The 72,089-nt window shown below is 45.7% G+C and overlaps 1 protein-coding gene across 1 annotated transcript; it reads left to right on the top strand.

Annotated features, from left to right (window-relative positions):
* Window positions 1-11,863: 11,863 nt before the first annotated feature.
* On the top strand, window positions 11,864-48,762 carry LOC134969810 (uncharacterized). Its single transcript, XM_063945991.1, has 5 exons — window positions 11,864-11,931; window positions 22,561-22,685; window positions 23,454-23,520; window positions 26,508-26,577; window positions 42,464-48,762. Exons 2-5 carry the CDS (start codon window positions 22,595-22,597, stop codon window positions 48,440-48,442), a joined length of 6,207 nt encoding a protein of 2,068 aa, XP_063802061.1. The 5' UTR covers window positions 11,864-11,931; window positions 22,561-22,594; the 3' UTR covers window positions 48,443-48,762.
* The last annotated feature ends 23,327 nt before the right edge of the window (window positions 48,763-72,089 follow it).

The raw sequence follows: 72,089 nt of genomic DNA, 5'->3' as shown, positions 1-72,089 counted from the left end.
AGCTGTTATACAGTGCCTACTCCTCCAGCTGTTATACAGTACCTACTGCTCCAGCTGTTTTACAGTACCTATAGCTCCAGCTGTTATACAGTGCCTACTGCTCCAGCTGTTATACAGTGCCTACTGCTCCAGCTGTTATACAGTGCCTACTGCTCCAGCTGTTTTACAGTGCCTACTCCTCCAGCTGTTATACAGTGCCTACTGCTCCAGCTGTTATACAGTGCCTACTGCTCCAGCTGTTTTACAGTGCCTACTGCTCCAGCTGTTATACAGTGCCTACTCCTCCAGCTGTTTTACAGTACCTACTGCTCCAGCTGTTTTACAGTGCCTACTCTTCCAGCTGTTATACAGTACCTACTCCTCCAGCTGTTATACAGTGCCTACTGCTCCAGCTGTTATACAGTACCTACTGCTCCAGCTGTTATACAGTGCCTACTGCTCCAGCTGTTATACAGTGCCTACTCCTCCAGCTGTTATACAGTGCCTACTGCTCCAGCTGTTATACAGTGCCTACTCCTCCAGCTGTTTTACAGTACCTATAGCTCCAGCTGTTATACAGTGCCTACTGCTCCAGCTGTTATACAGTGCCTACTGCTCCAGCTGTTATACAGTGCCTACTGCTCCAGCTGTTTTACAGTGCCTACTCCTCCAGCTGTTATACAGTGCCTACTGCTCCAGCTGTTATACAGTGCCTACTGCTCCAGCTGTTTTACAGTGCCTACTGCTCCAGCTGTTATACAGTGCCTACTCCAGCTGTTATACAGTGCCTACTGCTCCAGCTGTTTTACAGTGCCTACTGCTCCAGCTGTTATACAGTGCCTACTGCTCCAGCTGTTATACAGTGCCTACTGCTCCAGCTGTTTTACAGTGCCTACTCCTCCAGCTGTTATACAGTGCCTACTGCTCCAGCTGTTATACAGTGCCTACTGCTCCAGCTGTTATACAGTGCCTACTCCTCCAGCTGTTATACAGTGCCTACTGCTCCAGCTGTTATACAGTGCCTACTCCTCCAGCTGTTATACAGTGCCTACTCCTCCAGCTGTTATACAGTGCCTACTGCTCCAGCTGTTATACAGTGCCTACTGCTCCAGCTGTTTTACAGTGCCTACTCCTCCAGCTGTTATACAGTGCCTACTGCTCCAGCTGTTATACAGTGCCTACTGCTCCAGCTGTTATACAGTGCCTACTGCTCCAGCTGTTATACAGTGCCTACTGCTCCAGCTGTTTTACAGTGCCTACTCCTCCAGCTGTTTTACAGTACCTATAGCTCCAGCTGTTTTACAGTGCCTACTCCTCCAGCTGTTATACAGTACCTACTCCTCCAGCTGTTATACAGTACCTACTGCTCCAGCTGTTTTACAGTGCCTACTCCTCCAGCTGTTATACAGTACCTACTGCTCCAGCTGTTTTACAGTGCCTACTCCTCCAGCTGTTATACAGTGCCTACTGCTCCAGCTGTTATACAGTGCCTACTGCTCCAGCTGTTTTACAGTGCCTACTCCTCCAGCTGTTTTACAGTACCTATAGCTCCAGCTGTTTTACAGTGCCTACTCCTCCAGCTGTTATACAGTGCCTACTCCTCCAGCTGTTATACAGTGCCTACTGCTCCAGCTGTTTTACAGTGCCTACTCCTCCAGCTGTTATACAGTACCTACTGCTCCAGCTGTTTTACAGTGCCTACTCCTCCAGCTGTTATACAGTACCTACTGCTCCAGCTGTTTTACAGTGCCTACTCCTCCAGCTGTTATACAGTACCTACTGCTCCAGCTGTTTTACAGTGCCTACTCCTCCAGCTGTTATACAGTACCTACTGCTCCAGCTGTTTTACAGTGCCTACTCCTCCAGCTGTTATACAGTACCTACTCCAGCTGGTATACAGTGCCTACTCTTCCAGCTGTTATACAGTTCCTACTCCTCCAGCTGTTATACAGTGCCTACTCCTCCAGCTGTTATACAGTGCCTACTCCTCCAGCTGTTATACAGTGCCTACTGCTCCAGCTGTTTTACAGTGCCTACTCCTCCAGCTGTTATACAGTACCTACTGCTCCAGCTGTTTTACAGTGCCTACTCCTCCAGCTGTTATACAGTGCCTACTGCTCCAGCTGTTATACAGTGCCTACTGCTCCAGCTGTTTTACAGTGCCTACTCCTCCAGCTGTTTTACAGTACCTATAGCTCCAGCTGTTTTACAGTGCCTACTCCTCCAGCTGTTATACAGTGCCTACTCCTCCAGCTGTTATACAGTGCCTACTGCTCCAGCTGTTTTACAGTGCCTACTCCTCCAGCTGTTATACAGTACCTACTGCTCCAGCTGTTTTACAGTGCCTACTCCTCCAGCTGTTATACAGTGCCTACTGCTCCAGCTGTTATACAGTGCCTACTGCTCCAGCTGTTTTACAGTGCCTACTCCTCCAGCTGTTTTACAGTACCTATAGCTCCAGCTGTTTTACAGTGCCTACTCCTCCAGCTGTTATACAGTGCCTACTCCTCCAGCTGTTATACAGTGCCTACTGCTCCAGCTGTTTTACAGTGCCTACTCCTCCAGCTGTTATACAGTACCTACTGCTCCAGCTGTTTTACAGTGCCTACTCCTCCAGCTGTTATACAGTACCTACTGCTCCAGCTGTTTTACACTGCCTACTCCTCCAGCTGTTATACAGTACCTACTGCTCCAGCTGTTTTACAGTGCCTACTCCTCCAGCTGTTATACAGTACCTACTGCTCCAGCTGTTTTACAGTGCCTACTCCTCCAGCTGTTATACAGTACCTACTCCAGCTGGTATACAGTGCCTACTCTTCCAGCTGTTATACAGTTCCTACTCCTCCAGCTGTTATACAGTGCCTACTCCTCCAGCTGTTATACAGTGCCTACTCCTCCAGCTGTTATACAGTACCTAATCCAGCTGTTATACAGTGCCTACTCCTCCAGCTGTTATACAGTACTTACTCCTCCAGCTGTTATACAGTGCCTACTCCTCCAGCTGTTATACAGTACCTAATCCAGCTGTTATACAGCACCTACTCCTCCAGCTGTTATACAGTACCGACTCCTCCAGCTATTATACAGCAGGCTACTTGTCTAGCTGTTATATAGTACCTACTCCTCCTGCTGTTATACAGTACCTACTCCTCCAGCTGTTATACAGTACTTACTCCTCCAGCTGTTATACAGTGCCTACTCCTCCAGCTGTTATACAGTGCCTACTCCTCCAGCTGTTATACAGTACCGACTCCTCCAGCTGTTATACAGCACCTACTCCTCCAGCTGTTATACAGTACCGACTCCTCCTCCAGCTATTATACAGCAGGCTACTTGTCTAGATGTTATATAGTACCTACTCCTCCAGCTGTTATACAGCAGTCTACTTGTCTAGATGTTATATAGTACCTACTCCTCCAGCTGTTATACAGTACCTACTTATTCAGCTGTTAAACAATACCTACTCATCCAGCTGTTAAACAGTACCTACTCCAACTGTTATACAGTACCTACTCCAACTGTTATACAGTACCTACTCCTCAAGCTGTTATACAGTACCTACTCATCCAGCTGTTATACAGTAACTATTCCAGCTGTTATACATTGCCTACTCCTCCAGCTGTTATACAGTGCCTACTCTCCCAGCTGTTTTAAAGTACCTTCTCCTTCAGCTGTTATACAGTGCCTACTCCTCCAGCTGTTATACATTATCTACTCCTCCAGCTGTTATACATTGCCTACTCCTCCAACTGTTCTACAGTGCCTACTCTCCCAGCTGTTATACAGTACCTACTCCTCCAGCTGTTATACATTATCTACTCCTCCAGCTGTTATACATTGCCTACTACTCCAGCTGTTATACAGTACCTACTCCTCCAGCTGCTAGACAGTGCCTACTCTTCGAGCTGTTATACAGTGCCTACTCCTCCAGCTGTTATACAGTACCTACTCCTCCAGCTGTTGTACAGTACCTACTCCTCCAGCTGTTATACAGTACCTAATCCAGCTGTTATACAGCTCCTACTCCTCCAGCTGTTATACAGTACCTACTCCTCCAGCTGTTGTACAGTACCTACTCCTCCAGCTGTTATACAGTACCTAATCCAGCTGTTATACAGCACCTACTCCTCCAGCTGTTATACAGTACCTACTCCTCCAGCTGTTATACAGTACCGACTCCTCCAGCTGTTATACAGTACTTACTCCTCCAGCTGTTATACAGTGCCTACTCCTCCAGCTGTTATACAGTGCCTACTCCTCCAGCTGTTATACAGTACCGACTCCTCCAGCTGTTTTACAGCACCTACTCCTCCAGCTGTTATACAGTACCGACTCCTCCTCCAGCTATTATACAGCAGGCTACTTGTCTAGATGTTATATAGTACCTACTCCTCCAGCTGTTATACAGTACCTACTTATCCAGCTGTTAAACAGTACCTACTTATCCAGCTGTTAAACAGTACCTACTCATCCAGCTGTTAAACCGTACCTACTGTCAAAGTCAGAAAAATATCATGATGCACACTGCCATATTTGCACCTCATACATGTCCGCGCTGCGCATGCGTACGCTCTCCCGTGCGTGCGCATACCCGCTGTTATGTGCACCCGCAGGCGCACGGTATGCGCATTTACGGTAGAGTTTATGTGCGCCTAGCGTGCGACTCAATCGTTACATATTTATACCATATAATGTATTTTGTAGATTATGGTCCCTTTGATAGAATCTGAAAGTTTAGTTAATGTAGCATGTTCATAGACAAAGAGATCCCTCTTTGTTTGATACGAAGGGTCAGACAAGGGTTATACAGTGGTGTTTAGTATCCATCGGAAGAGTATTTAATTAGCAATATTCCGGTGTTGGTTTGAAGCGGATTAATCGCTCGTGCGAATAGTTATGGACATAAGAAGTTTATGGACTTTTACTATTATTTGCACTTTATTATCCATGCGGCGGGAAACCTAGTTTCCCACCCACCTGAACAGTTGGAAATAGTCACAGCCCACCTGTATGAATCAACCTATGACCTTTTGTTATAATGCCAAGACGAATTCCTGTGTCCAATGAACAATGAGATTATAGGGACCATTGTACTGTATTGTGTGTAGGGTATAAAAGGACAAGCCGACCTGATCCAGCTCTCTATTCTCTTCAACGGTTCTCATCGCTGATAATCGGGAGCTGGATATCCAGAGGCGCTTGCGATTGTTTCCCTTGTGCGTAAGTTTTTCTCCGCAATCACATTCTCTTTATTGTTATTGTGAGCCATATCTCTCTCTCTCTCTCTCTCTTCTCCCCTTTCCCTCTCTTTTCCTCTTAAAGTGTTATTGTGCTGTTATTGTATTTTAAGTGTAGTTATCTGGTTAGTTAGTCTATGTTATATTGGTAGTGTATGACTTGTATTGTGTTATTCTTTTGCAAATAGAACGTTCATATAAGGTGTTAGAACCTAAGATCGGTATCTGTGTATTGCTTATATTTCTAAGTATTCTCAGAGCGTCGGAGACGCTCGAACAGCTTTTAAGTTAATAAGGTTACACTGTGTTACATTTACCCCCTATCACTACACCAAGGTTTATTGCATAATACATTGTTTTATGGTATAGTTATAAAGGTTTAACATTGTGAGCGTCTGCGCCGCTGGTGACCTCCTCGTGGTCCTGAGCGTCCGCTACGCTAATAGCGAACCATTACGTAAGTCGGCAGCCAATAGCGTGCCTGCCTAGTATCACTTGGCCGTGAGCGAACGTGACGCTCGAGCGTCTCGACTACGGCTAAGCGATTGTTACGTGCGTACCCTTACAGTATTCCATACGCCAATAGCGTACTGTGTTCTTTGACCTCTTAAAGGGTTTTAAGTAAGATAAATATTTAGCTTTATCACTACTCTAACTGTTATACAGTGCCTACTCCTCTAGCTGTTATACAGTACCTACTCATCCAGCTGTTATACATTGCCTACTCCTCCAACTGTTATACAGTACCTACTCCTCCAGCTGTTATACAGTGCCTACTCCTCTAGCTGTTATACAGTACCTACTCCTCCAACTGTTATACAGTACCTACTCCTCCTGCTGTTATACAGTGCCTACTCCAGCTGTTATACAGTGCCTACTCCTCCAGCTGTTATACAGCGCCTACTCCTCCAGCTGTTATACAGTACCGACTCCTCCAGCTGTTATACAGTACCGACTCCTCCAGCTGTTATACAGTGCCTACTCCAGCTGTTATACAGTACCTACTCCTCCAGCTGTTATACAGTGCCTACTCCTCCTGCTGTTATACAGTACCTACTCCTCCTGCTGTTATACAGTGCCTACTCCAGCTGTTATACAGTGCCTACTCCTCCAGCTGTTATACAGTGCCTACTCCTCCAGCTGTTATACAGCGCCTACTCCTCCAGCTGTTATACAGTACCGACTCCTCCAGCTGTTATACAGCACCTACCCCTCCAGCTGTTATACAGTACCGACTCCTCCAGCTATTGTACAGCAGGCTACTTGTCTAGATGTTATATAGCACCTACTCCTCCAGCTGTTATACAGCTCCTACTCCTCCAGCTGTTATACAGTACTTACTCCTCCAGCTGTTATACAGTGCCTACTCCTCCAGCTGTTAAACAGTACCTACTCCAACTGTTATACAGTGCCTACTCCTCTAGCTGTTATACAGTACCTACTCATCCAGCTGTTATACAGTAACTATTCCAGATGTTATACATTGCCTACTCCTCCAGCTGTTATACAGTGCCTACTCTCCCAGCTGTTTTAAAGTACCTACTCCTCCAGCTGTTATACAGTGCCTACTCCTCCAGCTGTTATACAATACCTACTCCTCCAGCTGATATACAGCTCCTACTCCTCCAGCTGTTATACAGTGCCTACTCCTCCTGCTGTTATACAGTGCCTACTCCAGCTGTTATACAGCACCTACTCCTCCAGCTGTTATACAGTACCGACTCCTCCAGCTGTTATACAGCACCTACTCCTCCAGCTGTTATACAGTGCCTACTCCTCCAGCTGTTATACAGCGCCTACTCCTCCAGCTGTTATACAGTACCTACTCCTCCAGCTGTTATACAGTGCCTACTCCTCCAGCTGTTATACAGTGCCTACTCCTCCAGCTGTTATACAGCGCCTACTCCTCCAGCTGTTATACAGTACCGACTCCTCCAGCTGTTATACAGCACCTACCCCTCCAGCTGTTACACAGTACCGACTCCTCCAGCTGTTATACAGCACCTACCCCTCCAGCTGTTACACAGTACCGACTCCTCCAGCTGTTATACAGTACCTACTCCAGCTGTTATACAGTACCTACTCCTCCAGCTGTTATACAGTGCCTACTCCTCCAGCTGTTATACAGTGCCTACTCCAGCTGTTATACAGTACCTACTCCTCCAGCTGTTATACAGTACCTACTCCTCCAGCTGTTATACAGTGCCTACTCCTCCAGCTGTTACACAGTACCTACTCCTCCAGCTGTTATACATTGCCTACTCCTCCAGCTGTTATACAGTACCTACTCCTCCAGCTGTTATACAGTGCCTACTCCTCCAGCTGTTACACAGTACCTACTCCTCCAGCTGTTATACATTATCTACTCCTCCAGCTGTTCTACAGTGCCTACTCTCCCAGCTGTTATAGAGTGCCTATTACTCCAGCTGTTATACAGTGCCTACTACTCCAGCTGTTATACAGTGCCTACTCCTCCAACTGTTATATAGTACCTACTCCTCCAGCTGCTAGACAGTGCCTACTCCTCCAGCTGTTATACAGTGCCTACTCCTCCAGCTGTTATACAGTACCTACTCCTCCAGCTGTTATACAGTGCCTACTCCTCCAGCTGTTATACAGCGCCTACTCCTCCAGCTGTTATACAGTACCGACTCCTCCAGCTGTTATACAGCACCTACCCCTCCAGCTGTTACACAGTACCGACTCCTCCAGCTGTTATACAGTGCCTACTCCAGCTGTTATACAGTACCTACTCCTCCAGCTGTTATACAGTGCCTACTCCTCCAGCTGTTATACAGTGCCTACTCCAGCTGTTATACAGTACCTACTCCTCCAGCTGTTATACAGTACCTACTCCTCCAGCTGTTATACAGTGCCTACTCCTCCAGCTGTTACACAGTACCTACTCCTCCAGCTGTTATACATTGCCTACTCCTCCAGCTGTTATACAGTACCTACTCCTCCAGCTGTTATACAGTGCCTACTCCTCCAGCTGTTACACAGTACCTACTCCTCCAGCTGTTATACATTATCTACTCCTCCAGCTGTTCTACAGTGCCTACTCTCCCAGCTGTTATAGAGTGCCTATTACTCCAGCTGTTATACAGTGCCTACTACTCCAGCTGTTATACAGTGCCTACTCCTCCAACTGTTATATAGTACCTACTCCTCCAGCTGCTAGACAGTGCCTACTCCTCCAGCTGTTATACAGTGCCTACTCCTCCAGCTGTTATACAGTGCCTACTCCTCCAGCTGTTATACAATACCTACTCCTCCAGCTGTTATACAGTACCTACTCTCCCAGCTGTTATAGAGTGCCTCTTACTCCAGCTGTTATACAGTAATACAAAAGAATGTAATAATGGAACAGAAAATAGCGCTTAGTGGAAAAAAGCTGCCCAGGTGAATTATAGTGATTTCCAAATCACCAATAAAAGCTGATATAAGGCAAAAAAAGATTTTGAATACACCTTAGGCGCTACCACCATGTAAACAAATATCACATGATATTATTGATAAAATGTCCCGAAGAAGTCTTCCAGTAATTGTCACGCTTCTTCAGAATTTCTCACAATTCTTCACACTTTGAATCTTCCTCGTGGGTAATTGGAGACAGTATGTAAGTAAGAAGAAAATATCATATATAGTGTAGTCCTTTTTTTTTTAAAAATCGATTTATTTTCATATATAACATATAAGAAATAAAAACATTATTATGTCCAATTAAAAGTGATGGCTTCACTCTCAAGTAAAAATTGGAACCGTACCGTGCTCAGCTCCAAGCAAGGTCCCCATGGCAGTGCCTACCAATTGTAAATAATAATTCCCCTCAAAAAAGAAATAATTAGGTTCATACTCAAAAATAATTAATTCTTTTTTGAGGGGAATTATTATTGGTAGGCACTGCCATGCGGACCAAGTTCACGCACAGCTATGCAAACCTTTTTATGGCATACTGGGAAAATACCCATGTGTGGGGGAATGTGGCTGTGGCGTCGAATATTGGTCCTCTGGCAAAGATTTATTGATGACATTATATTTTTATGGGAAGGCTCTGAAGAAGATCTATTATCTTTTTGTAATGAATTGAATATGACAAATGTGGGTATCAATTTAACCATTGATAGGAGCAAAGAAAATGTACATTTTTTGGACATAACCATATATAAAGAAAACAACAAGTTAAATACTAAAGGGTATGTTAAACCAACAGATTCCCAACAATATATTAGTAAAGAAAGCCAACATCACCCTAGTTGGGTTAAGGGAATACCTAAAAGTCAGCTTATACGTATAAAAAGGAATTGTAACAACCCTGAAGAATGTATAAAGCAAAGTGAAGCTATGACCAATAATTTTCGCTCATAAGGTTATATTGAACAAGAACTTAAAAAAGCAAATGAAGAGGTATCAAAATTAAAAAGAAAGGATTTACTCCAAAAAAAGAAAGTGTCACCTAAAGGAAAAGATGATTTCAAGGTAGCATTTATTACAACTTTTGGAGCCAACCATAGAAAAATTTAATCTATTATTAAAACACACTGGTCTGTCCTCAAAAAGGACCCTCTACTGAAGGAAATAATCCCTGATGTTCCTAGATTTATTTATCGTAAATCTAATAATCTAAGATCGAATTTAGTAAAAAGTTCATTACCCACTCAACAGAATAACCCTATAAGATCAGAAGGTTTCTATCGATGGGAGTTGCACAATGTGTAAAATGGTTCAGGGAAATAGTGCAAAAATTTCCAGTTTTAAGGTGAAAAATAAAGAATATAAGATTAGGAATTTCATAACGTGCCATACAAATAATGTGATTTACTTAATCAAATGTGAATGTGGATTGTTTTATGTAGGGCGCACATCCAGAGCGTTAAAAACATGCATGGGAGAACACGTCAGGAATATTACTAAGGGATTGGAATCACACAATTTATCTAATCACTTTAAACACAAACATAATTGCAAAGTGAAAGCAATTAAACGTTTCGTAGGGATCCAACATGTAAAAATTAATTGGAGAGATAGGGATTCAGAAAGCCTATTGGCTAAAGCCGAAATGAAGTGGATCCACAATTTAAGGACCATCGTCCCTGATGGACTGAATAAAGAATTTGAAATAAAGTGGTTTCTTTGAAATAAAATTTGGTAAAATAATCCCCAAATAAAAACTAATCACTTTTTCATGAACTAATAAAAAGTTTACTGTTTTATGATATTTACTATCTGAACCATCTATAGTAATTCTGGTGATATGTATGGTTTTTATATATCATCAATAAGTAAGATAAACCATCTGTTAAGGAATATACAAATTAAACCATATTTAATAGAATGTGTATTAAGTTTAATATTAATTTCAGTCACTAATAGCTGCTAGACCCGGAAGCCACCGCTGGAACGCATGGTAGAGACATCATACAAATGGCTTCTACACCAGGAAGCTATATTGCGGCATTGGAACGCATTAAACTTCCTGTTTAGATGTACGTGGAACGCAGCCCATAGTGTGGAGTAAGACGGAGCGCCATACCCGAAAGTTGCTTCGCGTCTCTGGCGGTGGAACGCATACAACATCCGGGCATAACGTAGGTGGAACACATAGCGCTCCAACCTAAAAATAGATTCTCCTGCATAAATAATTAGTATGAAAAACACTGTACCTATAAAAATAACACTACAGAGGCAAGGAATGTATGGTTATAAACTGTTTATTCTCATAAGAATTGTGTTAACACCGTAGAGGACATGTATCACACAGGAAGTAAATGTGACTTGCTATGGAAGATGCAATGTTTTAAAATGAATTATAAGATATGAATTGTCTTTTTAATCCATGTATTATATAAGGAGTGATGATAAGTGAATCTGATGTGAATATATCAATTTAAAATTTTTGGAGAAACAGGAAGTGACGATTTCACTTCCGGGTTATATTTGGTATAAAAAGGGGATGCATGCAGGTAGAGATCATTCTGCCCTGAGGAAGAGTTGAGGATAACTCGAAACGCGTTGGCGGCATCCTTTGGTCTAGTATCTACCTGCATCCACAAAAGGACTTACCAAATCCAGTGACCAGCGGATAGCGTGGAGGGAGGAATTCTGGAACCTTCCATTTATACTCTTTCCATTGCTCCTTGCTGGGAGCTGAGCACGGTACGGTTCCAATTTTTACTTGAGATTGAAGCCATCACTTTTAATTGGACATAATAGTGTTTTTATTTCTTATATGTTATATATGAAAATAAATCGCAATTTAAAAAAACTACTACTACACTATATATGATATTTTCTTCTTACTTACATACTGTCTCCAATTACCCACGAGGAATATTCAAAGTGTGAAGAATTGTGAGAAATTCTGAAGAAGCGTGACAATTACTGGAAGACTTCTTCGGGACATTTTATCAATAATGCCATGTGATATTTGTTTATATGGTGGTAGCGCCTAAGGTGTATTCAAAATCTTTTTTTGCCTTATATCAGCTGTTATACAGTACTTACTCCTCCAGCTGTTATACAGTACATGGACTGCAGGAGTTGTGCAATTTATCTGGAAGATTTTGCAACTTGAACTGTAAATTTGCAGGTTGCTGTGATGATATATTAACTAATTGCAGTCACGGAACACAAACAATTCCAGATTGGTTTTCTGTATAAATTCAGACGGAGTCCACCCCAATCACAGACAGCTGCTCACCTCTACAGCCCGCAGGTAAGACTTTACAGCATGCACAAGGCAGATAGATATTACGTGGGGATGTAGTTAATATCCTGGCTATCAGGATCCCAGCGGTCATAATACCGACGCCGAGATCCCGACCGCCGAGAATGCCGACAGCTGCGCACTAGGGCTATTCCCACTCGTGGGTGTCAACAATCCCTATGGAGTGGGATTAGAACCTATGGCGAACGCGGGGCATTATAGCGCTCACCCCGCTGCTGGCATTCTGGCGGCTGGTATCCCGGTGTCGGTATTCTGACCTCCAGGATCCCGGCTGCCGGGATTCCATCCCCAACCCATTACATGAGATGGTAGCGGCCGATAGCCCAGTGGCATACTCTGCTCGTGTGTCCGGTGTAAGTCGGGGTTCCCCGTCCTTTGTATTCCCAGTGAGCTGAGCTGTAAGGAGGCGCAGGCCTTCTCCAAATCAGTGACGCAAATGTGACAGAAGATGGAGGACTATGGGGGTTATTCAGAGATGGTCGCAGAGTTTGCTATCGCAGGAGAATCTGTGACCATACTACTCACATGCTGGGGGCCGCCCAGCACAGGGCAAGGCGGCCCGTGATGCAATCGCTATCGTTTTGCGATTGCATCGAATAGAGGTTGGCCCCCTGCGTCATGGGTCCCGCCCCCATGATTCCTATTGCAGAAAACATAGGTGACGTCACCGGCCGGTCCTTAAAATGGCTGTAACATGCCTGCGTTTCCACATGCATTCAGCAACATTGGTCCTAATTCAGGCCTGATTGCAAAAGCAAAAGCTTTCTCTAATGGGCAAAACCAGGTGGGGCAGATGTAACATGTGCAGAGAGTTAGATTTGGGCGGGTTGTATTGTTTCTGTGCAGGGTAAATACTGGCTGCTTTATTTTTACACTGCAATTTAGATTTCAGTTTGAACACACCCCACCCAAATCTAACTGACTCTCTCTCTCCCCCTCTCTCCGTTACTCTGCCTCTCTCTCTCTCTGAGACTGTCTCTCTCTCTGACAAACTCTCTCCCCCTGATACTTGGTCTCTCTCCCTGACGGGGTGTCTCTCACACTGTCCCTGACGCTGTCTCTCTCTCTCTCTTTCACTCTCCCTGACACTCTATCACCTTCTTTCTCTCCTTGACACAGTCTATCTCTCCCTCTCTCTCTCTCTCTCTGACTGTCTCTCACTTACACTCTCTCCCTGACACTGTCTCTCTCACTCCCTGATAGTCTCTTTCTCTCTCCCTGACTGTCTCTCTCACTGACACTCTCTCATTGACCCTGTCTCTCGCTCTCTCCCTGACACTGTCTCTCTCCCTCTTTTTCCCCCTGATAATCTTTCTCTCTCTATCCTTGATGCTGTCTCTTGCTCCTTCCCTCCCTGACTCTGTCTCTCTCTGTCTCTGACACACTCTCTCCCGCACTCTCCCTGACACTTGGTCTCCCTGATGCTGTCTCTCGCACACTCTCCCTGACTGTCTCTTTCACTGGCACTCTCTCCCTGACACCGTCTCTCTCTCTCTCTATCTCTCTCACTAACACTTTCTATATGACTCTCTCTCTCCATGACACTTTCTATCTCCCCTCTCTCTCTAGCTCTCCTCTTTCTTTCCCTGACACTCTCTCTGTCTCTCTTGCTCCCATCTTTATTTCTCCCTGACAAAATGCCCTCTCATCCCTTTCTCCCTGACACCCTCTCTTACGCTCCTCTCTCTCTCTCTCTCTCTCCCTGACACCCTCTCTCGTGAACCTCTCTCTCTCTCTGACACCCTCTCTCTCGCTTTCCCCCTCTCTTTCTCTTATTCCCTCTTTTTTCATGAAACCCTCTCTCTCTCTCTTGCTCCGACACCCCCCCTCTCTCTCTCTCCCTGACCCAACCCTCTCTCTCGCTCCCAGGGGAGGGATGTGTGGGTACGGGGGTCGAGGGGGGCCCCAGAGATATCTGTGTACCGGGCCCCAGGATTTCTGTTGCAGCCCTGTCTCTAGTGACCTAGAGATGAGCGGGTTCGGTTTCTCTGAATCCGAACCCGCCAGAACTTCATGGTTTTTTTCACGGATCCGAGCAGACTCGGATCCTCCCGCCTTGCTCGGTTAACCCGAGCGCGCCCGAACGTCATCATGACGCTGTCGGATTCTCGCGAGACTCGGATTCTATATAAGGAGCCGCGCGTCGCCGCCATTTTCACACGTGCATTGAGATTGATAGGGAGAGGACGTGGCTGGCGTCCTCTCCATTTAGATTATAAGAGAGAGAGATTTACTGGAGCTAAGGACTAGGAGGAGTACTGTAGAAGTGTAGAGAGTGCAGAGAGTTTACTAGTGAGGACAGTGCAGTTTATTTAATATATCCGTTCTCTGCCTGAAAAAAGCGATACACACAGTGACTCAGTCACATACCATATCTGTGTGCACTGCTCATTTGTGCTGCATCATCTATTATCTATATATATTATATATATCTGTCTGACTGCTCAGCTCACACAGCTTATAATTGTGGGGGAGACTGGGGAGCACTGCAGTGCCAGTTATAGGTTATAGCAGGAGCCAGGAGTACATAATATATTATATAGTGAGTGACCACCAGACAGTGCAGTTTATTTAATATATCCATTCTCTGCCTGAAAAAAGCGATACACACAGTGACTCAGTCACATACTATATCTGTGTGCACTGCTCAGGCTCAGCCCAGTGTGCTGCATCATCTATATATATTATATATCTGTCTGACTGCTCAGCTCACACAGCTTATAATTGTGGGGGAGACTGGGGAGCACTGCAGTGCCAGTTATAGGTTATAGCAGGAGCCAGGAGTACATAATATTATATTAAAATTAAACAGTGCACACTTTTGCTGCAGGAGTGCCACTGCCAGTGTGACTGACCAGTGACCTGACCACACTGACCACCAGTATAGTTAGTAGTATACTTATATTGTGATTGCCTGAAAAAGTTAAACACTCGTCGTGTGACTTCACTTGTGTGTTGTTTTTTTTTTTATTCTATAAAAATAAAACTCAATTTGCTGACAGACAGTGTCCAGCAGGTCCGTCATTATATAATATATAATATATACCTGTCCGGCTGCAGTAGTGATATATATATATTTTTTATATCATTTATCATCCAGTCGCAGCAGACACAGTACGGTAGTTCACGGCTGTGGCTACCTCTGTGTCTCTGCACTCGGCAGGCAGTCCGTCCATAATTGTATACCACCTAACCGTGGTTTTTTTTTCTTTCTTCTTTATACATACATAGTTACATAGACATCTCTTTATCAACCAGTCTATATTAGCAGCAGACACAGTACAGTACGGTAGTTCACGGCTGTGGCTACCTCTGTGTCTGCACTCGGCAGGCAGTCCGTCCATAATTGTATACCACCTAACCGTGGTTTTTTTTCATTCTTCTTTATACATACATAGTTACATAGACATCTTCTCTTTATCAACCAGTCTATATTAGCAGCAGACACAGTACAGTACGGTAGTTCACGGCTGTGGCTACCTCTGTGTCTGCACTCGGCAGGCAGTCCATCCATAATTGTATACCACCTAACCGTGGTTTTTTTTAAGTCTTCTTTATACATACATAGTTACATAGACATCTTCTCTTTATCAACCAGTCTATATTAGCAGCAGACACAGTACAGTACGGTAGTTCACGGCTGTGGCTACCTCTGTGTCTGCACTCGGCAGGCAGTCCGTCCATAATTGTATACCACCTAACCGTGGTTTTTTTTCATTCTTCTTTATACATACATAGTTACATAGACATCTTCTCTTTATCAACCAGTCTATATTAGCAGCAGACACAGTACAGTACGGTAGTTCACGGCTGTGGCTACCTCTGTGTCTGCACTCGGCAGGCAGTCCGTCCATAATTGTACACCACCTAACCGTGGTTTTTTTTAATTCTTCTTTATACATACATAGTTACATAGACATCTTCTCTTTATCAACCAGTCTATATTAGCAGCAGACACAGTACAGTACGGTAGTTCACGGCTGTGGCTACCTCTGTGTCTGCACTCGGCAGGCAGTCCATCCATAATTGTATACCACCTAACCGTGGTTTTTTTTCATTCTTCTTTATACATACATAGTTACATAGACATCTTCTCTTTATCAACCAGTCTATATTAGCAGCAGACACAGTACAGTACGGTAGTTCACGGCTGTGGCTACCTCTGTGTCTGCACTCGGCAGGCAGTCCGTCCATAATTGTATACCACCTAACCGTGGTTTTTTTTTCTTTCTTCTTTATACATACATAGTTACATAGACATCTTCTCTTTATCAACCAGTCTATATTAGCAGCAGACACAGTACAGTACGGTAGTTCACGGCTGTGGCTACCTCTGTGTCTGCACTCGGCAGGCAGTCCGTCCATAATTGTATACCACCTAACCGTGGTTTTTTTTCATTCTTCTTTATACATACATAGTTACATAGACATCTTCTCTTTATCAACCAGTCTATATTAGCAGCAGACACAGTACAGTACGGTAGTTCACGGCTGTGGCTACCTCTGTGTCTGCACTCGGCAGGCAGTCCGTCCATAATTGTATACCACCTAACCGTGTTTTTTTTTCATTCTTCTTTATACATACATAGTTACATAGACATCTTCTCTTTATCAACCAGTCTATATTAGCAGCAGACACAGTACAGTACGGTAGTTCACGGCTGTGGCTACCTCTGTGTCTGCACTCGGCAGGCAGTCCGTCCATAATTGTATACCACCTAACCGTGGTTTTTTTTTCTTTCTTCTTTATACATACATAGTTACATAGACATCTTCTCTTTATCAACCAGTCTATATTAGCAGCAGACACAGTACAGTACGGTAGTTCACGGCTGTGGCTACCTCTGTGTCTGCACTCGGCAGGCAGTCCATAATTGTATACTAGTATCCATCTCCATTGTTTACCTGAGGTGCCTTTTAGTTGTGCCTATTAAAATATGGAGAACAAAAATGTTGAGGTTCCAAAATTAGGGAAAGATCAAGATCCACTTCCACCTCGTGCTGAAGCTGCTGCCACTAGTCATGGCCGAGACGATGAAATGCCAGCAACGTCGTCTGCCAAGGCCGATGGCCAATGTCATAGTACAGAGCATGTCAAATCCAAAACACCAAATATCAGAAAAAAAAGGACTCCAAAACCTAAAATAAAATTGTCGGAGGAGAAGCGTAAACTTGCCAATATGCCATTTACGACACGGAGTGGCAAGGAACGGCTGAGGCCCTGGCCTATGTTCATGGCTAGTGGTTCAGCTTCACATGAGGATGGAAGCACTCAGCCTCTCGCTAGAAAAATGAAAAGACTCAAGCTGGCAAAAGCAGCACAGCAAAGAACTGTGCATTCTTCGAAATCCCAAATCCACAAGGAGAGTCCAATTGTGTCGGTTGCGATGCCTGACCTTCCCAACACTGGACGTGAAGAGCATGCGCCTTCCACCATTTGCACGCCCCCTGCAAGTGCTGGAAGGAGCACCCGCAGTCCAGTTCCTGATAGTCAGATTGAAGATGTCAGTGTTGAAGTACACCAGGATGAGGAGGATATGGGTGTTGCTGGCGCTGGGGAGGAAATTGACCAGGAGGATTCTGATGGTGAGGTGGTTTGTTTAAGTCAGGCACCCGGGGAGACACCTGTTGTCCGTGGGAGGAATATGGCCGTTGACATGCCAGGTGAAAATACCAAAAAAATCAGCTCTTCGGTGTGAAGGTATTTCAACAGAAATGCGGACAACAGGTGTCAAGCCGTGTGTTCCCTTTGTCAAGCTGTAATAAGTAGGGGTAAGGATGTTAACCACCTCGGAACATCCTCCCTTATACGTCACCTGCAGCGCATTCATAATAAGTCAGTGACAAGTTCAAAAACTTTGGGTGACAGCGGAAGCAGTCCACTGACCAGTAAATCCCTTCCTCTTGTAACCAAGCTCACGCAAACCACCCCACCAACTCCCTCAGTGTCAATTTCCTCCTTCCCCAGGAATGCCAATAGTCCTGCAGGCCATGTCACTGGCAATTCTGACGATTCCTCTCCTGCCTGGGATTCCTCCGATGCATCCTTGCGTGTAACGCCTACTGCTGCTGGCGCTGCTGTTGTTGCTGCTGGGAGTCGATGGTCATCCCAGAGGGGAAGTCGTAAGCCCACTTGTACTACTTCCAGTAAGCAATTGACTGTTCAACAGTCCTTTGCGAGGAAGATGAAATATCACAGCAGTCATCCTGCTGCAAAGCGGATAACTGAGGCCTTGACAACTATGTTGGTGTTAGACGTGCGTCCGGTATCCGCCGTTAGTTCACAGGGAACTAGACAATTTATTGAGGCAGTGTGCCCCCGTTACCAAATACCATCTAGGTTCCACTTCTCTAGGCAGGCGATACCGAGAATGTACACGGACGTCAGAAAAAGACTCACCAGTGTCCTAAAAAATGCAGTTGTACCCAATGTCCACTTAACCACGGACATGTGGACAAGTGGAGCAGGGCAGGGTCAGGACTATATGACTGTGACAGCCCACTGGGTAGATGTATGGACTCCCACCGCAAGAACAGCAGCGGCGGCACCAGTAGCAGCATCTCGCAAACGCCAACTCTTTCCTAGGCAGGCTACGCTTTGTATCACCGCTTTCCAGAATACGCACACAGCTGAAAACCTCTTACGGCAACTGAGGAAGATCATCGCGGAATGGCTTACCCCAATTGGACTCTCCTGTGGATTTGTGGCATCGGACAACGCCAGCAATATTGTGTGTGCATTAAATATGGGCAAATTCCAGCACGTCCCATGTTTTGCACATACCTTGAATTTGGTGGTGCAGAATTTTTTAAAAAACGACAGGGGCGTGCAAGAGATGCTGTCGGTGGCCAGAAGAATTGCGGGACACTTTCGGCGTACAGGCACCACGTACAGAAGACTGGAGCACCACCAAAAACTACTGAACCTGCCCTGCCATCATCTGAAGCAAGAAGTGGTAACGAGGTGGAATTCAACCCTCTATATGCTTCAGAGGTTGGAGGAGCAGCAAAAGGCCATTCAAGCCTATACAATTGAGCACGATATAGTAGGTGGAATGCACCTGTCTCAAGCGCAGTGGAGAATGATTTCAACGTTGTGCAAGTTTCTGATGCCCTTTGAACTTGCCACACGTGAAGTCAGTTCAGACACTGCCAGCCTGAGTCAGGTCATTCCCCTCATCAGGCTTTTGCAGAAGAAGCTGGAGACATTGAAGGAGGAGCTAACACGGAGCGATTCCGCTAGGCATGTGGGACTTGTGGATGGAGCCCTTAATTCGCTTAACAAGGATTCACGGGTGGTCAATCTGTTGAAATCAGAGCACTACATTTTGGCCACCGTGCTCGATCCTAGATTTAAAGCCTACCTTGGATCTCTCTTTCCGGCAGACACAAGTCTGCTGGGGTTGAAAGACCTGCTGGTGACAAAATTGTCAAGTCAAGCGGAACGCGACCTGTCAACATCTCCTCCTTCACATTCTCCCGCAACTGGGGGTGCGAGGAAAAGGCTCAGAATTCCGAGCCCACCCGCTGGCGGTGATGCAGGGCAGTCTGGAGCGACTGCTGATGCTGACATCTGGTCCGGACTGAAGGACCTGACAACGATTACGGACATGTCGTCTACTGTCACTGCATATGATTCTCTCAACATTGATAGAATGGTGGAGGATTATATGAGTGACCGCATCCAAGTAGGCACGTCACACAGTCCGTACTTATACTGGCAGGAAAAAGAGGCAATTTGGAGGCCCTTGCACAAACTGGCTTTATTCTACCTAAGTTGCCCTCCCACAAGTGTGTACTCCGAAAGAGTGTTTAGTGCCGCCGCTCACCTTGTCAGCAATCGGCGTACGAGGTTACATCCAGAAAATGTGGAGAAGATGATGTTCATTAAAATGAATTATAATCAATTCCTCCGCGGAGACATTGACCAGCAGCAATTGCCTCCACAAAGTACACAGGGAGCTGAGATGGTGGATTCCAGTGGGGACGAATTGATAATCTGTGAGGAGGGGGATGTACACGGTGATATATCGGAGGGTGATGATGAGGTGGACATCTTGCCTCTGTAGAGCCAGTTTGTGCAAGGAGAGATTAATTGATTCTTTTTTGGGGGGGGTCCAAACCAACCCGTCATATCAGTCACAGTCGTGTGGCAGACCCTGTCACTGAAATGATGGGTTGGTTAAAGTGTGCATGTCCTGTTTTGTTTATACAACATAAGGGTGGGAGGGCCCAAGGACAATTCCATCTTGCACCTCTTTTTTCTTTTCTTTTTCTTTGCGTCATGTGCTGATTGGGGAGGTTTTTTTGGAATGGCCATCCTGCGTGACACTGCAGTGCCACTCCTAGATGGGCCTGGTGTTTGTGTCGGCCACTAGGGTCGTTAATCTTACTCACACAGCTACCTCATTGCGCCTCTTTTTTTCTTTGCGTCATGTGCTGTTTGGGGAGGGTTTTTTGGAAGGGCCATCCTGCGTGACACTGCAGTGCCACTCCTAGATGGGCCCGGTGTTTGTGTCGGCCACTAGGGTCGCTAATCTTACTCACACAGTCATCTACCTCATTGCGCCTCTTTTTTTCTTTGCGTCATGTGCTGTTTGGGGAGGGTTTTTTGGAAGGGCCATCCTGCGTGACACTGCAGTGCCACTCCTAGATGGGCCCGGTGTTTGTGTCGGCCACTAGGGTCGCTAATCTTACTCACACAGTCAGCTACCTCATTGCGCCTCTTTTTTTCTTTGCGTCATGTGCTGTTTGGGGAGGGTTTTTTGGAAGGGACATCCTGCGTGACACTGCAGTGCCACTCCTAGATGGGCCCGGTGTTTGTGTCGGCCACTAGGGTCGCTAATCTTACTCACACAGTCAGCTACCTCATTGCGCCTCTTTTTTTCTTTGCGTCATGTGCTGTTTGGGGAGGGTTTTTTGGAAGGGCCATCCTGCGTGACACTGCAGTGCCACTCCTAGATGGGCCCGGTGTTTGTGTCGGCCACTAGGGTCGCTAATCTTACTCACACAGTCAGCTACCTCATTGCGCCTCTTTTTTTCTATGCGTCATGTGCTGTTTGGGGAGTGTTTTTTGGAAGGGCCATCCTGCGTGACACTGCAGTGCCACTCCTAGATGGGCCCGGTGTTTGTGTCGGCCACTAGGGTCGCTAGTCTTACTCACACAGTCAGCTACCTCATTGCGCCTCTTTTTTTCTTTGCGTCATGTGCTGTTTGGGGAGTATTTTTTTGAAGGGCCATCCTGCGTGACACTGCAGTGCCACTCCTAGATGGGCCAGGTGTTTGTGTCGGCCACTTGGGTCGCTTATCTTAGTCACACAGCGACCTCGGTTCAAATTTTAGGACTAAAAATAATATTGTGAGGTGTGAGGTGTTCAGAATAGACTGAAAATGAGTATAAATTATGGTTATTGAGGTTAATAATACTATGGGATCAAAATGACCGCAAATTCAATGATTTAAGCTGTTTTTTAGTGTTTTTTGAAAAAAACACCCGAATCCAAAACACACCCGAATCCGACAAAAAAAATTCGGTGAGGTTTTGCCAAAACGCGGTCGAACCCAAAACACGGCCGCGGAACCGAACTCAAAACCAAAACACAAAACCCGAAAAATTTCAGGCGCTCATCTCTAGTCTCTACCAGGGTCATCAAACCTGTTTCCTAGATCTCCACCACCAGCAACTTCTTCAGGGTTTCCAGTTCTATCACCGAGTGACGCAGGCAGAGAACGTGACCTGCTCATCGGACACAGCAAAGCCTAAAATCCCTTGCGGGGATCCCTGGTGAAAACCGCCGGTGGGTTAGTGTCCGCTCCCCTGTTCTGGGTCTCCACCAACTACTTGGTGCTAGTTCCAGTTCCTCGACTCTGTCCTAGTCTCCAAGTCACCATGAATGTATTGATGCGAAGAAACAAATTAAGAGGTCTATTTACTAAGCTTTGGATGGAGATAAAGTCAATGGAGGTAAGTACCAGCCAATCAGGTCCTAACTGTCATTTTTCAAACACGGCCTGTGGCATGGCAGTTAGGAGCCGATTGGCTGCTACTTTATCTCCATTGACTTTATCACCATCCAAGGCTTAGTAAATAGACCCCTAAGACCTTCCCGCTTTCAGCACTCGGTTGAGCAAGCTCCACCAAGTCCTGAGATAGGATTTGGGTTATGGATGTCTCCGAACCTAACAGCACCAGAGACAGCAGAGAATTCGCAAGCGACCAACCACGAGCAGTTTGCTAGATCCGACAAGCGTCATGATTATCATTCACTATTTGCACCATCGCCTAAACACCCGCAAACGATTGGTCAGAATACATGCGCAATCATGTGAACACTTCTTCACTGTGGATGGTCTAAAACAGACAGGCCACATTTGGTCAGAAGTCTCCCAAGATGGTCGTAAATAACGCAAAGTCATTAATCTGCATGGGCGCAAATTCTGAATTTGTGCAATTTGCGCTCCGTCAACTGTCCTCGTACTGACTCTGTGTGAGCCAAATGACGTTCTTGTAGTAAGTGCCAGTTCATGGTCCTGGATTCCCCAGCGGCAAACTGTAATAATTGTATCACTGAGCTGCACAGTCCGAGCCTCCTCTCACCCAGATAATTTCTTTTACAGAAGATAATGCTGGAGATCTAGAGATTGATCCACCATGAAGACTACTTGGACACACATTGGTCTCTGGACGCTTGTGCTTCTGCTGACCGCTCCACGTGTGGACAGTACAGGAGGAGATGAAGATGGTAAGCTCCATACATTTGTGCTGGGGTAGAATCAAAGCTTTATATTACAAACCGTATTGACGTGAAACCTGAGGTGATTGGTCCGGCATCACGTGTAGCGCCAATTCTCAGGAACAGCTGCAAGTTTATAGGGGTTTCAGAATTGATAATTTGTAAAAATACAATTTTTGGAACTTTTTATAAAAAATTCAGTGTGTAAGTAAGTAGTGAAAGGATTACATTTGCTATCCCTTCATTACTTCTTTGGGAGCCATGCGCATCCGTGCCGTGGTCTGCTGTGGAGAGTGCCGCGGATTTGCAAAATGCAGCCCACCGGCTAAAACAGGATAACGCCATCTTCAGATGGAGCTTGGGAAACGAAGCTAAAAGTCTCTGTGCCCATAAGGGTACGGGTCATTAGGTCGACATACTTAGGTCGACAGTCATTAGGTCGACCACACTTGGCACAGGTTGCCGTTCCCAATCGTAGTCCACGTGGATCCTAAAGTATGAGAAAGTTAAAAAAAAAATTTTTTTAAACTCATGTCGACCTAATGACCGTATCCTGCCCATAAAGTAGATTTGGGGGCTTCTTCCATACTTGCTCACAAGAGACCTCTGTTTAGGGGTCTTTGGGGGAGGACCTTTGCTTGAAGGGAGGTTTCCCTACAAGTAACACCCCCTATAACTCTGCCCCTGCATTGCCTGTTCTGTCTGTTCCCCACCCTGCAGTCTATTACCCTGCATTCAGTGCGTCACTGTCTCTAATCAGTAATATTCTGTTTCCAGTACCTGAGGAATTCAAGTACCTGGAAAAGCAGAGATCTGGTGCTGGCTGGAGCCAGAATGATATAAGGTGAGTATAAAACTGTGTATAATGGGTTTGGCCTTTATGAGTTATCATTTAAAGGGAGGGGGGATTCAATTAAAGGCATTAAGATTTTACAGCTTATTAATGTAACACGCATATCAGAACAGGCGTATAACAGCACCCACGTGTAATTCTGCAGTGTGCCACTTGGGGGAACTGTATGAAAAAGTGGGGAAATCCACCTGAGCCCCACCCATTTCAGCGCATGACCAGACCACGAAACTGCAATTACACACCCATTTCAGCGCATGACCAAACCACGTGATCGCAATTACACACCCATTTCAGTGCATGACCAGACCACGAGACTGCAATTACACACCCATTTCAGCACATGACCGGACCACGAGACTGCAATTACACACCCATTTCAGCACATGACCAGATCACGTGATCACAATTACACACCCATTTCAGCGCATGACCAGACCACGAGACTGCAATTACACACCCATTTCAGCGCATGACCAGACCACGTGATCGCAATTACACCCCCATTTCAGCACATGACCAGACCACGTGATCGCAATTACACACCCATTTCAGCGCATGACCAGACCACGTGATCACAATTACACACCCATTTCAGTGCATGACCAGACCACGAGACTGCAATTACACACCCATTTCAGCACATGACCAGATCACGTGATCACAATTACACACCCATTTCAGCGCATGACCAGACCACGAGACTGCAATTACACACCCATTTCAGCGCATGACCAGACCACGACACTGCAATTACACACTCATTTCAGCGCATGACCAGACCACGACACTGCAATTACACACCCATTTCAGCGCATGACCAGACCACGACACTGCAATTACACACCCATTTCAGCGCATGACCAGACCACGTGATCGCAATTACACCCCCATTTCAGCACATGACCAGACCACGAGACTGCAATTACACACCCATTTCAGCGCATGACCAGACCACGTGATCACAATTACACACCCATTTCAGCGCATGACCAGACCACGAGACTGCAATTACACCCCCATTTCAGCACATGACCAGACCACGTGATCACAATTACACACCCATTTCAGCGCATGACCAGACCACGAGACTGCAATTACACACCCATTTCAGCGCATGACCAGACCACGAGACTGCAATTACACACCCATTTCAGCGCATGACCAGACCACGTGATCGCAATTACACCCCCATTTCAGCACATGACCAGACCACGTGATCGCAATTACACACCCATTTCAGCACATGACCAAACCACGTGACTGCAATTACACACCCATTTCAGCGCATGACCAAACCACGTGATCGCAATTACACACCCATTTCAGTGCATGACCAGACCACGAATCTGCAATTACACACCCATTTCAGCACATGACCAGACCACGAGACTGCAATGGGAATCGTTGGTGCACAGCCATTGTCAGACCTCTCCAGAGATGTTCAATCAGATTCAAGTCTGAAACTGGCTGGGCATGGTTTGAGAGTCCTTCAGGTGCATTTTGGCAAACTCCAGGAGGGCTGCCATGCGCTTTTTTCTACCATACAGGCCTGATTGGTGGATTGCTGCAGAGATGGTTGTCCTCCTGGAAGGTTTTCCTCTCTCCACAGAGGAATGCTGTAGCGCTGGCAGAGTGACCATCGGGTTCTTGGTCACCTCCCTGACTACTAGGTCCCTTCTCCCCCAATCGCTCAGTTTAGACGGCTAGGAAGAGTCCTGTTGGTTCCAAACGTCTTCCATTTACGGATGATGGAACCTTCAAAGCAGCAGATATTTTTCTGTACCCTTCCCCAGATTTGTGCCTCGAGATAAGCCTGTCTCGGAGGTCTACAGACAATTCATTTGACTTCATGCTTGGTTTGCACTGTCAAGTGTGGGACCTTATATAGACAGGTGTGTGCCTTTCCAAATCTTGTCCAATCAACTGAATTTACCACAGGTGGACTCCAATTAAGCCGTAGGAACATCTCAAGGGTGATCAGTGGAAACAGGATGCATCTGAGCAAAATTTTGAGCTTCATGGCAAAGGCAGTGAACACTTATGTACATGTGATTTGTTACTTTTTTATTTTTAATAAATTTGCGAAAATCTCATTATGGGGTATGGTCAGTAGCGGATCTTGCCACGGGCAAGCAGGACTTTTGCCCGGGGTGCCGCCTTCCGGAGGGCGCCGGCGCCATCCGGAGGGCGCCATCGCCGTCCGGAGGGCGCCACACCAGGGCAAGATCCGCTACTGCCCAGCTGCCCTCGCTGTGACCCGCTGCCCGCTCCGAAGGGAACTAGATGCGTAGCGTCTAGTTTCCCTTCATGGAGAGGACCTTTACTGTGCGGTGCACAATGACATCATCGCGCACCACCCAGCAAAGGTCCTCTCCACAAAGGGAACTAGACGCTATGCGTCTAGTTTCTCTTCGTGGAGAGGATCTTTGCTTTGCGGTGCGCAATGACGTCATTGCGCACCGCACAGCGTTTCAGCAGCGCTACTCTGAACAGGGGGCGTAATTGACCATGCCCCCTGCACAAAATCATGCCCCCTACTTCCCGCCCGGGGTGCAAACAGCGCTGGAACCGGCCCTGGGTATGGTGTGTCGAATTTTGAGGACAAAAATAAACTTATTCCATTTTGGAAAAAAGATGTAACATAATAAAATGTGGACAAAGTGAAGCGCTGTGAATACTTTCCGGATGCACCGTACTGTTTTTAGGGGTTTATTTACTAAGCCTTGGAGAGAGATAAAGTGGAGAAAGATAAAGTACCAAACAATCGGCGCCTGTCATTTTTCAATCGCAGCCTGCAACATGGCAGTTAGGAGCTGATACTTTATCGCCATCTACTTTATCTCTCTCCAAGGCTTAGTAAATAGAACCCTCAGTGACAATGAAATAACACAAATAAATGGTATAAGAAAAAAAAACAATAAATAATAATTAAAACAATAATAACAACTAAGTTAATCAACATTGTTGTTTCATTAAAGCTTTGGAAACCAGAACTTACAGTCATGGAAAGAGGCGTCACAGCAAAAAGATAATGAGAGACTGAAGCAGGTTGGTACAGAGATGTCTGTATGTCTGTATGTCTGCTACAAATGACTTAGGACTCACACATAGGGGGGTATCCAATTACCTGTAGTCGATGACCGCAGGTAATTGTGTCACTGAGGGCTATCCTAATATCCTGGATGCGGAATGCGCCTCACACCGAAGCCAGCACTTATCACTGATTATGCTTTGTGTGCCTCAGGTACCCGAAGCATAATCCACGATAAATGGCTGCCAGAGCCGCGATTACACATGGGATTGAGGATTTATCCCCATTCACATGTGTTATCACGCAATCGTGATCATGGGTCCGTTTTCACCCTATGAAAATGGCCTGTAATAGGATACTGCAATTAATGACCAATGGCCCTGTAGTTTTCACAAGGAGAAAATGGGTTGTGGATAATAGGATACTGGATTTAGTTCTCATGAACTAGAGAATGGTGGGCCCAGGTGCAACAATATTAAAAATAGGAACAGCGCACGCTGCCCAAAAAATGTTGCTTGGTCTCCTTGGGAAAGGGAGTCACCACACAATAGTACTCCCAATTCAAATGACGCCACACAATAGAGCTCCTTATTCACATTACACCACACAGTAGTGCCACTTATACACATTACACCACACAGTAGTGCTCTTTATTCACATTACACCACACAGCAGTGCCACTTATACACATTACACAACACAGTGTGCTCTTTATTCACATTACTCCACACAGTAGTGCCTCTTATACACATTACACCACACAGTAGTCCTCCTTTTACACATTACACCACACAGTAGTAAACACATTACACCACAAGGTAGTGCTCCTTATTCACATTACACCATACAGCAGTGCTCCTTATACACATTACGCCACACAGCAGTGCTCCTTAAACACATTACGTCACACAGTAGTACTCCTTATATACTGTATGTTATGCCACACAGTAGTGTTCCTTATACACATTACACCACACAGTAGTAAGCCTAATATACGTTATGCCACACAGTAGTGTTCCTTATATAGATTACGTCACACAGTAGTACTCCCTATATACATTATGCCACATAGTAGTATCCCTTATACACATTACACCACACAGTAGTGCTGCTTAAACATTACACCACACGGTAGAGCTCCTTATTCACATTACGCCACACAGTAGTGCTCCTTATATACGTTATGCCACACAGTAGTGTTCCTTATACAGATTACATCACACAGTAGTACTCCTTATATACATTATGCTACACAGTAGTGTTCCTTATACACATTACGCCACACAGTAGTATTCCTTATATATATTACGTCACACAGTAGTACTCCCTATATACATTATGCCACACAGTAGTACCCCTTATACAGTATACATTACGTTGCTGTCTCTGAGGTGTGGATGAGCCGCTCTAAGTGAGGCGGGGATGTGCCGTTGTCAGTGAGGCAGGGATGTGCTGTTGTCAGTGAGGCGGGGATGTGCTGCTGTCTCTGAAGTGTGTATGTGCTGCTGTCAGTGAGGCGGGGATGTGCTGCTTTCAGTTACTAGGGTATGTGCTGCTGTCAGTGAGGCGGGGATGTGCTGCTGTCAGTGTGGTGGTGATGTGCTGCTGTCAGTGAGGCAGGGATGTGCCACTGTCTCTGAGGCGGGGATGTGCTGCTGTCAGTGAGGTGGGGATGTGCCGTTGTCAGTGAGGCGGGGATGGGCTGCTGTCAGTGAAGCGGGGATGTGCTGCTGTCAGTTAGGCGGGGATGTGCCGCTGTCAGTGAGACGGGGATGTGCTGCTGTCAGGGAGGCAGTGATGTGCTGCTGTCAGCAAGGCAGGGGATGTGTTGCTGTCAGTGAGGCAGTGATGTGCTGCTGTCAGTGAGGTGGGGATGGGCTGCTGTCAGTGAGGCGGGGATGTGCTGCTGTCAGTGAGGCGGGGATGTGCTGCTGTCAGTGAGGCTGGGATGTGCTGCTGTCAGTGAGGTGGGGATGGGCTGCTGTCAGTGAGGTGGGGATGTGCTGCTGTCAGTGAGGCGGGGATGGGCTGCTGTCAGTGAGGCGGGGATGTGCTGCTGTCAGTGAGGCGGGGATGGGCTGCTGTCAGTGAGGGGGGATGTGCTGCTGTCAGTGAGGCGGGGATGTGCCACTGTCAGTGATGGGGGGGATGTGCTGCTGTTAGTGAGGTGGGGATGGGCCGCTGTCAGTGAGGCGGGGATGTGCTGCTGTCAGTGAGGCGGGGATGTGCTACTGTCAGTGAGGCGGGGATGGGCTGCTGTCAGTGAGGTGGGGATGTACCGCTCTCAGTGAGGCGGGGATGTGCCGCTGTCAGTGAGGCGGGAATTGCCGCTTTCAGTGAGGTGTCTATGTGCTGCTGTCAGTGAGGCGGGGATGTGTGCTGTCAGTGAGGCGGGGATGTGCCGCTGTCAGTGAGGCGGGAATTGCCGCTTTCAGTGAGGTGTCTATGTGCTGCTGTCAGTGAGGCAGGGATGTGATGCTGTCTGTGAGGTGGGGATGTGCTGCTGTCAGTGAGGCGGGGATGTGTGCTGTCAGTGAGGCGGGGATGTGCCGCTGTCAGTGAGGTGGGAATTGCCGCTTTCATTGAGGTGTCTATGTGCTGCTGTCAGTGAGGCAGGGATGTGATGCTGTCTGTGAGGTGGGGATGTGCTGCTGTCAGTGAGGCGGGGATGTGCCGCTGTCAGTGAGGAGGGGATGTGCTGCTGTCAGTGAGGCGGGATGTGCCACTGTCAGAGAGGTGGGGATGTGCTGCTGTCAGTGAGGCGGGGATGTGCCACTGTCAGTGAGGTGGAGATGTGCTGCTGTCAGTGAGGCGGGGATGTGCCACTGTCAGTGAGGTGGGGATGTGCTGCTGTCAGTGAGGTGGTGATGTGCTGCTGTCAGTGAGGTGGGGATGTGCCGTTGTCAGTGAGGCAGGGATGTACCGCTGTCAGTGAGGAGGGGATGTGCTGCTGTCAGTGAGGCGGGATGTGCCACTGTCAGAGAGGTGGGGATGTGCTGCTGTCAGTGAGGCGGGGATGTGCCACTGTCAGTGAGGTGGAGATGTGCTGCTGTCAGTGAGGCGGGGATGTGCCACTGTCAGTGAGGTGGGGATGTGCTGCTGTCAGTGAGGTGGTGATGTGCTGCTGTCAGTGAGGTGGGGATGTGCCACTGGCAGAGAGGCAGGGATGTGTCGCTGTCAGTGATGGGGGGATGTGCTGCTTTTAGTGAGGTGGGGATGGGCCGCTGTCAGTGAGGCGGGTATGTGCCGCTCTCAGTGAGGCGGGGATGTGCTGCTGTCAGTGAGGCGTGGCTGTGCTGCTGTCAGTGAGGAGGGGATGTACCGCTGTGAGTGAGGCGGGGCTGTGCTGCTGTCAGTGAGGTGGTGATGTGCTGCTGTCAGTGAGGTGGGGATGTGCCGCTGACAGAGAGGCGGGGATGTGCCGTTGTCAGTGAGGCAGGGATGTACCGCTGTCAGTGAGGCGGGGCTGTGCTGCTGTCAGTGAGGTGGGGATGTGCCGCTGACAGAGAGGCGGGGATGTGCTGCTGTCAGTGAGGTGGGGATGGGCTGCTGTCAGTGAGGCGGGGATGTGCCGCTGTCAGTGATGGGGGGATGTGCTGCTGTCAGTGAGGCGGGGATGTGCCGCTGTCAGTGAGGCGGGGATGTGCCGCTGTCCATGAGACGGGGATGTACCGCTGTCAGTGAGGCGGGGATGTGCTGCTGTCAGTGAGGCGGGGAAGTGCTGCTGTCAGTGAGGCGGGGAAGTGCTGCTGTCAGTGAGGTGGGGATATGCCGCTGACAGAGAGGCGGGGATGTGCCACAGTCAGTGAGAAGCGTCTCTGTGAGTGATGCTATTGTTTATACTGTAGTTGGATTTATTTACAGATGGCGTTATGGTAGTTGGAAGTAGTGCAGGAATACGGTTATGCTTGAAACTGCGTCATTCACGATCATGTGATTAATGGTGTACAATCATGTTAATGAGTTGTATTATTATATTATACCCTTTGGCTATTATGCCTATATATAGATATATACAGATAGATATAGTCTATGTGACATATAGTTTCCGTACATGTGTGGTGTGATGGTCACCATAATGTCATGCCAGCTGCTGACTACTAACAAATCATCACCAGCCAGAATATTCTCCTCGTCTCCGGAGGTCCGTCTGTCACTGAGCTGGTGGCTCCAGGACCAATGTTTGAGCAGGGGTCGTCCCTTCTGGATCTCCAACTGGGTCCTTCTGACGACGAATGCCAGTCTGAGAGGTTGGGGCGCAGTGTTGGAGCAACACTACCTTCAGGGTCAGTGGACCAAGGAGGAGTCTCTCCTCCCACAAACATTCTGGAATTGCGGGCGGTGTTCAACTCATTGAACATGGCCCAGCATTTAATACAGATCAGACCTGTTCAAGTACAGTCGGACAATGCCACCATGGTGCATACATCAATCATCAAGGCGGCACTCGAAGCCGCATGACAATGAGGGAAGTATCACAGATTCTTCAGTGGGCGGAACACCATCTGCCAGCCATATCGGCAGTATTCATTCCGGGGGTCCTAAACTGGGAAGCGGACTTTCTCAGTCATCGGGACATACACGCCTGAGAGTGGGGCCTCCATCCCGAAGTGTTTCAACTCCTCGTGGACAGGTGGGGCCTTCCAGATGTGGACCTGATGGCGTCGTGACACAATCACAAGGTTCTGGTCTTCGGAATAAGGACAAGGTATCCTCATGCAGGTGGACACACTGGCAATTCCATGGAACTTTCAGCTGCCGTACGTGTTCCCTCCGGTGTCACTCCTGCCCAGAGTAATACGGAAATTCAAGCAGGAAGGATGAATCCTACTTCTCATAGCTCCAGCGTGGCCCAGACGGCGCTGGTTCTCAGATCTACAGGGCCTCTTGCTAGACTGTCCCCTTCTACTTCCACAATGACCAGACCTCCTCGTTCAGGGCCCCTGTGTCTACCAGGATTTGGCCAGACTGGCTTTAACGGCGTGGTTCTTAAAGCTTCCGTCTTGAGGGCTAAAGGATTCTCTGAGGCGGTCCATTCAAACCATGTTGAGGGCCCGGAAACCGGCTTCTGCTCGGATTTCCCATAGGGTCTGGAATTCTTACTTTGTTTGGTGCGCATCAAACAATCATGACGTACCTCGCAGAAAGAGATTTATCAACGGTAAGTTCTTACCATAAATCTCGTTTTATGGGGGTGTGGGGGTTTATTGGTACTTGCTATTTCCTATTTATTGCACCGCTGAATGTTTTTTATAATGAGTGAGATCAGCTAATAAAAGTGGAGTGACATTCTGTAAATATGCATGACCCTTTTGTAGTTATTTTCTAGAGCAGTCTGACCAGTGGTGATGTTGGACACAGTGGAGTGATGTGCACCACACATACTGTACATCCCGTTGGTGTTTGTACAGATGTGCAGTACAGATTCCGATGTACGCACAAAGTAGTGTATTAGAAATGTGTTAGGCGATACTAGACGGTTACAGAGGGTTGGCCAATCAGATGCAGATGTCAAGTAGTATGGGAGTGTTGCTTATAGAGATGCTGAATTGCTCAGATTGGAGGTCATACTCAGACGGATGATCTGCACCTAGCGTAGGGCTGATGATAGTTACAATGGTGTGAGGCACAAAGCATGATTGCAGTATCTGTAGACACTGACAGTGGGAGTGTCAGTCCTTGCATATTTGGACGCACGGATGTACACCAGTGAAGGACATTGTAGTGGCATTAGCTTAAAGTCGCAGACATAACTGCAGCAAAAAATGCAAGGAAGGCCCGTCTCAGAATCAGGACCTATGATGAGGGATCATGCCCACCTCAACAGACCCCACCTCTTCAACAGACCCCACCTCCTTTGGGTCTGCTACCAGAAATTTCCCGAGCTGGTTTTCAAACACAATCCTCCCCTGACCTTCGGCCTCTGTGCTGCCTCTCTGATTAATGCCCTCCTTGCCCGGTCTGTGAGTTTTGGTGGCCGGCCCTCTCTTTGTCAGGTTTGTTGTGGTACCATGTTCTTTCCATTTGAAGATGATGGATGTGATGGTGCTCCGGGGGATCATCAAAGATTTGAGGGGGGGGGGGGGGGTTATAACCCATCCCTGACTTGTACTTCTTAACAACTTTGTCCTTGACTTGTTTGGAGAGCTCCTTGGTCTTCATGGTGTTATGCCTCTTGCTTAGTGGCGTTGCAGCCTCTGGGGTCTTTCAGAAAAGTTGTGTTTATACTGACAGATCATGTGGCACTTAGATTGCACACAGGTGGACTTAATTTAGTTAATTATGTGACTTCTGAAGGTAATTGGTTGCATCAGAACTTTTGAGGGGCTTCATAGCAAAGGAGGTGAATATATATTTACATGCTAATTTTAAAATTTTTAGTTATAAAAAAAATGTTTATATACATTTTTCTCATTTCGCTTCACCAACGTGGACATTTTGTGCATATCCATCACAAAATTCAGATTAAAAAAAAAAAGATTTTAATTACCTACAGGTAAATCCTTTTCTCGTAGTCCGTAGAGGATACTGGGGTCCATTTAGTACCATGGGGTATAGACGGGTCCACTAGGAGCCATGGGCACTTTAAGAATTTGATAGTGTGCCCCTCTTACTAGACTCAGTCTAGGAAACTGTGCCCGAGGAGACGGACATACTTTGAGAGAAGGCTAGATAAGGATAGTGGTGACATTCCGAACCAGCACACACAAAATAAGAGGAAAACCAAGCTAACCAAACTTGAAACAGGAACAGCAACGGCTGAACCAACAACAATACTTAACCAAGTAACAGTGCAGGAAGAACGAAGCACCGGGCGGGCGCCCAGTATCCTCTATGGACTACGAGAAAAGAATTTACTGTTAGGTAATTAAAATCCTATTTTCTGTTACGTCCAAGAGGATACTGCGGTCCATTTAGTACCATGGGGATGTACCAAAGCTCCCAAACCGGGTGGGAGAGTGCTGAGGTTCCTACAGAACTGATTGACCAACTGAAGGTCCTCAGAGGCCAAAGTATCGAACGTGTAGAACTTAGCAAACGTATTTGAACCTGACCAAGTAGCTGCTCAGCAAAGCTGTAAAGCTGAGACACCCCGGGCAGCCACCCAGGAAGAACCCACCGACCTAGTAGAGTGGGCCTGTACAGATTTTAAACATGGCAACCTGCCATGGAATAAGCAAGTTGGATAGTAAGCCTGATCCAGCATGCAATAGACTGTTTTGAAGCAGGACACACAATTTTATTGGGATCATAAAGAACAAACAGTGAGTCCGGTTTTCTGTGACTAGCTGTTCTCTTTACATACACCTTCAAAGCCCTCACAACTTCCAAAGACTTTGAAGTAGCAGAGGTGTCGGTGACAACCGGAACCACAATAGGTTGGTTGATGTGAAACACCGACACCACTTTAGGAAGAAATTGCTGATGAGTTCTGAGTTCAGCTCTGTCCCCATGGAAAATTAAATAGGGATTTTTCTGAGACAAAGCCCCCAACTCCGACACACGTCTTACGGAAGCCTAGGCCAACAGTGTGACGGCCTTCCACGCCATCAAACGTAGCCGCGGCAAGTCCTGATAGATGAACGGCCCTGTTGCAGAAGATCCTCGAGAAGAGGTAGAGCCAACGGATCTTCAAAGAGCATCTCCAGAAGGTCCGCACACCAAGCCCTTCTTGGCCAGTCCGGAGCAATGAGAATTGCTTGAACCTTTTCCCTTTTTATTCTCTTTAGAATTCTTGGGATCAGAGGAAGTGGATGAAACACGCACACCATCTGTTAGACCCATGGAATCGTCAGGGCGTCTACCGCCACCGCCTGTGGGTCTCTCGACCTGGAACAATATCGCTTAAGCTTCTTGTTGAGACGAGAGGCCATCATGTCGATTTGTGGATATCCCCATCGACTTGTCAAGCAGCTGAACACTTCCGAGTGAAGGCCCCACTCCCCCGGGTGCAGGTCGTGTCTGCTGAGGAAGTCTGCTTCCCAGTTGTCTACTACCGGAATAAAGACCGCTGACAATGCCACAGCGTTTCTTTCTGCCCAGAGGAGAATTCTTGACACCTCGGACCTAGCTGCTCTGCTTTTCGTTCCGCCCTGTCGGTTTATGTACATCACTGCCGTCACATTGTCCGACTGGACCTGAATGGCCCGATCTTGAAGAAGATGTGAGGCTTGCAGAAGGGCATTGTATATGGCCCTGAGTTCCAGAATGTTGATTGGAAGGACGACTTCTTGACTAGACCATCTTCTTTGAAACTGCACCCCCTGAGTGACTGCTCCCCAACCTCTGAGGCTTGCATCTGTGGTTAACAGAATCCAGTTCTGAATTCCGAACCTCCGACCTACGACGAGGTGAGAAGTCTGTAGCCACCACAGAAGGGAGATCCTAGCTTTTGGCGACAGACAGATCCTCTGGTGCATGTGAAGATGCGATCCGGACCAATTGTCTAACAGATCGAGCTGGAAGGGACTTGCGTGAAACCTTCCATATTGAAGAGCCTCGTGAGAGGCCACCATTTTTCCTAGAAGGTGAATGCACAGATGCACCGACACCTGTGTTGGCTTCAGGACATCCCGAACCATCGACTGGATCACCAATTCCTTTTCCAACGGAAGGAACACTTTCTGCGACTCCGTGTCTAGTATCATCCCCAGGAATGGGAGCCCCCTTGTTGGCTCTAGGTGAGATTTTGGAAGGTTCAGAATCCACCCGTGATCCCGGAGGAGTTTGGTTGAGAGACCAATGCTGTCCAGCAATCTTTCCCTGGACGGTGCTTTTATCAGGAGATCGTCCAGGTACGGAATTATGTTCACTCCCTGTTTGCCGAGTAGAAACATCATCCCTGCCATCACCTTGGTGAACACCCACGGTGCCGTGGAGAGACCAAATGGCAGCGCCTGGAACTGGTAGTGACAGTCTTGCAGTGCAAACCATAGATAAGCCTGATGAGGTGGCCAGATCGGAATGGGAAGGTACGCATTCTTGATATCCAGAGACAGTAGGAATTCCCCCTCCTCCAGATTTGAGATTACCCTTCTCAGAGACTCCATCTTGAATTTGAACAAGTAAGTACGGGTTCAAAGACTTGAGGTTCAGAATCGGCCTTACCGAACCGGCCGGTCTCGGTACTATGAACAAGTTGTAATAGTATCCCCTGTTGAGTAGATGAGGCGGAACTGGAACAATGACCTGAGTCTGTACCAGTTTTTGGATGGCATGCAGTAAAGCTATGCTTGCCTCTTGTGAAACTGGCAAGCCTGATTTGAAGAATCTGTCAGGTGGAGCTTTTGGAACTCCAGTCTGTAGCCCTGGGAAATAAGATCTATGCCCCAGGGATCCTGGCACGAACTTGACCAGATGTGACTGAAGAATTGTAGGCAGGCTCCCACCTGACAGCCTTTCAGGCAGTGCAGTCCACCGTCATGCTGAAGTCTGTGAGGAAGCAGAGCCTGAGCTCTGTTCCTGAGCACCTGCAGTTGTTGGTTTGCGTGGTTTACCTCTTGCGCCGCTGGAGGACATAGAAACACCTCTGGATTTGCCCTTGAACTTGGCCGTCCGAAAGGACTTTAACTTAGAAGCTGAATAAGTCTTCTTGGTTGGAGTGGGGCTGCAGAAGGAAGATACATAGACTTATCCGCAGTAGCTGTGGAGATCCATTTGTCTAGTTCATCTCCAAACAAGGCCTCTCCTGTGAATGGTAGGCCTGACACGCCTTTCCTGGAGTCCGCGTCAGCAGTCCACTGGCGTAGCCACAAGCCACTGCGTGCCGACTCTGTCATAGCGGTGGTGCGTGCGTTAAGCAAGCCTATCCCTTTTATGGCTTTCACCATAAAGTTTCGCTGAGTCCTGTATATGCTGTAGGAGTAAAACAACCTTCCCCCTAGATGAGGAATCTAATCCCTCAATTAGGTTACCTGTGCATTTTCAATGGCTTTTGTGATCCACGCACATGCAATAGTGGGTCTTTGGGCAACCCCAGCAGCTGTGTACAATGATTCGAGTGCAGTCTTAATTTTACGATCAGCCGTGTCTTTAAAGGAGGCTGCACCAGGAACAGGCAAAACAATTTTACATGACAGCCTAGAGACTGATGTGTCCACTATTGGTGGATTTCCCCATTTTTTTCTATCCTCTAGAGCAGACATTCCCAACCACGGTCCTCAAGGCACACTAACAGTGCAGGTTTTAGTGATATCCAGGCTTCAGCACAGGTGACTTAATTAGTAGCTCAGTTATTTTGATTTAACCATCTGTGCTGCAGCCTGGATATCACTAAAACCTGCACTGTTGGTGTGCCTTGAGGACCGTGGTTGGGAATGCCTGCTCTAGAGGAAAAGGAAAAGATGAGAGTAACCTTTTAGGGACCTGAAATTTCTTCTCAGGATTAACCCACGTTTCTTCAAACAGGGTATTCAATTTCTTTGACACAGGAAAAGTGACTGAGGATTTCTTTTTTACATTAAAATAAGATTCCTCAACATGCGGAAAGTGGTTAAATATACTACATGGTATAATATGGAAATACTAACGAGGGGATCACCACCCTTCTAACCCCAACTTTACTGTTTTCAGGAACACTGTTTTAGACTAGCATATACACACTGTTAATGACATGACACCGAGAGATGACGGATCCTTGCAATTTATCTAGCAATACCCGTAACAAATGTTATTATCACTACCTCCACTATTATATGGGATTGCTCTTGTATGGAAATAATGCTGTACATTCCTATGCAAGCTGAGATTTCATATTATAGCTGTACAACTGTTGTATGCAATGTGTGTGTTACATTTGTATTTTTCTCCTTACCAATAAACAGATTTAAAAAAATAAGATTCCTCACACTCCTCTGACACCTTATCAGGAATTCCCTGTGACAGAGCTGCATCCACCCTTCCGCGTCTACCTCACCCTCCTCAAAGTCTGACAATTCAGCGTCAGACTGCAGGATATGGGCCAGAGATCGCTTTTGCGGACAAATGGGAGTGGATTGAAATGCTGTTTTGGGGACTGAGTCTCTTCATAAACTCATCCACAGTCTGTTTTAAGTTTTGCATCTCTTTCTCATTGCGGGACAATGATCTAGAAAGAGTGGAGATCATTCCTTTAAGAGAATTAACCCACTCTGGTTCAGCCCCGCTCTTCTGTGAACCCTGAGTACCCAGTAGTGAGCACCCTGGTGAAGAGGAACACTCCGCTGTACAAGAAACACACTCTTTGCCTGACATAATGTAAATGTGACAGTACTCACACACACAGGAAAAGGTTAAGCACAATTAACCCACAAAGAGCCCTTCAGGGAGACACAGAGTTGTTTGGAGCCAGCCCCCACTGAGCCCATACCGCTAATGCCAAGCTTAGCCGGGTCGCAGACCAAGTACCTTGATAGGGGACTTAGTACTGTAGTAATCGTTCCCACCCTGCTATGACCCCCTGGTACCGCTGAGGTCATTTGGAGTCACACTGGAGGAGCTGCGTGTCCCTGTCAGTCAACATCTGTGTCCACTGCAGAGGGAAAAGGGCGCTGGTGAGCTGCTGGATCCTCTCATAGTAAAGCCCCGCCCCTTCAATGGCACGTGGGCTTCCCACTTTTTTTATACTGGCTGAGGAATCTGGTGCTTAAAATGGAGAGAAACTGTTTTAAGGCTGTGTTGCCAGTATGGGTACTGTGTACAGTGTACTGAGACGCAGTTGTGTACTATGTCTGGAGACGCATTTTGCCCCGTTTAGAAGCCGTGCGGCTCCGTACCCTCGTGCCACCATAATGGCCGGCACCCCGCTAACCGGGACGCCGGCTCAGTACTCTCCACTCTTCATTCTTCTGGCTCTGTTAGGGGTGGCGGTGTGCTGCGGGAATGTACGCTCGCCGTGGTGAGGCTTGCAAATAGTTCCCTCAGGAGCTAGTGTCCTGTCAGCGGGGAACGGGACCAATAACCCTTCAATAGGTTGGGCCGTTCCCCTCCCTAAGTCCCAGGAAGCAGGCAGGTTGGTGCCAACCAGAACTGCCTGAAAAAAACAAACAGATAAAATAAATGCAGAAAACTCTTCAGGAGCTTCCTTCAGCGTGACCGGCTCCTCCGGGCACATTTTCTAAACTGAGTCTGGTAAGAGGGGCATAGAGGGAGGAGCCAGCCCACATTATCAATTTCTTAGAGTGCCCATGGCTCCTAGTGGACCCGTCTATACCCCATGGTTCTAAATGGACCCCAGTATCCTCTAGGATGTAAGAGAAAATTAAATTACAGGTTGCAATGTAACAAAATAGGAAAAAAGCCAAGGGGGGTGAATACTTCAGCAAGGCACTGTGTACACGTTATGGAAGTGTGCTATGCATAACAAAATTCCCCTCCCCAAGGTCAAGGCCCAGAAACGTATCTCTTTTATCCCCCATTCCGATAAGCTCTTAGACATACTATATATACATACATACCAACTTGTATGTTAGGTTTATCCCATTTATTATTAATCACATTTGCAATACAATCTATGCGCAACATTAGCGCCCAGAATTGCATTGCAGAATGCGATTATATGAGCGGTTTGTTCTATAGAGCTCCCTCATGGATAGGGGAGTATGCCCCTGCAATGTGCTCCGAGTTCTGCTGTGACCGCACACGCACAACGGCCTTTTCTGGGGAGGGTTCTGCCGGCTGAATCAGCAATGTGCAGCTACAACGGGCTACAATGCCTCGCATCCTAGAAATGGGTAAATCTGGTAGCACCGCTATCATGACCTGGTCCCTGGTGGTCTGAGCTGGTGAGCTGAAAGGAGGAGTTACTGACTGGGAAGGCAGCAGAAGACGTAGTCGGTACTGAAAACACTTTGAGGCAATCAATGTTATTCGATGCTGATGATCACTGAAGATAACCGATGGTCATCTGTACTGGAGAACACTAGAAGACAATTAATGTTAATCAATGTTGAAGAACACTGGCATTAACTGATGGTAATCGGCACTGGAGAACACTGGAAGACACTGGAGAACACTACAAGACACTGGAGAACACTACAAGACTATCAATGGCAATCGATGTTGAAGCTCACTGGAGATAATCAATGGCAATTGATAATGGAGAGCACTGGAAGACAGTTGATGTTAATGGATTTTGAAGTTCACTGGAGATAACCGATGGCAATCTGTACTAGAGAATACTGAAAAGCGCTGGAGATAACTGATGGTAATCGGTACTGGAGAATACTGAGAAGCGCTGGAGATCCTAGTGAGGACAAATGGGGTCATTCCGAGTTGATTGTTCGCTAGCTATTTTTTGCATTGCTGCGATCAGATAGTCGCCGCCTATAGGGGAGTGTATTTTCGCTTTGCAAATGTACGAACACTTGTGCCGCTGAGTGGTACAAAAACAGTTTGTGCAGTTTCTGCGTAGGTCTGCACTTACTCAGCCGCTGCGATCACTTCAGCCTGTCCGGTCCCGGAATTGACGTCAGACACCCGCCCTGCAAACGCTTGGACACACTTGTGTTTTTCCAACAACTCCCAGAAAACGGTCAGTTGCCACCCACAAACGCCTTCTTCCTGTCAATCACCTTGCGATCTGCTGTGCGAACGGATTCTTCTTTAAATCCATCGCCCAGCTCCGATCCGCTTTGTACCCATAAGATGCACCTGCGCATTGCGGTGCATACGCTTGCGCAGTTTTGCCGAGTTCTGACCTGATCGCAGCGCTGCAAAAAATAGCTAGCATGCGATCAGGTCGGAAGGACCCCCAAAGTACAGTGTCTGGAAACAGCAAACAGGAGCTTGCGGTCTCTAGAGGTAGAAGTTGGTCAGGCTCCCTCCTGTTCCCAGAATCTTGTTTATATACCCTCAGGTAGCTTGTCATTGGTGGAGAAAGTCAGCTGACACACACAAGGAATAACATTGGACGACAGTCCGCTCAGCTGACAACCCGAGATCCACTTCATGTGGACACAATGAACAGAGAGACCAGATGCTGGACACTGGATTCTGCTGATTACTCACACAAAGAAATTCCTTCACAGGTGGCTTAGGGGAACATTTACTAAGCAGTGATAAGAGCGGGAGAAGTGAGCCAGTGGAGAAGTTGCCCGTGGCAACCAATCAGCACTGAAGTAACATCTATAATTTGCATACTATAAAATGATACAGAGCTGCTGATTGGTTAATGGGGCAACTTCTCCACTGGCTCACTTCTCCGCTCTTATCACTGCTTAGTAAATGTCCCCCTTAATCTGAGTGAGTAACATACTGTAGAGTGAAGTTTGTATGCTGAATGCAAGCTGGTCAGGAAATACTTGAATCTGGAGGACACTTGTCTACTTTCAATTTCTCCTCTCCGGGAGAAGCCCAGAGAGAAGATGCTGCAGGAGACATCGGGGGGAGGGGCCGGGCTGCGACACCATCAAGCCCCGCCCCCACATCTGAAAGAAAAAAAAAAGCTGTGATTTGCGGGGCCGCGGGAAGGGGGCGGGTCTAAAATGATGCGATTTGCGACATTTTAACTCCTTCCCCACCTTACAGAGATTATCTCTCCATCCTGCCCGCATTACTAGGGTGCGAGCAGGATGCGGGAGACCTGCCTACTCTTCCGGGGGTGCAGGTGGCTACCCAAAAAAATGTGAGCCTTCCGCAGCTACTGGGAGAGTAGGCAAGTATGATCTGGAGTGCTGGCTAAAACCCAGCATGGAGGATAGACGGAACTGCAGGAGACATGGCAGAGGTAAGTCACAGAATATGAGGAATCCAGTCAGAACTGTGATAATTGCATCTCCCATAGAAACCTATGGGGGAATCTTCAGCAGGTGTCGGAGATCCCCCTGTGATACATTCAGGGGATGCTTCATTTTTGTGGTTAATTGCCGAAAATATACATAATAAATGTAAATGAGCCTGTTGACAAGCATCCCAGCACACTCCCCCCTTCTCCTGCTAGCATCAAGAAATAAAAACACTCCTGCGGCTATGCACCCCTCTGTCCCGATCACTGTGGCCAGCAGTCCAGCGTCACCTCTTACTCCACATCTCTCTCCTCCCCTTACCGGCATCAGTCATAATGGTCACGATGTTTATTGATGTTCCGACGTTGACCGATGTTCCAATGTTTTTCAAAATATTTTTTGTTTCTCGAAATATTTTTGTGTCCTAATAAAATCATTGTGGAGAAGTTTAAATACATGTTCTTCACCTAATTCACAAAAATAAATAAAAAATAAACATTTTCGGAATGGTTTTTGCAAAAAAAAATAAAAAAAATTGGCAGTTAAGTGGTTAATGACTTATGCAGACATATTATGCCTACCAAAAATTTTATTTTTCTAGTGAAGATTAAATATATTTTTCCTTTATAGGATAAATGTGTAAGAAGTTGAACAGTTAAATAGTCCAATTGCTTTGGGGAACCTACTGACATCCTGCTTAATCATAAAATGGGATCCGGTCTCTAGGTCGACAGTAACTAGGGTGACACTGTCTAGGTCGACCACTATTGGTCGACAGGGTCTCTAGGTCGACATGTTCTAGGCCGACAGGTAAAAAGGTCGACATGATTTTTTTTTTTTTTTAAATTAAACTATTTCGTACTTAACGATCCACACGGACTGCGATTGGGAATAGTAACCTCTGCAGAGCGCAGCGAGGCACCCTGCCCGAACGCGAGCCTTGTGAGGGGACACGGTGCACTGATTGGGGTTCCCGGTCAGTGTACGGAGAAAACGACACCCACAAAAAAAAAACTCATGTCGATCTTTTGACCTGTCGACCTAGAACATGTCAACCTAGAGACTCTGTCGACCTAGTTACTGTTGACCAATAGTGCTCAACCTAGAAACTATCAACCTTCCTTACCAAACCCTCAGAAAATAGGGTTATAAAACAAAACCTACTTTGTCAGGCAACACTAACAATAAATGTCATTCACAGGTAGCTTTCACTGTCGGGGAAAAAGTGAATAAAGAGACAAAGGAACTGGCAGAAATGGACGCTATAGACCATGACATGATACTCCAGCTTGGATCAGATGAGACGGTCCAAAACGCTGCTGAAGCCTTGGTCAACAAGGAGACAACCGGGGATCGTTCAAAAAGTTTGCTGCAGTGGGATGAGCAATTGGGACAATTCCAACTCTTAAAGTTGATAGGAAACAATGCCATTGAGATAACAAAAAATACCAAGTTCACTGTGGTAGGGCATGGAGGGCAGAGAGATGGCAAAGCGTCCGTGGGTGGAAAAACAGCAGATCAGTTGTCTGAAGTCCTACTAAAGCTGAGGGATCCCTCGTCCCCCCTGCACTGGTCATCGGATGTACGTAGGCTTGAGGAGATTAGTATAGTTTCTTGTGACATTGGAGCAGGAAAACAAGGTGAAACATTTGCCAAGGAGTTTTTGTTGGGCCTGAGAGAAGGACGACTCGCTGTCGGATCAGTCACCATTCGCACCACAAAGGCCGTAGTGCAGGAAGATGGAAGCAAAGTGACGGTTGATTTAGATGACCCCGAGCTGTGGAGCAAACATAATCCAGCTCACAAGCGGAAGTTCTACCTGGGGGAGGATGGCAATCTCAGAGAGGTGAGCGATTCTAGAGGGAGAAGCCCGGAGTGGATAGAGGGCGAGAGAATTGCCATGGAGTACAACCCACTGGCCCCACGGCCGATAGATAATAGGCCTCTATATTACCAAGAAAACAGGGTCGTCTACAGAATTCCAGATGAATATATTACACAGTTTATGGAGGGGAGGATGACAGAAATATTTAGTCAAGGAATGAATACACAGCTGAAGGAAAACACGATGGATGTATATCACACAGATCGTAACACAGGAAATATACTACAGGAAACGCTTGACGTTCGAACTGTAGCAGGTCTAGATAATTTACTGGACAATATTAAGGATATCATACAAACTTCTAACAATATAAGACGAGAAAGCCTGGAAACAAGGAAGGAAATGTTACAGAAATACGGAATAATGATAGACCAGAACACGGATTTGGCAGATACATGGAGACAAATCCAAAACAACAGAAACATAAGAGATCTGAGAATACTTTTTAATACAGTTCAGAACAATCTAGAAAATTCTGTGAAGTATTATAGCTTCAAAGATTACATCTACAGCATAAACATGAAAGACTTCTATGTAAGGCTACATGGAGCAACGGATAGACATCTATTAGATAACAATTTTGCAGACCTTAAAGAGAATAGTCATGTTTCATATGATTTATTCAAAAACATGAGAAATGAGAGAACTTTTGGGAAAATGGCAAACCAGTGGGTCAGTGGTGAGCATGGGGAGATCGGCGAGATTAATGGTTACGATGGGATGGCTGTTATTGCCACTCATATTTCTGAGGTTGTTCGTAATGCAGAAATGTTCATCACAAATCGCTTGTTGTGGGATCTTGTGCCTTCATGGAATACCTTTCGTAATTTGCACCCGATGACAAGAGGTTTGACGTGGACAGGGAACAATGCAGCTATAGGGATGCGCTTTGAGACTGCTGATCAGAACATGAAAGAACAAGTTTCACAAAGGACTATCTCCATAATGAAGAGGTGGATAACTCGAAAATTCAGGGATAGATATTTTCGCACCGATGCTTCAAAGAAATCAAAAGATATGTCAGCAAGTGAAGTTGGAAGACTAATGGGAGCTATAAGTGAGGAACTTCCACTAAATGATCTGAACATTGATGCTCTCTACACAATGCCAAACATGTTATCAGAAGATGTTACAAGGGGACTTCAAACACTAGAAGAGACAGGGGGAGGAAAGAGTTTACAGACAGAACTCCAATTAAAGATGATGGAAGACAGACAAGAATTTGCTGAGAAAATAAACCATAAAATAAAGGAACAATCTCCTGAAGACCTCGCCAAATATCAGAAGGTGAAGTCACTAGAGAGATCGGAAGGTGGTGTCAAGATAATATTACAGAGTAAACTGAATCCCTCTGAGACTAAGGAGATTTTAATGCCGGATGAAAAAAGTCCTTTGAAGTCCGAAGAGCTCATACATTCCTATTTTAATGATATCCCCCCAGTTTCCAGCAAGATCAACCAGGGTCTGGGAATCTATGGTACTCTAATGGGCTTCCAATCTGCAAATCAGATGTTTGCTGAAGGGAAAGACTGGGAGGGGGGGGTCATGCTTGCTCAGGGGGTTCACGGTGTAACCGAACTGACTGGTGTTAATGCAGCGGTGAATGACTTTGTTAGCGCTACTGCTAAGACTGCAGTTTCCAAGATCTCTGTGCTTGGGCTTGAGGAAGCCACAGAAACGCAAATCACTGGCACTCTGGCTAAAGCTGGCGAAGTAGCTGAGATGATCCCTCTGCTTTCAGTAGGATTCACTGTATTTAACATATATGAAGATCTGCATCAAAACACTCCGATTGGGATAGCAGATGCAGTTCTGGATGGAGTAATATTTCTCACAGCTCTGGGGGGTCCTGAATTGCTACCAGTCACTGTAGCTTTGAGTATAGTCCGTCTACTACTTGATCCACTGTACAATGAAATCAAACATGAGCTAGACGTTCTACCTCCTGATGCCAACACAGGGGAGAAATTTGTGGCTGTTATTAAAGGGACTGGCTTAGCCCTGAAAGATGTCTCAAACAGCTTTGTAGAAATATATGAGCAGATATCTTTTATTGGACTGTTCTATAATATTCACAATCTTGAAACGGAACACAGGCAGAGCATGGACACAGTGCACCAACTGCAAACTGCTGAGAACTACTTCAAGATCTTAGATGAGCAGCAAGATGGTAAATGCCACAAACTAATAGACTTCACTAAAGGGGAGGATTCTGCCTATGGAGGAAACTTGCGCATTGAGCTGACAGATCACAGTTCAATGGTCATCACACTCCATGATCCCATCACATCCAACAGAATCACAAAAGAAATATACTTTGAAAAGGACTGTGAATCGGTGGACCTAGTTATGGGGATCGGGGAAGCTGTGAATATTCAAATGAAGCAGAAATCAGCCACTGTCTTGTGGTTCATTCCTGTAAGAAAGGAGAGCGTCATTTCTTCCATTACTCAGGACATCGCAACACTGTATGGCACTTACTTGGGTAATGCCAAACCCAATCGCTTCTATGCTGTGCAACAAAACATAATCAAAGGTCTTTCATACACCCTGGATAAATATCACTATGAGCTCTATGGCAAAGATGGCAATGATATCTTTTTCTTAGGGCCACAGAACACTTTTGTCCATGGTGGCAATGGCCAAGATATTTACTATATCCCACAGGATGGAGGGATAACGGAAATCTGCAATCAGGCAGATGATAAAGCCATGGACCTTTTACTCTTTAACAATACCTTTCAGCAAATACGGGCAAGGAAAACCGGCAACAATCTTAAGATTTTCAACAACAACTTGCATCTAGTTCTGATTAAAGACTGGTTCCTTGGAGAAGAATACAGGCATATGAAATTTAAGAGCTCAGAAGGGATTTTGTTTGATGTTGGACAAGTTACGGGGAAAGGAATTGTGGCTTTATCCCCTACTGTTTTGGATTTCTCAAAGAAACATTCGAAGGTAGAAGTTAACCTGCAAAATCCAACATGGAAGACAGTAGTCACAGTGGTAGGAACTGACTATGATGACGTTATAAATGGAAACCAGCTAAATAATGTCATTCAGGGTCGGGGTGGTGTCAACCACCTCTCTGGACGCGAAGGTAAAGACATGTATATAATACAGGATAAAGGAGGCTGTGACACCATTGATAACTTTGCAGATGATGGCCTAATTGACATGGTAGAACTGCCTGTGGACTACGTCACTCTGAGAGTTGATATTGCTCCACCCCAGTCTCTGAAAATATGGGATTCCAGTGGGAGAACATGTGTTATCATCAAGGACTGGAAGAGAGGTTGGCAGTGGCAGCACATCGTATTCAAAACCAAAGACTTTGTGATGTTCCAGGTCTCCAACACATCAGCGGAGCCACAGCTCAGCCCACTGATATTAGACTACAGTGATTCGAAGAAAGGTATAAACATTGATTTACAGACCATTCCAGGAAATGAGCATATAATGACTGTGATCGGATCCCCATATTATGATATTATAACAGGAAATAAAAAATCCAACTTCATTCAAACAGGAAAAGGTGGAGGCAAGGTAACAGGAGGAGATGGAAGCGACATATATGTTATAGGGTGTGACAGTGCATCCTTTAATTTGGAGATAAATAACTATGCAGAAGATGGTGCCACTGATTTACTTTATGTTAACAGGAATTACAACACTTTGCATTTTTCTGATGATAATACTGACCTCAGAATCAGTAGTAAATCATACCGTGCTTTACATCATACTGATCCCAATGCTGATATCGAAACCAGTAGTGAATCATTTTGCAATATTCAACTACACAGCTGGTTCACATCAGAAAGTTTCAGACATTTAAAAATACACACAGAGGATGGAATAACCTTCAGTTTGCCCAGTGGAACAGAACCTGTGGTACATGCTGTTGACAACTCCAGAGACACGCTACCTATAAATGTTATTGACACTAAGTCCGGTATATATGCTGGGGCAAGCAACATAATGGGTCCTCCTAGAATGATAGAAATCTATGGGAATGCAAAAGACAATTATATTGACCCAGGAACAAACGGAGCATCAATGATGGGTGAAGAGGGCAGCGACACCTACGTATTGAGGAAACACTATGAAGGCACCTATGAAATTAACAATTTTGCAACTGACCACAAAGTAGATTATCTCAAACTTGATGTAGACTTTAAAGCTATACAATACACACAAATACCTGAAAAGTATTTTTTACCTAAAAAAGACCTACTTCTGACTGCTCCATCAGTTGCCAAATGGCGTTGCCGGCTTTCAAATTATAAAACAATATCCAATTACAGACATTTGATAGTGCAGACCAACGATGTGTTCTTCACTTTCTCAGATGACACATTTGAGATCCAACCAATGTTCATAGACAAGAGATTTTTCCCTAATGAATTACATCTTGATCTAACATCTCAGATTTTCCGTTCTGTACCCATAGTGTACGGGTCTCTCCAGAAAAGAAACTTTATTTCTGGAAATACGCTGAATAACACAATTATAGGGGGTAAGAACACGGATGTATTGTTTGGCCTAGAAGGGAATGATGTTCTCCAAGGGTCTGATGGCAAAGATTATCTTTCAGGAGGACCTGGAGATGATCAAATCCACGGAGGTAAAGGAAATGACCTAATCTTGGGTGGTGAAGGGGATGACGTTATCTATGCGGGCCAGGGGGCTGACACAATTTATGGAGGACCAGGATCAGATACCTTACTGTTTGTTGGAGACTTTAGCAATAAAACTGGAGTTTTCATAAATTTGGATATTGGCTACGGAGCTGGTGGGGATGCAGAAGGCGACCTTTACTTTGGAATGGAAAATGTACTGGGTACCAGTTATGATGACATTGTGGTAGGCAATGATGATAACAACTACTTAAGTGGTGGAGGAGGCAATGATCTTATTCAGCCAATGGGTGGACACGATGCCCTTCATGGAGGAGAAGGAGAAGATGTGTATTGTCTTATCGGTGCTACTGGTATGAAAATGATTGACAACTTTGCTACTGATGTAAAAGATGATCAGATTTATATTGAAGATTCCGGTGACATATTGGGATTTTCTCAAAACAAATCAAGTAATGACCTTGACATAATCTTTGTGTATAAAAATAAATCTGACGAAGGGCTTGGCATTATTGTGAAAAACTGGTTCATCTCAGAAAAACACAGACATCTTCATTTGAAAATGTGTAAGCCGTTTATAAAAGATTGTTTGCATTTCAATCTTGTAAGCACCAGTTACACTGGACCTTGGCCCCATTATACACAATTTTATTCTTGAAAAATCTAAATATATATAGGCCCCAATATGGCATTTTCGAAATGTCAAAAGTGCTACCATTGACAAGTAATGTATATATAGCGTCAAGCAGACAAAAAGATTTAGCTAATGTGGTGCACAAATGAAAGATACAGTACATTAAACATTAAAAATATTTACAATTTAAAAGTTTAGAACCATAGGTTAAAAGTTAAAACCAGTAAAATAGGACAAAGAAATCTAGAAGTGTGTGAATAGATTGAAAAAAATGTGATTAAAATCTGCAATGTACAGTATGTCCACTTGAATGTCCTATTAATAAAGTTTTACTTATGAGAAAATGACGATGTCCTGTGTATTTGTAACATTGATAATTTAAGTGTCTCCTGTATATATTTTCAATTCCAACGGCCAATCGCCTAGTGTGTAGGGCCTAATAGAGTCAGTGTGATTTTAGTTCAATATCTTAATAAAGAAGTCTCTTATGGACTCTACACACTTGGCGATGTTTCCGACTTGGACGATGTTCATTTTCAACGATTAACGACCATCGTCCAAATTGGCTCGCTATGCTAAATGAGGGAAAACCAACAATGAACAACCACAGGGACGCGCATCGTTCATCGTTGGTGCATACAAACTGAGCGATATGAACAAGTTATCGTTCATTACTGAACGAGATCGTTCATATCGCTCACACACATCGGCAAGTGTGTAGGGCCCATTAAATTGCTCACAAGAATATTTCTGGTCTTATGTTTGCACTTACAATTGATAAAAAGATATTTATAAGTGGTCCTGATTAATCTTCAATAAACCGTAATCACAGTGAGCATATCGTTAGAATATACTACACAATATTAGACAACCGGAACGTATATGTTCCTTCTTTTATGGGGTTAAATCAACCTGTGATAATTCATTCTAATATAGCTCAGCCATGAAAAAGGAGATTTATGGTAGACTTACCATGGTTAAATCTCTTTCTGCGAGGTACACTGGGTTCCACAGGGAATACATCGGGGTGTAGAGATGGATCTTGATCCAGAGGCACCAACAAGCTAAAGCTTTACACTGTCCCAGGATGCATTGCGGGGCCTCCTCTATAACCCCGCCTCCAGGCACTGGAGCTCAGTTTCATTAACCAGTCCAATGTAGGAGCAGGTAAAAGAGACGGTAGATGTTAGTCACATAGAACCACGTTCTCAACGACAGGAGGAGGGACCAGCAGCTAGTGCCATACAAACCCATAGAAGCTAAGTGCTAAGCTAAGTCAGGGTCAGGGCCGGTTCCGGGGCTTCGGGCGCCCCGGGCGGCGTGGCTTCATACAGGGGGCGTGGTCAGTTACGCCCCCTGTACTGCTGTAGGATGTGCGGTGCGCGATGACGTCATCGCGCACCGCACAGCAAAGGTCCTCTCCACGAAGGTAAACTAGACGCTAAGCGTCTAGTTCCCTTCGTGGAGAGGACCTGTGATGTGCGGTGCGCGATGACGTCAACGCGCACCGCACATCATTACAGTGAAGGTCCTCTCCAGGAAGGGAAATTAGACGCTTAGCGTCTAGTTTCCCTTCACTGCGGGCAGCCCACGAAGGGAAACTAGACGCGTAGCGTCTAGTTTCCCTTCACTACGGAACGGACAGCGGGACACGGCAGCGGGGGGGCACCACAGCAGCAGCGGATCTTGCCATGGTGCGGCGCCCTCCGGATGGCGCCGGCGCCCTCCGGAAGGCGGCGCCCCGGGCAAAAGTCCTGCTTGCCCGTGGCAAGATCCGCTACTGGTCAGGGTGGGCACCCTATGGAACCCAGTGTACCTCGCAGAAAAAGCTTTAACCATGGTAAATCTACAATAAATCTCCTTTTCTGCAGTGGGGTACACTGTGTTCCACAGGGGATACATCAGGGATGTCCTAAAGCAGTTCCTCAAGGGCGCACCATAGTGGGTATGAGAAACTGGCGTCCAAAGGAAGCATCCTGGGAGGCGAAAGTACCAAAGGCATAGAACCTAATGAACGTGTTAACTGAGGACCACGTAGCCGCCTTGCACAATTGTTATGCAGATGCGCCACAGCGGGCCACCCAAGAAGCTCCAATACACCGAATAGAATGGGCTTTAATAGCAGCAGGAGCTGGAAGTCCAGCCTGCGCATAAGCTTGTGTTATCACCATTCTAATCCATCTGGCCAAGGTTTGCTTATTAGCAGGCCAGCCACGCTTGTGGAAACCAAACCGTACAAAAAGGCAGTCCTCTCCACATATATACGGAGGGCCCTTACCACATCCAAAGACCGCTCTTTGGAGGACAAGTCCAAAGAGATGAAGGCCGGAACCACAATCTCTTGATTAAGAATAAGAATACTTTATTGTCATTAACAAGACAAGACAAATGAAATGTCAATTAAATTTTCCAATAAACATCCTGCATAATAAAACAAACAATAAAACAAGTCTTACTTATAAATTATCTCATTTCATTAAACCGTTTATTGCACGTATAGCTGTTGGAAAAAAACTATTAAGCATACGTTTTGTATGTGTACTTACACTTCTAAAGCGTTTTTGTGATGGTAATCTCTCAAAAACTGAGTAATTTGGATGACTAGAATCTGCCAATATATTTCTAGCTCTTTTTAACACTCTCTTTTCATAAAGATCATGTATACATGGAAGGGACACGCCAATGACCCTGCCTGTAGTTCTGACCACACGTTCCAAGGAAATCTTATCAGCCACAGTACAGTTCCCATACCATACTGTCACCCCATAAGTCAGAGCACTCTCTACTATACTGCGATAAAACCTAATCAGCATATCTGTACTCAAACAAGCAGCTTTAAGTCGTCTTAAGAAAAAAAGGCGCTGCTGCGCCTTCCTAACTAAGAATGTACAGTTTAAAGACCTGGTTAGGTCTCTGGAAATATAGATGCCCAACAATTTGAAAGAATCTACCTCCTCAATTTGCATGCCATCCACAAAAACAGGAAGTAGCGGTCTTCAACTACCTCGCCTAAAATCAACTACCAACTCCTTTGTTTTAGATGTATTTAAACGCAAATGATTTTCCTTACTCCATTGTAACAATCTAAAAACCTCCTGTCCATAATCATCCTCATCATTTTTGCTAATCAAACCAACTACCGCTGTATCATCGGCAAATTTCACTACTTAACAGATTCCACAGTTGAAAAATAATCATATGTAAATTTGGAATATAATAATGGGCTCAAGAGACACCCCTGAGGCACACCAGTTTTTAACTGCACCTTGCTAGAAAAAAAAAAACTACCTAGCTTAACTACTTGGGGGCGATCAGTCAGAAAATGTAAAATCCAATTGCACGTAAAACCCATTTAAGCCTAGAGAAAAAAGCTTAGAGACCAAAGATACTGGTATTATAGTATTAAAAGCAGAACTAAAATCCACAAATAAAATTCTTACATATGTCCCCTTCTTCTCTAAGTGGTTCTGCGCCTGGTGTAAGACAGTCAGAACTGCATCATCAGTAAAGCGAGTCTCTCGATATGCAAATTGCAAAGGATCAAAATTTGCTGAAAAATTAGATTTAATATGTCTTAATATCAGGCGTTCGAAGCACTTCATAGCCAAGGAAGTCAATGCAATAGGACGATAATCGTCTAAACCAGTGGTTTCCAAACTTTTTTGAATCACGGCGCCCTAGAATATCAGAATTTTTTTCATGGCACCCCTAGGCCAAAAGTTTCTTATTGAGAAATTTAGAAAGAAATATTACATTAAGTTTATCACGTTTATATGTCATCCTTAGGGTCAGTTGTGTGATGAGGGACAAGATTTGCTTCTGTTTGGCCACATATTTTATGACTGGCAGCCACCAGCACTGATTTTGCCTATTATATTGACCATGAATAATTTGAATTGGTCCTGGACCACCAACCCAGGGCACCCCTGCAAGTGACCCGAGGCACCCCAGGGAGCTACGGCACACATTTTGGGAACCTCTGGTCTAAACATTTGGGCACACTCTTTTTCGCCACAGGAATAATGGTCATTGCTTTGAAACATTTGGGAACTTTACAATAATGTAAAGATACAATAAAAAAGCAACTTAAGGATACCCACTAACTGATTGCTACAGTCCCTAAGGATTTTACTCTGAATCATATCAGGACCAGCAGCTTTACCTATAGTGACACCACGCAAAAATCTCAAGACTTCTTGTTTGTCAAGTATTATGGGGACCTCGCCTAGTCTAGTCTCCACAGCTTCAACACTGATATTATCTTTCTTGTCAAATCTGGAGTAAAAAGTATTTAACTCTTCTACTAGGGAACTATTCTCTACCCTTTGATTAAGGTGAAACGATGACACCACCTTAGGTAAATAACTGGGGCGAGTTCGGAGAACTGCTTGGTCGCGATTAAATATCAAAAAGGGTGGACAGGACAGGACAAAGCGACTAAGTCCAATACCCTTCTGGCAGAGGCAATAGCCAATAAGAAAAGGACCTTAGCCGTAAGCCATTTAAGGTCCACTGACTAAAGAGGTTCAAATGGAGATTCTTGAGGGGCATTCAGCACAACATACAAATCCCATGGAGCCACAGGAGTGACATAGGGAGACTAAATCCACAGTACGCCCTGAGTGACTGTATGAACGTCAGACATAGATGGAATTTTTCTCTGAAACACATTGACAAGGCAGATATGTGAACCTTGAGGGAGGCCAGACGAAGTCCTAAATCCAGACCTTGTTGCAAAAAAGCCAGAAGTCTGGAAGTACTAAATTTGTAAGCATCCTAATTCTTAGCAGCACACCAGGTGAAGTAAGAATTCCAGACCTTATAATAAATCCGTGCAGAAGCCGGTTTGCATAACCACCTAACCATAGTTTGGATAACCACCTCGGAGAATCCTTTGGCCCTCAGGAGTGAAGCTTCAAGAGCCATGCCGTCAAAGCCAGCCTGGCCAGGTCCGGGTAGACACAAGGGCCCTCAACGAGGAGGTCTGGACGTTGAGGAAGTAGAAGAGGACACTCTATCAATAGACCCTGGAGGTCTGAGAACCAATGTCGTCTGAGCCATGCTGGAGTGACTAGAAGTAGTATTCCTTCTTGTTTGAACTTCCGTAGTACCCTGGGCAGGAGTGACACTGGAGGGAACACGTAGGGCAGCTCACAGTTCCATGGAATTGCCAGTGCGTCTATGAACGCTGCTTGAGGATCCCTTGTCCTTGATCCGAAGACTGTAACTTTGTGATTGTGTCGAGATGCCATCAGGTCTACATCTGGTAGACCCCACTTGTCCACTAGGAGTTGAAAGACTTCCTGATAAAGACTCCACTCTCTGGCGTGCACGTCCTGACGACTGAGGAAATCCGCTTCCCAGTTGAGGACTCCCGGAATGAACACTGCCGATATTGCCAGCAGATGGCGTTTCACCCAACAAAGGATTTTTGACACTTCACACATTGCCATGTGGCTTTGAGTGCCGCCCTGATGGTTTATGTACGCCACCATGGTGGCGTTGTCTTATTGTACTTGAACAGGCCTGTTCTGTATCAGAGGCAAAGCAACGTCAAAGCATTGAACACCGCCCGCAGTTCCAGAATGTTTATCGAGAGGAGAGTTTCCCCCTTGGTCCACCGACCCAGCACCACGCCCCAACCCCTTAGACTGGCATCCGTAGTCAGTAGGACCCAGTTGGGGGTCCAGAAGGGACGGCCGCTGCTCAACTGCTGGTCCTGTAGCCACCAGCCCAGTGACAGATGAACCTCCGGAGTCAAGGAAGTCAGTTGAGACCTGATCCGATGAGGTAGGCCATCCCACTTGGAGAGGATTAACCTCTGTAGAGGGTGGGAATGAAACGGAGTGTACTCTACCATGTCAAAAGCTGACACCATGAGGCCTAGTACTTGCATCGCCGAGTGTATCGACACTCTTGGGCGAGAGAGGAAATATCTGATCCTGTCCTGAAGTTTCAGGACTTTCTCTGGAGACAGAAACAGTCTTTGGCTTCTTCCAGTTGACGAGCCACCCAGGGGTTTGTAGGAAGCATACCGTCAGTTGCAGATGACTGAGGAGGACATCTTGGGAGTTCGCCAGGATCAGGAAGTCGTCCAGATACGAGAGGATCCTGATTCCCTGACGACGTAGATGAGCCGTCATTCATGGCCATAACCTTGGTGAAGATCCGAACGGCAGAGCCTGGAACTGATAGTGAAGGTTGCCAATAGCAAACCGCAGATATTGCTGATGCAATATGGCAATAGGTATGTGCAGATAAGCATCTTGTATATCCAGGGATACCATATAATATCCGGGTTCCATGGGCAGTACAATAGAGCGCAGCATTTCCATATGGAACTTGGACACTCTCACAAATTTGTTCAGTGATTTGAGGTTGAGTATAGTCTGGAAAGACCCAGTAGGTTTCGGTACTAGATGCAGGGTCGAATAGTATCCTCCACCTCTCTGGGACAGGGGTACCAGCACCACCACTCCTGTATCCAGAAGGGAACGCACAACCAGGTGGAGAGCTTGTGCCCTTCAACAGGTCTGAAGGAATAACCGTCGTGCAGAACTGGTGAGGAGGGCATCTCCTGAAAGAGACTGCGTACCCGTGAGAGACGACTTCCCACACCCATGCATCTGAAGTGGTCTTTAACCAGACCTGGGTGAAAGGCAGAAGTCGGTCTCCCACCCTGGTATCCCCCAGGGGGAGGCCCACTCCGTTATGCAGCAGGTTTGTCTTGTTTGGAAGCAGGCTGACAGGCAGCCCAGGATTGTTTTGCTTTGGGCTTAGTGGTTTTGGGAGCACAAGCTTTTCTCGGGTATGCCTGACCCTTTGCTTTCCCTTGAGGTCGAAAGGACCTAAAAGTGGTACTCTTTGCCTTCTGTGCAGAAGGAATAGTATTCGGGAGAAATGCATTCTTAGCGGCCGCAAAGTCAGTCACAATCTTATTTAGATCTTCCCCAAATAGGATGTCTCCCTTTAAAAGGGAGTACCTCCAAGGTCTTTTTGGAGTCCAGGTCCACCTTCCATGACTTCAACCACAGAATTCGGCAATCCAGAATGGACGTAGTCGACGCCTTGGCCGCCATTACACCTAGCTCAGAGGACGCCTCCTGAATATAATGGGATGTGGTGGTAATATTTATTAACAGTTTCTTATATAGCGCAGCAAATTCCGTGGTGCTTTACAATTGGACACCATGATACAACAAAACTAGGTAATAAACAAACAGTCAGAGGTAGGAAGGCCCTGCTTGCAAGCTTACTATCTATAGGAATAGGAGACAGATATTGGGGGTAATTCCAAGTTGATCGCAGCGGGAATTTTTTTTAGCAGTTGGGCAAAACCATGTGCACTGCAGGGGAGGCAGATGTAACATGTGCAGAGAGAGTTAGATTTGGGTGTGGTGAGTTCAATCTGCAATGTAAATTGCAGTGTAAAAATAAAGCAGCCAGTATTTACCCTGCACAGAAACAAAATAACCCACCCAAATCTAACTCTCTCTGCACATGTTATATCTGCCCCCCCCTGCAGTGCACATGGTTTTGCCCAACTGCTAAAAAAATTCCTGCTGCGATCAACTCGGAATGACCACCATTGTCTGGCAGTATCAGATATATCCTTAGGTAGCTCTTCCTCTATTGCCTGAACCCATGCTTCAATTCCTTTTGCTGCCCAGGAGGCTGCTATAGTGGGTCTATGTACAGCACCAGTAAGGGAGTAAATAGACTTCAGGCATCCCTCCTCACGCTTATCTGTTGGTTCCTTCAGTGAGGTGACAGTGGTGAGAGGCAGAGTAGACGACACCACAAGACGGGTGACATGGAAATCCACCGGTGGTGAATTTTCCCACTTGTTACTCAACTAAGTAGGGATAGGATAACGAGCTAGCATCTTTTTAGACAGGGAGAATTTCGTTCCTGGAGAAGACCAGGGTTCCTGACGTATGTCTACTAAATGGTCAGAATGCGGTAAGACTACTTTAGCTACCTTCTGATGTTTAAACTTATCAGGTTTCTTAGATGCAGTGGTGGGATCTACCTCATCATCAATTTGTATAATCAGCTTAATAGCCTCCACTAGGTCAAGGACATCAACCTGAGTTGTAGGTTCCTCGTCAGAAGCAGCTGTATCAGTGTCTGACGGATCTGTATACTCCCAATCCCCATCAGAAGTATCATCTGAAATATTAGTGGATTGTGAGGAGGAAGCGGCCCGCTTAGATGACCCCTTGACTCCAGAGGGACGTGGGGTAGATTTTTGTCTAACCAAAGATTGATTCAATTGTTGTATCTGGGTAGACAGAGTGTCCACCCAGGCCAGATTTACCACAGGGACAATATGGGGCTGTAATGGCACAGAAGGTTCCATAGGGGACGTAAGGCGTGTCACAAGCGTATTGAGCATATTTCAGAATGCCACCCAAGGTGGCTCCTGATTGGTTACCGGAGCAGAAGGCTGACTGGGCGAGGTATGGAACATATTACACAGACCATCCATCAAAACCTCCACCTCAGGCAAATACTTGGCGCAAGCACTGAATGATGCAGAAGCGTCCGCTGATTTCCCGCCCTTTGTGGTAGACTTATAGTGAATGTAAACGCAGAGCCAGACAAATACAATACCTGCAAATAAATTCCCTATTTATGTGACAGTAAATACAGGACACAAACAGAGAATAAATGCAGTATGAGGTGACTGAGTACACAGTAGAATACACTTAACTGTAAATACTGTGCAGCACTATATACCGGACCCTGACGCACCTAGTCCCTTAGGGTACAGAATACAGTGATAGATATAGCTGGGATACACTGAAAGTGAAAACCACACAGCAGATACAGGCACACACAGTCACAGTGACAATGCAGATAATTATTTTAGTCAGACACTGGACTAGTAAATTTATATATATATATATATGTAAAACCACGGCGCTGATGAATCAGGCAGATTTACAGAGGAGACCTTGCCCTGCAGTCCCGGAGACCAGTCACAGCTACTGTGAGAAGATGGCACCCAGAGTCTCAGTCAGGAAGTGAGGGAGAGTGTAAGGCAGCTCCAGGGTGGGAACACCTGCAGTAGATGGTGCCTGGAGCTGGGGGAGGGGCTACAGGCTAAGCGCCTTATCCCCTATGCTGGTCCTCACCACCGGGTACTATGGAGCCTTATTAAAATGAATCCCTGCCCTGGTGGATATAGTGGGGTCCCTGCACAGCCACAGTGTCCACGCCAGCATCACGGTCCGTCTCCTTAGACCACGACCGGAACATGATTTAATGGCGGGTTCCGCCTGGGGGACCCTCTTACCTCCTCCCTTAGTAGCAGCCACGCGAACCAGGAGAGCGTCTGTGGTGATGTGCCTTGAAACTGCAGCGACTGCCCCGCAAGTACATGGGAACAGAGCCAGCGGGAGTATGCGACGCCGCTGGAGAGGTGATGGAGCCGCAGCACAGTATGTCACACTGACATATAATAATAATAATAATAATAATAATAATAATTTTATTTATATAGCGCTCTTTCTCCAATAGGACCCAAGGCGCTTAACAGATACATAGCATAATATAGTACAGAAAATAATTAAGTACATTTTCATAAAATACAGAAGCATGAAGATACTAAAAGGGACATTATGGAAATGCTTGAGTAAACAGAAAAGTTTTGAGTCTACTTTTGAAGGATTCTATAGTTGGGGCCTCTCGCACTGTGCGGGGAAGTGAGTTCCATAGAGTCGAAGCAGCATGAGTAAAAGCTTGACCCCCAGATGAATTACGGTAGATTCTAGGTACTGCTAAAAGTCCTTCATCTACAGATCGCAGTAATCGAGTGGGGCAGTATGGGGTCAGAAGCTGTTTCAGGTACCTTGGGCCTTGGTCATGTAATGCTTTGAAACTCAGTAAGCCAATCTTGAAGATGATTCGCCATCGTACAGGCAGCCAGTGAAGGGAGTAGAGGATGGGTGTTATGTGGCTAGAACGGGGCTGGTTGGTTAATAGCCTGGCAGCTGTGTTTTGCACCAGCTGTAAGCGTTGCAATTCTTTTGCTGGTAGACCAAGGTAGAGGGCATTACAGTAGTCTAAACGAGATGATACAAATGCATGTATGACTTTTGGCATATCATCTGAGGGGATTAAGTGCTTGATTCTGGCTATGTTCCTCAGGTGAAAGAATGAGGATTTGATTGTGGCTGATATTTGATGTTTAAGTGTCAAGCCACCATCCAGGACAACGCCAAGATTCCGCACACGATCACTGGTCTGTAATTCTGAATCCCCGAGTGTAAGTCCAGTTGGTTGGCTATGCTGCAGTCTTGCCCTTTGATGTTGCGGTCGTATCATAAGGACCTCTGTTTTATCCGGGTTCAGTCGCAGCCAACTGGCGCTCATCCACTCCAGTATTTCAGCTAGACAGCCATTTAGGGTTGCTATTGGGTTATCAGTGCCCGGAGCAAAGGACAAATACAGTTGTGTATCATCTGCATAGCAGTGGTAGACCAGGCCATGGCGCCTAATTATTTCGCCCAATGGGAGCATGTATACTGCAAAAAGCATGGGGGATAGTATATAACCTTGTGGGACACCACATGGCAATGGCACTGGTGGTGATGAGTATAATCCAGATGATACTCTCTGTGACCTGCCTGTGAGAAATGATTTGAACCAGCTTAGGACTGTGCCATCCAGACCACAGAAATGTATCAGTCGCTCAATCAGAAGCCCATGGTCCACGGTATCAAATGCTGCCGAGAGATCCAGAAGGATTAGTATTGAACAGTAACCCCTGTCTTTTGCCATCAGAAGATCATTTAACACACACACCAGGGCTGTTTCAGTGCTATGTCTTCTCCTGAATCCTGATTGAAATGGATCATAAATATCATGGGTTGTCAGGCGGGTTTCCAGTTGATTTGCAACGACTTTCTCAATAACCTTTCCTAGGAAAGGAAGGTTTGATACCGGTCTGTAGTTGGTCATGCAGTCGGGATCTAAATTAGGTTTTTTAAGAAGCGGTCTAACAATTGCTTCCTTTAGGGGTCCAGGAAAAATGCCTGTCTGCAAAGAGCATTGAACAACTTTTGTAAAGACAGGACCAATTATATCCATACAACCTATTAGAAGCTTGGATGAGGCTGGGTCCAGATCACAGGTGGTGGGACGCAAAATCCGAGCAATTTCAGCAGTGTCCTTTACATCCACTGGATCAAAGCTGGTCCATGAAGGCAGCTAGCTTATATTGGCAGGCTTTGTAGTTTGGCACTCCTTTGATGGCACTGTGGAGATTCCAGCCCGGATGGTGGATATTTTATCTGCAAAGAAGTTTGCAAACTCGTTGCATCTTGCCTGGGAGAGGGTCTCATCAGTCTGCAGGCATGCTGGCTTGCAAAGCATCTCCACTGTGCGGAAAAGTTGAGCTGGCCTATTGTTTGCTGGGGATGCAGTCAGTTTACTTCCAATCAAAATACAGACGTTCAAAATCCCGACACCAATTGACCAATGGTCAAAATCCCGACAAGGTCAAAATCCCGACATGGACAAAATACCGACATTTAAAATACCGACAAGGTCAAAATACCGACATGTAAATTGCTGACAGGTCAAAATACCGACATGAGTTTTTCATGATTTTTTTCATTGAAACAGACTTGTTCATACTTTACCATCCCAGTGGACCTGGAGGGGGAATATAATAGTGTGCCGAGCGCAGCGAGGCACCGTGCCCGAAGCATGGCGAGCGCAGCGAGCCATGCGAGGGGACGCGGTACACTTTATATGGTGTCCATGTTGACTTATGTCGACATACACACAAAAAAACATCAAAAACTGCATGTCGGTATTTCGATCTGTCGGCATTTTACATGTCGGTATTTTGACCTTGTCGGTATTTTAAATGTCGGTATTTTGTCCATGTCGGGATTTTGACCTTGTCAGGATTTTGACCATCGGTCAATTGGTGTCGGGATTTTGAATGTCGGTATTTTGATTGGAGGTATTTCATACCGATCCCGTTTGCTGCTGTGATCTCATTTGACAGGAACTGTGCTTTCTTACGAGTGATTGTCGATTGATATTCTACGTTATGCTTTATTAGTTTTAATTTCGTCATCCACTAGGTCAGTCTTCCTCCATCGTCTTTCCAGTCTACGCCCCCTTTTCTTGAGCTCACTAACACTGTTGTCGAACCATGGAGCTTGACGTTGTGGTTTACGAGGTCTTAAACGCACAGGGGCGATAATATCAATTGCAGCCATAACATCCCTATTATAATAACGGACTAGGGAACAGGAATCTTCACAGGCACCCAGTATAGCAGAGAGATCCAGATTTGCTGCAAGAGCCTGGGGAGTCATACCCCTCCTTGGACGATACCTGGTCAACTCCACAGGCAGAGATCTTAATTGAGGGGTTGCAACTGAGAACCAGAGGGAGTAGTGGTCTGACCAGATGACTGGGTTTATTTTTAGGTCAGTGACTTCTAATCCAATCTGAAAGACAAGGTCCAGAGTGTGACCACTTTTATGTGTGGCAGAAGGAATGACCTGTGTGAAGCCCAGAGCATTCATTGTGCACAGGAGGTCTTGGCCAAGGCGTGAGAGCTCATCATCCACCCATGCATTGAAATCCCCGAGGATGAGCCATCTTTGATGTTCCAGAACCAGGCCAGCGACAGTGTCTGCAATTTCTTGCAGAAATATCTTTCCATCTCCAGGTGGCCGGTAAATGAGAAGTACTCTGAAACCTAATCCTGTCGAACTCCTGGCAGCAATGCACTCAAATGAGCGAGTAGTTTCAATAGGGTGGACTCTAAGTTTAAGTATGAAGTGCTGCAGCCCTTGAAGTCTTCTAAAAAGCTTTTTCAGGGCTGCCTACAGTAGAGTAGTCCCTCTGTTAATTGACCTGCTTCATGCAGGCACCAACTGTAAAACTGAGCTCCAGTGCCTGGAGGCGGGGTTATATAGAGGAGTCCCCGCAATGCATTCTGGGACAGTCTAAAGCTTTAGCCTATTGGTGCCTCTGGATCAAGATCCATCTCTACACCCCAATCTATTCCCTGTGGAACACAGTGTACCCGCTGAGGAAATGGGTAGTCAAAATATGCAAATATTGATATTACACACTGTATTGTTGTGACCAATATTTATCATACTAGGATGGCCATAGACCATCGATGATTCTAGATCAGGGAGCAATGCCACACATGTTCAGAAGAAACTTTTGTGCAGGAACTGTTTCTCCAGCAAAGCTTCTTCTGTGCATGCACAGCTATTCAATAGCAGGAACCACTGATGGTAGATAGTAGCATAGTATGTAATGTAACCATCAGTGGTTCCAGCTGAAACATCCACCAACGGCAACCATCAATGGAGAAACTATCGATGACCATCCCTATATAGGTACACCACCGATAATCCGGCACCCTTGGTTCCAAGCACTGTGCCACAGTGAGTTCGTCACAGTTGCCCGGAGGCAAGTTCACATACCAGTTGCCCCCCCCCTTATATTTAGATAACTATATGTATGTATGTGTGTGTGAGTGTGTGTGTGTGTGTGTGTGTGTGTGTGTGTGTGTGTGTGTGTGTGTGTGTGTGTGTGTGTGTGTGGAGTGTTCTGAATTTTTTTATATATACTTTTTTTAGACATTTCATTGTCTTTTATTTTAAATCGCACATTACCCAGGATTAGAACCCACTGACAGCAGACACTTTACTGGTGGAGCTATTTGCTCCAGTACAGGAAGCATGAGAATTGTAACTATATGAAGTTATGTGTAATTGTCAGAGAAGTAACTTCATATAGTGAAAAGATAGCGGCAGTCATCAATTAACTTACTTCAATGGTGTCACAGAATGCGGGGAGAAGAGCCCCCCTTCAGAGCAGGAGCCCGGCGGCAGATGACTCCGTTGCCTCCCAGAGTTCTGCCTCTGCTGTGCCAGAGTATCTGTTTTGCCAGATTATTGGTGATACATACATCCCAATGTATATATTACAATTAGAGATGAGTGGGTTCGGTTCTCCGAGATCCGAACCCCCCCGAACTTCACCTATTTTACACGGTTCCGAGGCAGCCTCGGATCTTCCCGCATTGCTCGGTTAACCCGAACGCGCCCGAAAGTCATCATCCCGCTGTCGGATTCTCGCGAGATTCGTATTCTATATAAAGAGCCGCGCGTCGCCGCCGCCATTTTCACTAGTGCATTGGAGATTGAACGGAGAGGATGTGGCTGCGTTCTCTCCCTGAAAAGCTCCGTAATCTGTGCTCAGTGTGCTGAAAATATATTCGTTCTCTGCCTGAAAAGCTCCATATCTGTGCTCAGTGTGCTGAAAATATCTATTCTCAGTGTGCTGCATTGTGGGGACTGGGGACCACCAGTATATAATTATAGTAGTACAGTACAGTAGGCCATTGCTGTATCTTGCAGCTCTGTGTCAAGTATACTATCTCTGTGCTGCATTATTGTGAGCAGTATATAGTAGGACAGTGCAGCATTTTGGTGACCAGCAGTATACATATAGTACAGTACAGTAGGCCATTGCTGTATCTTGCAGCTCTGTGTCAAGTATACTAGTATCCATATCTGTGCTGCATTATTGTGAGCAGTATATAGTAGGACAGTGCAGCATTTTGGTGACCAGCAGTATACATATAGTACAGTACAGTAGGCCACTGCTGTATCTTGCAGCTCTGTGTCAAGTATACTATCTCTGTGCTGCATTATTGTGAGCAGTATATAGTAGGACAGTGCAGCATTTTGGTGACCAGCAGCATACATATAGTACAGAACAGTAGACCATTGCTGTATCTTGCAGCTCTGTGTCAAGTATACTATCTCTGTGCTGCATTATTGTGAGCAGTATATAGTAGGACAGTGCAGCATTTTGGTGACCAGCAGTATACATATAGTACAGTACAGTAGGCCATTGCTGTATCTTGCAGCTCTGTGTCACTTCTAGTATCCTGATCAGTGCTCAATATCTGCTGCATTGTTGTGACCCGTATGTAATGTAAACTGTACTGTGCGACGTGTGTTATACACCTGGGGATTTTATACATCCTGTAATCTGTACTGAGCGATGTGTGAGATACACCTGGGGATGGTACACCCTATATACTGTACTGTGTGATGTGTGAGATACACCTGGGGATTATACACCCTATATTATTATTATTATTATTATTATTATTATTATTATTATTATCCTTTACTTATATGGTGCTACAAGGGTTTCGCAGCGCCCAAATACAGAGTACATAAATAATCAAACAGGAAAACAGCAACTTACAATTGATGACAGTAAAGGATAGTGATGGCTAACCTTGACACTCCAGCTGTTGTTGAACTGCACATCCCAGCATGCCCTGCATCAGTTTTAGCATGGTCAAATAGCAAAACGGTAGCAGGGCATGCTGGGACAGTGGCGGATCCAGGGGAGGGGCACACAGGCACGTGCCCCCCCCTGTCATTTCTAGCACTTTTATATCTTCAAGCGTGAGCAGCAGCAGCACTCCGCTGCTGTCTCCGTCACGAATATTAGAGCCGGCGGGCACTAGGACCCGCCGCGGCACTACACAGCAGAACGTCAGAGAGCTCTGATTAATAGCTCTCTGTGCAGTGTAATAATGGGAGGTGACTGAGGGGGAGCTGTTGCGCACATCCTACTGCAGCAGCCAGCTCCTCTCCTGCTACTGTACTGCGGAGCGTCCTGTCTCCTCTGCCCCTACTTCTACCTGTACTTTCTGTAGTCTGTATGTACAGTACAGTGGTAGTCTGGAGGAGTCTCTCACTGCCACCTCACATGTGCCGAGCAGTGAGTCATCAGCTCTAAGTAAAGGTCAGTCTAGTGAGAGAGTGAGTGTGAACCCTGTGGTTGTGCAGGAAGTGTGTGTCTGAGTGAATAATGTGACAGTCTGCAGTCATTGTGTGTCTGAGTGAATAATGTGACAGTCTGCAGTCATTGTGTGTCTGTGTGGGGGAAGTGACAGTCTGGAGTTATTGTGTGTCTGTGTGGGGGAAGTGACAGTCTGGAGTTATTGTGTGTCTGTGTGGGGGAAGTGACAGTCTGGAGTTATTGTGTGTCTGTGTGGGGGAAGTGACAGTCTGGAGTTATTGTGTGTCTGTGTTGGGGAAGTGATAGTCTGGAGTTATTGTGTGTCTGTGTGGGGGAAGTGACAGTCTGGAGTTATTGTGTGTCTGTGTGGGGGAAGTGACAGTCTGGAGTTATTGTGTGTCTGTGTGGGGGAAGTGACAGTCTGGAGTTATTGTGTGTCTGTGTGGGGGAAGTGACAGTCTGGAGTTATTGTGTGTCTGTGTGGGGGAAGTGACAGTCTGGAGTTATTGTGTGTCTGTGTGGGGGAAGTGACAGTCTGGAGTTAGTGTGTGTCTGTGTGGGGGAAGTGACTGAAGGGTTAACTCTTCTGTCTTTGTAAATATTACTTTTTATATGATCAATTTCCTTATAATAGTTACAGTGTAAAAGTGAATATTTCTACCTCCCTAATGAAGGGTTAAAACATGCTATATGAACTGTTATGTGTTTGCATAGATACGTACTACCCTGTGTCGGGTACCTTTATCTGCTCATACAATACCAGGCTTGTATGTGTCTGCTTTTCAAGGACAGTTCCATACCAGATGAAACCTGTTTTTTTTACTTCTGTGTGTTACCAAATATCCTGTACTACAGACTTTGTTAAATGTTTTGAGAAACTTGTAGAAAACCCATATATGGACATCCGCCTTATCAATTCTGCCTGGTAACTACTAACGAGCCAATGAGAGTGTAGCAACATGTCAGTTACACCCATATACGTTGTCTTTTATACTTTTGTTAAACGAACAATAAACAGTGTGAATCTTTACTGCTTGTGTTGTGCATGTAACTCATAGCATGAAGGTTTACACTCACAGACGTCTAAGAGGCCATCACATCGAGGGTTAAAGAATAGAGGGGCGAATCCTTTCAAGTGGGGGCTACGTCCGCGATTCAGTGATCGTCCCTGAATGGTAAGATAGAGAATTTATTGTCTGTCTTTGCCATACGGGATTGCGGTCATACACTGAAGCTGAATCCGTGTCAGTGTTCTGGGAACACGTGACCAAACATCTTTAATGTCTGGGACTTAAAGATACGTCTGAGAAGGGACCAGGGGTCCAAGCGCAATTCTCCAAAGACGTTAGTATCTGGGATACTTAAAATAGACCTGGGAGTCTATACATAACGTGACGTTAGTATCTGGGATACTTAAAAATAGACCTGGGAGTCTATACGTAACGTAGAGAATACCTCGATTTGATCGTCTATATATTCTTGTATGTTTGTAGTGAGATAAGTTCTTATATTTGGTCCAGACGGCTGGTAAGTTTTCGTCTGCCAGATATCTTTACTCAAACACTTTTCCTGCTTCCTGTTTAAAACGCTGTATTTTTCTGACATCTTGTACGAATGGTAAGTATCGTACACGTCAAAAGATTTCATGTTCTCACTATACAGATAATATTGTGATATTGTCAATGACTAATTAACTGGTTAGCTGATGCATGTATCGTAAGTAGAGTGTTGTATATCTTAGATATTTTCTTTTAAAGTTGTACTGTTGATTTATATTACTGTCTGACAATGGGCTCTAGTCAGAGTAAAAAAAACTACATATCCCCCGCCCCTCCCTGGTGAGACATGCAAGATGTATGTCGCCCGCAACTCTACCTCAGAGTATTACTTAGTTAACCCATGGGTGGATAATTTAGCGGGATGGACAGAGAAAGCAGGACAGGACCCATTCCTACGGGAAGGCAGTAATTACCTTTTCTATATGGAGGATTAAAAAAAAATGTCAGTTCCCAACAGCACAGAAGCGAAGCAGTGAGAAACTGTAAATCTTTGAAATCCCTCTCGCCTCCCCCTTGCATTCCAATGTATCCTGCGCTCGGAGACACAGATCTCTTGGCAGCAGTAACCCTTTCACACCAGATGGGATTGCCTCCAGCTCCACTGCTAGAAAATGCGTCCACTAGCTCTATCCCTAACGCACCAATAACCCAGAGTTTAGATAATAGTAAAACACTGTCCCAAGCCCACTATTACCCTCGATGGCTGTATATCTTATTTGCGCAAAGCTTGCAAAGGACGCAGCTATACACATATGAAGGAAGTCTTTAAAACCCGTGCTCCTTTGCCTGTGCTTTTTTGCCTGTCACTGTAGCTTGTAAACAGAAACCTTCGGAGTCTGTTACTGAGTTTTGGAAAAGGTTTAAGGACTGCTGGACAGATGACGCTGGCTTACCTTTGCTTAACTCAGAAAGCTTACTCATTTCCACCTTCATTAACAACCTTCTGTCATAGTTTCTGTTAAGCAAAACGTCTCTTCCTGGATTTCTGATAGTACGATAGATTTAAAAAGAAAAACATTTATATGAGAAAGAGGCTGCAGGGTGTTTTGATGTAAAGAAACCTGCACTCACTCATAACTATCAGAACTCCAGACGCTTTGACAGACAGAACCAACCCCGCAGTCAGGGAAGATTCCAAAGACCCCGCGCACTGACGGGGCCCGGAGGAGGGTATCCCAGCCTTTATTCAACTCACCCGTCATAGTAAAGATTCACCTCTGCTGCCACTTATTATAAATGGAAGTAAAATTCCCTTTTTAGTGGACAGCGGTGCAACAACCAGTGTTTTGTGTTCTGACCTATGCAGTATCCCCTCTCACCAGAAAAGATAGAAGGTCTCCGCCCCATGATACAGCAATTCTTACAACAGGGTATTCTCAGACATATTGTATCACCATACTGTACTCCTGTGAACCCTGTTGCCAAAGCTGATGGCAGTATAAGATTTGTACAGAATCTCAGAGCGATCAATCAGCCAATTGTCCCAATTGCACCAATTGTTCCAGATGTAAACTCACTCATTTCTGCAATCCCTGCAGATGCTGCGTTCTTCTCTGTAATTGATTTGAAGAATGCCTTTTTCAGAATACCTGTAGATTCACAGACACAATTACTTTTTGCCTTTTCTTTTGAGGGTAAACAACTTACCTGGTGCAGATTATTGACGCACCTGTTGTCTCCAGGCCACATTGAGGCCCTGGCAACCTCACCATGGTTCAGTCCTGCTACAGTATGCAGATGATCTGCTGCTCTGTAGTAAAACTGAGGAGGCCTGCCGAGAGGATGGTGTTTCATTACTAAACTGGCTTTGTGAATGTGGACACAAGGTGTCCAAAATAAAAATGCAATGGTGTAAAAAGCATGTTGATTACTTAGGTTTTGTGCTCACTCAGGGAGAGAGGAAAGTCAGTCCACAACGCATACAGTCTGTATTGGGCCTGGTCACCCCAACTACCCAGAAGGAACTACTGTCCTTCCTGGGTATGGTAAATTACTGCAGACAGTGGATATCTGATTGCTCCTATTATGATAACATTTTGAGACAAGCCACACTGAAGGACAAACCTAAAACTGTACAATGGTCACAAGAAATGTTAACTGCATATGAAAGTTTAAAATGTATGTTGATGAAAAGTCTGGCACTTGGCCTCCCCAATTATGTACTACCTTTCCATCTATATGCAAGGGACAATTGTAAAACCATGGCGGGGGTGCTCACACAGTTTCATGGAGGGAAGTTGCGCCCCGTGGCATTTTTTTTCCAAACTCATGCCAGTGTCTGTGCAAGGTATGCCTGCCTGCCTCAGGGCTTTGGCAGCCTGTGCAATGGTTGCAGAAATGGCCACTACCCTCACTTTAGGCCACATCACAGTACTCCACACCACACATGATGTCCTGGCAATACTTAAAGGCTTACACACAGCACATGTCAGCACAACGCCTTAGTGGATATGAAGTACTCCTTTTGAGTAACCCTACCCTTACCATCAAGTACACTGCTAGTTCTTCTGGCCCTGCACCCATTCTCAATGCCCTTTTAGGCTTGAAAGGTCCCGAGGATGAACCACCCGACCTACATGACTGTGCTGCTTCCATTGAAGCTGAAACTTCTCCCAGACTTGACATGTCTCCCGTTCCCATACCAGGCGCAGACATAGTTTTTGTTGACGGCTCTTGTAGTAGGCCCAATGACAATACATACCAGGCTGGCTATGCCATTGTCACCCTCCCTGACACTGTGTTGGAAACCCTGCCAATACCTTATCAGTCCGCGCAAGCTGCAGAACTCATTGCACTCACTAGAGCATGTCCCTCCCTTGACAACGTCCATCTGCTCACTCAACTTCAAGCTGCTGCGACTATACTGATCTCTCCGACTGGACTTACCCAATTCTGCAGAAAAAATCCTAAATCAGGATTAATCTGCAAAGAGGGGAAACCCTGTATACCCCAGTCCAGTGCCCCTTTGCTCGTTGCCCAGTGCTGTGGTGTTGGTCACCGTGGTGAAGCCACAACACTCCTCCTACTAACCAATGATTTTTATGTTACTAATGCCAAATCACTTGTGGACCAGTATGTTAGCAGATGCATCACTTGCCTCAGGAACAACCCTAATAAAGCTAAACACCAGCATCTTGAATACCCCACAGAAAACTCTAGGATACTCACCCTTTGAAATACTAATGGGTAGACCCTTTTCCTACACCCTGGGCTAAGAAACCACTAGTAATACAGGAAGGAGATCTAGAACTCATCAGAGAAGAGTATGTCAGGTCCCTGATAACAAAACTGAATGAAATTGAACATGAGGTTGTTTGTAAAAACCCTTTGAATCCACAGGAACCTACACACCCCTTTAAAGTCGGAGACAGAGTCGTGGTGAAGGTGCTCCCCAGGAACAAGAGCCCAGGAGACTTCACCTATGGTCTAGAGACAGAGGTCGTAGCAGTTACCCGAACAGCAGTCCTGACAGAGGAAAGTCCTACCTGGATCCATGCATCCCGAGTAAAAAAGGTTCCTAGACCAGACCTAGAGAGGGAAGCAAGTGATTCCAGTGAGGTACGAACCGGGGCAGACAGCCCTGACCTCCCACCTAGCGAAGACAGAAGAACAGAAAACGATGAAGAACCTGCCCCCTATCTCTATCCTGGGGACTATCTCGATAGCCCTACTGGCCCTCATTCACCTCACAATATGTGAAGTCGACATCACACAAACAGATGGGGTCCCCACCTTGTGGTACAATTCCTCCAATACACACGTAGCCACATACATCCTTGATTATTTCATGTTCCCTAAACTTGCTGACAACAAACATTTCATACAGCAGAAAAGAAAATCAGGGATGTCTGAGACAATGTACATTTGTGTCACTGATGAATGGTGGATGGAAATATCCTATCATGGATCCAACTGTGATTACTGGGAATCTGTGGGGTGGAATACAGGAGCAGATTGGAAATATGGCCCATCATTTGCAAAAAATAGATGGAGCAAATATGGAGTACCCCTACTTTCTAGACTATCCATTCATAAGATGGATGAAGGCCCAAATTCATACAGGTTTAGACTAAACATAGTGAACCCTAGCAGAAGCGACAATGAGACTTATGTACTTGGTATATGGTGGCAAGCAGGGTACTATAGTGCAAGGCAAATGTTTTATTTGTGGGACATGTATAAAAACCCAAAATACCAGCCTAAAATTGCTCCCCAAAACAAACCTTTAAAGCCCCATATTGCCACTTCTAAAGATATGGTGGCTATTACTAACCCTACCTTTGAAGACATCCTAGCTATTGAAACTGGTTTCTCTGACATTAATTTTTGGTTGGAATGGATGAAGTATAGTGCTAACAAACACAATAAAAGCAACTGTTATGTCTGTGGCAAATCTAAGCCCCACCTAGGTACAGTGCCCCTTAATATACCCCTAGAACAGGAAAATTGTTTTTTTCAGCCTTTTTAATGACACCAAAACAAATGACAGTCAGTGCGAAATGTGGAAAAGGGAATATCCCATATTGTCAAAAAAATCCCAACCCAGGAAGCACCATAACCATATATGCTGGAAACTATACCTGTTATACATCTAACACCACCACAGGGAGAAATTTAAAAACCTTCCCACCAGGGTATTGTGCAAATAAAAGAACAACTGTTTTAGTCAACCAAACTAGATCATTAGGCGACATTTATTACATATGTGGGGATATGAAGCTTAGAATTAAATTAGACACACCATGGTATGGTGAGTGTGCCCTGGCCAAAGTCATAATGCCACTCCTAATGATCACCGATGACCCCACTCCTCCCTCTAATACTCCTGCTAATCGAAAGAAAAGAGCACTCCCAGGAGGTAGCTTTGACCCCCACGTATACATTGATGCTATAGGGGTCCCAAGAGGTGTTCCAAATGAGTTCAAAGCTAGAGATGAGGTGGCTGCGGGTTTTGAGTCATTGTTTCCTATAGTAACTGTAAATAAAAACGTAGCCTGGATTAATTATATATATTATAATCAACAAAGATTTGTTAATGATACCAAAGATGCTCTTAAAGGTATAGCTGAACAGCTAGAAGCCACTTCCCAAATGACATTCCAAAATAGAATGGCCCTTGACATGATCCTAGCAGAAAAAGGCGGTACATGTGTTTACATTAGTAAGGTGGAAGGCTGTTGTACATATATTCCTGACAACACTGGTCCCAATGGTAAGGTTACTTTAGCCATAAACAAGTTAGAAACCTTATCCATAGAACTTAAGAAAAATTCAGGTATTGATAACCCATGGAGCCAATATTTTGGGTGGTTTGAAAATTGGAAACAGGCTCTTGTGCAAATAAGCATATTCATACTTGTAACTTTAATTCTTGTAGGCATTATAGTTTATTGTGTAATTCCCTGTGGAAAGAAACTTACCTCCAAAGGCATTGATAAGGCCCTGATGTACTATGATATAACCACCAGTCCTGTCACCTCCTCTGATAGTAAGGGACCCGACGATTATGTCCAATATCTCAAGAACTGGAGGAACAAGAAAGGAGCCTCACTCAAGAATCATGTCATATAACAATCATGATTCTAAGAGGGGATTGAAGGGTTAACTCTTCTGTCTTTGTAAATATTACTTTTTATATGATCAATTTCCTTATAATAGTTACAGTGTAAAAGTGAATATTTCTACCTCCCTAATGAAGGGTTAAAACATGCTATATGAACTGTTATGTGTTTGCATAGATACGTACTACCCTGTGTCGGGTACCTTTATCTGCTCATACAATACCAGGCTTGTATGTGTCTGCTTTTCAAGGACAGTTCCATACCAGATGAAACCTGTTTTTTTTACTTCTGTGTGTTACCAAATATCCTGTACTACAGACTTTGTTAAATGTTTTGAGAAACTTGTAGAAAACCCATATATGGACATCCGCCTTATCAATTCTGCCAGGTAACTACTAACGAGCCAATGAGAGTGTAGCAACATGTCAGTTACACCCATATACGTTGTCTTTTATACTTTTGTTAAACGAACAATAAACAGTGTGAATCTTTACTGCTTGTGTTGTGCATGTAACTCATAGCATGAAGGTTTACACTCACAGACGTCTAAGAGGCCATCACATCGAGGGTTAAAGAATAGAGGGGCAATCCTTTCAGTGACAGTCTGGAGTTATTGTGTGTCTGTGTTGGGGAAGTGACAGTCTGGAGTTATTGTGTGTCTGTGTGGGGGAAGTGACAGTCTGGAGTTATTGTGTGTCTGTGTGGGGGAAGTGACAGTCTGGAGTTATTGTG

The sequence above is a fragment of the Pseudophryne corroboree genome, chromosome 11, assembly GCF_028390025.1.
Source record: "Pseudophryne corroboree isolate aPseCor3 chromosome 11, aPseCor3.hap2, whole genome shotgun sequence".
NCBI classification, from domain to species: domain Eukaryota; kingdom Metazoa; phylum Chordata; class Amphibia; order Anura; family Myobatrachidae; genus Pseudophryne; species Pseudophryne corroboree.
The sequence above is the reverse complement of the archived record's forward strand: the minus strand, read 5'-3'. Positions and strand labels throughout refer to the sequence as shown.

Coding starts and splice junctions, on each gene's coding strand:
- LOC134969810 (XM_063945991.1), top strand. CDS start 22,595: ATGAAGACTACTTGGACACACATTGGTCTCTGGACGCTTGTGCTTCTG. Junction 23,521..26,507: donor TGGAGCCAGAATGATATAAG/GTGAGTATAAAA, acceptor GTTTCATTAAAG/CTTTGGAAACCAGAACTTAC. Junction 26,578..42,463: donor ATAATGAGAGACTGAAGCAG/GTTGGTACAGAG, acceptor TGTCATTCACAG/GTAGCTTTCACTGTCGGGGA.